General features: G+C 40.3%; 1 protein-coding gene across 2 annotated transcripts; it reads right to left on the bottom strand.

The window, feature by feature from the left end:
- Positions 1-33,168: 33,168 nt before the first annotated feature.
- On the bottom strand, positions 33,169-39,749 carry LOC111877388 (uncharacterized). 2 transcript variants are annotated; one of them, XM_023873918.3, is made up of 4 exons: positions 39,459-39,749; positions 37,789-38,147; positions 36,775-37,097; positions 33,169-33,695 (listed from the first exon to the last, which is right to left on the bottom strand). In XM_023873918.3, the coding sequence occupies exons 1-4, from the start codon at positions 39,565-39,567 to the stop codon at positions 33,671-33,673; spliced, it is 816 nt and encodes a 271-aa protein (XP_023729686.1). In that variant the 5' UTR covers positions 39,568-39,749; the 3' UTR covers positions 33,169-33,670. The 2 variants fall into 2 exon arrangements, with proteins under 2 accessions (XP_023729686.1, XP_023729685.1); XM_023873917.3 differs by lacking the exon at positions 33,169-33,695 and adding an exon at positions 34,426-34,830 and having other exon boundaries at positions 39,459-39,745.
- Between the last annotated feature and the right edge of the window lie 32,340 nt (positions 39,750-72,089).

The raw sequence follows: 72,089 nt of genomic DNA, 5'->3' as shown, positions 1-72,089 counted from the left end.
CGGGAACCTCCAATGGCTGCAACTTGCCATGCGGTCTCTGGTGCTCGGCCTTAACCCTACGGCAGGTCAAGCACCTCTCAACAAACCATGCGACGTCCCTCTTCATACAGGGCCACCAATACTCTCTCCTCAAATCCAAATACATCTTCGTAGCCCCCGGATGGATCGAAAATTTCGACCGATGTGCCTCCTCCATCAAGGAAGTGCGCGAACCACCCACAAACGGTACCCAAATCCGGCCCTGAAAAGTCATAAGCCCTCGCCCATCCGTAACGAATCTCGAAACCGAACCAACGACCCGTTCTCTCTTCTGCATCTCCGGCTGCACAGCCTCGGCCTGTGCCCCACGGATGGCATCCAATACCGGAGCTATCAGGGTCAACCTCAAACATACATCACGAAATGGAGTGCTCTCCGCCCTACGGCTCAACGCATCGGCCACCACGTTGGCCTTGCCCGGGTGGTACAGGATCTCACAATCATAATCCTTGACCACATCTAACCACCTCCTTTGACGCATGTTTAGATTGTGCTGATCCATCAAGTACTTCAGGCTCTTATGATCCGTGTATATCGTACACCGAACCCCATATAAGTAGTGGCGCCAATCTTGAGGGCGAACACTACTGCCCCCAACTCTAGATCATGCGTGGGATATCTCGTCTCATGAGGCTTCAGCTGCCTCGATGCATATGCTATCACATGACCCCTCTGCATCAACACCGCACCCAACCCTAAAATCGATGCATCACAATATACTACAAAATCCTCCATCCCTTCCGGGAGAGCTAATACTGGGGCTTCGCACAACCTCTGGCGAAGTGTCTCAAAGGAGGTCTGCTGCTCGGGACCCCAAGAGAATGCAACACCCTTCCGGGTCAACCTGGTGAGCGGCACTGCGATCTTGGAGAAATCCTTGATAAATCTCCGATAATACCCTGCTAATCCAAGGAAGCTCCTGATCTCAGAGGGTGATTTTGGCGCCTCCCAACCCATCACCGCCTCAACCTTGGCCGGATCGACCAGAATCCCTTCCTGGTTAACGAGATGTCCTAGGAACTGGACCTCCCGTAACCAGAAATCACACTTGGAGAACTTTGCATAAAGCTTCTCCGATCTCAATACCCCAAGGACCTCCCTCAAATGTTCCTCATGCTGCTCCCTAGATCTCGAATACACCAGAATATCATCGATAAATACAATCACCGACCGATCCAACATCGGCCTACATACCCTGTTCATGAGATCCATGAACACTGCCGGGGCATTGGTGAGCCCAAAAGGCATCACCACAAACTCATAATGCCCATAACGCGTCCTGAACGCTGTCTTCTGAACGTCCTCATCTCGCACTCTCACCTGATGATATCCCGACCTCAAATCGATCTTGGAAAACCAAGATGCCCCCTGCAACTGATCAAATAAATCGTCGATCCTCGGCAACGGGTAACGGTTCTTGACCGTCAGCTTGTTCAACTCCCGGTAATCAATACACATCCGGTGTGAACCATCCTTCTTCTTGACAAACAGAATAGGCGCTCCCCACGGCGAGCTGCTCGGCCGAATAAATCCCTTCCCCAGCAACTCCTGAAGCTGCGAGGATAACTCTTGCATCTCTGGAGGTGCAAGACGATAAGGCACCTTAGCTATAGGCGCAGCCCCCGGAACTAAATCAATACCAAACTCTACTTGCCTCACAGGAGGTAATCCCGGCAGCTCCTCGGGAAAGACATCTGGAAACTCACATACCACCGGTACTTCCCCAACTGAACTCGGTCTCTCGGAAGTCGCTCGCGTATCCATCACATACGCCACAAAACCCTTACAGCCCTGCTGAAGACACTGTCTCGCCCTGGCGGCCGAACAAAAGGCTGATCCCGAACGGGTACCCTCACCGTACACCGAAAGAACTCCCCCACTAGGGTCTCGTATAGTCACCAGCTGACGCTCACAGTCGATAATCGCGCCGAATCGGCTCAACCAGTCCATGCCCACAATGACACAAACATCGCCCATCGCAATAGGAATCAGATCAATCGGAAATTCAACCCCGAAGATCTCTAACACACATCCCCGGAAAACCTCTGTGGCACAAATCACTCTATCATCAGCTATGGAGACTCTCAGAGGCCGACTCAGTGCCTCACGACTAGCACTGATATACTGGCTAAAGGCCAAAGATACAAAAGACCGACTCGCACCCGAGTCAAATAACACTAAAGCAGGTACGGAATTCACAAGAAAAGTACCTACACATAACATAATATAAGCATAACATCATATATCAAAATAAATACACGAAAGGAAACATACCAGCCACAACATCGGGCGCGGCGCGGACCTCCTCCGCAGTCAACTGGAAAGCTCTCCCTCGAGCTCTCGGCGTCTCGGCCTTCACAGGCCGACTCTCTGTAACTCTGGTGGCGGCAGGAGCAGACCCCTGAGATGCTCCGCGCAACTGCGGACACTCGGCCTTCCGGTGTCCAGTCTGGTTGCAGTGAAAGCACACTGCAAACCCCTTGGGGCAGTCCTTGGCCATGTGCCCCTCCTTGCCACATTTGTAGCAAGACCCTGCTCGGCAGACTCCGTCATGACCCTTGCCGCACTTTCCGCAAGTGCGGCCCTTCAGGCTCCCTGGTCGGGGATCAGCAGGCTTGGCCCGCTTGGCGGCCGGCTGCGACAATGCCGGTCGCCGATCCCTCCCCTGAGACTCCGCCTCCTCCCTGGCCTGAGTCTCAAGCTCAATCTCCCTCTTCCGGGCATTTGCCTGAAGCTCGGCAAATGTCCGGTACGAGGAGTTCGCAGCAAACTCCCGAATATCCCTCCTCAAGATGCTCAAGTAGCGGCTCATACGTGCCTGCTCAGTGGACACGTGCTCAGGGCAGAACATCGCCCTCTCGTGGAACATCCTCGTGATCGCTGTAACAGACTCAGTACCCTGCTTGAGGGTCAGAAACTCCTGTGCTAAACGCTCCCTCTCCACCTGGGGAACGTACTCATCTCGAAACATAGTGGTGAACCTCTCCCAGGTCACCGCAGAAAGCTCAGCAGGCGAATAATGCGCTGTCACAAACTTCCACCAGTCCTTCGCTCCCAAGCGAAGCTGGTTCAGCGCGAACCGAACCTTCAAATGCTCAGGAGACGAGCAAGTGAAGAAACACCCCTCAATATCAGATATCCACCTCATAGCTGCCACCGGATCCTGAGTACCATCGAACTCCGGTGGTTTCGTGTTGCTGAACTCACGGAACAGCAACGCATCCCCACCCTGCGGCCTCGCAGCAGCAATCGCTGCGGTAGCCGCTGCAGCAGCAGCCTCAGAAAGAGCGGCATAGCGCTCATCAAACGTCTCAATCAAGGTGGTCTTTATAGACCCAAACATCTCTGGTATCTCTGCCCTGATGGCCGCAGCCACCTCCTCCTGAATGATCCGGCGGATCTCCTCCTCACTGGTACCACTGCTCTCGGGCATCAAACGTGTCCTCACCATGATCTACCTCTGAAATACAACATACGATAAATTAGAATCCACACGAGTATGCTCTTACTCGACAACTCTTTCTCCTTGATTCTTGGCATTCCAAAGATTCTGACTTGGGCTGCACACCGCTCCGGTGCTTCCAGTAGTACGGGCCCAATACTACTGTCCGCACCGCACCAGAATACACTCCAAGTCCTTCTCTTCGGATCCCAGGTCTCAAGTACTTTATCATGCATAGACTACTCTCTAATAGATCTCTCATAAGTCCCCTGCTGCTACCTACTCACTCTCAAGCATCTCATAGCAGCTCACCTCTCCCTAGGCTAAGGCATCACACATCAGGCCACTCTAGTCCTAATAGCAATACCTAGCCTACTCTAGCATGCGGATACATCATCTCAATATGAATATCACATAATACAAAAAGGTATTTTGGGAAATCACCGTTCGGGCGCTGACTGATCGTACACACATCTCTTGCTCTGCGTTTTTCGAAAATCTTTTACTCTTTTTGGAAAATACATCTCAAATCCTCAGTTTGAGTTCAAATACGCCCGAAAGTGTACTCGAATCCCTCAAACCAAGGCTCTGATACCAACTTGTAACACCGAAAATTTTAAAAATTTATTTTTCACAATTCATAAAAACATTTCTCTTTTAATTTAATAAAACATCAATTTCAAATTCCAATATGTATCATACAAATCCCAAGATCACATAATTATATCAAAATTCCTCCACGTGTGTACAGATCAAGCCGGCGCCTTCCCACGGTCATCGCTAGTACCTGAAACAACAACACTAACACTGTAAGCACAAAGCTTAGTGAGTTCCCCAAAATACCACACATAAAACACATATTAGCCACTCGAGGCCATAACTCTATGGGTCCGTGCACCCAACTCTGTGAACCCTCAGGTTCTAACTCTATGAACCTTCCGGTTCCAACTCTATAAACATGCACAGCATAGATCACATAGAAATAATGCAGTACCACATAACATGCACATAACATACATACACTAACACATAACTCTGATTACCGTCTCAAGGTAAAGTATAGTGAGAAGACTCACCTCGTGTGTCTCGGTATCTCACAATCCCTGGAAATCCCTCGTGCTCGATCCTCCGAGCTCTAATCCTCCTATAACATCACAAGGCTCTAATTAACACTTTTTATCTCTAAGGTTGACTACCCCTAAAAAGTCAACACAGGTCAACGGTCAACGGTCAACTTTGACCGGACTCGGCGAGTGCATACGGCAACTCGGCGAGTCTAGACGTTCTCACCAACTCTCTAGGATTCCCTTCTACACGTCGAGTACTCCCCCCTGACTCGACGAGTTACACCTGGAAGAATCGCGGGGCCACCCCGACTCAACTCGCCGAGTCTCAAGAACGACTCGGCGAGTCCCAGCTCGACTCAGACCTCATGACAATCCTTTCCAACTCGCCCTGACTCACTGGGTCAACTCCTGACTCGTCTGGACCACTCACTGGCCGGTCCAAGGCAATCTTCAAACTACTCGCCGAGTCTGCTCATCGGACTCGGCGAGTCCATTCCATGCAATCACTCAAACTTGCTTCTAAGGTCAGATCTACTCCAACAATTCATAGATCTGGCCCTCCTAGACTGATTCATCACGTAAAGTCCCAGTCTTGATGCATGAACAACCTTTATATGACTAATTATGAAGAATCTTCAACAAATCTCACTATACAAGGTTATGACCTCCATTGCTCTCTATAAAGCTTGAAGGATGAGGCTCTCTGGACCTCTATGGATCCAGATCCGAAGTCTCATCACTAGCATGGGACTATTTGGCCATCAAATCAACTCAACAAAGCCACAAGAAACCCTAAAATCGATTATACTTCACAAAACAGGAGATGGGTCGAAATTATACCTTTAGATTGAAGGGTCGAGCTTCCAATCCACCAAATAGCAGTCCCCTTTGCCTCCTCTTGGCTAGAGCCTCTTTCTTCTTTGCTAAACAACACACAAATGTCAAGAAATGCCTCCTTTCACTCTCAAATCGCTAAAGCACTTTTAGGGTATCTCTCTATGGAATGATGGATGCAAAAGACGGCCATAAGGCCATTTAAATAGGTCCCAAACCCGAAAAATTAGGGTTTCATTAAACAGCGTGGACTCGCCGAGTCCATAACCTGGACTCGCCGAGTCCGAACGAATCCCGTGTCCAGAATCGCGACCCTACTCGGCGAGTCTGAGCTCCAACTCGCCGAGTCCCTTCTCAAAACTCAAAATATTAAAACAATAAAATAGGGCGGACAAGCCTTCCTAAGTCCTTCAATCATTATTTATATGCATCTATACAAGCACAAGCATACGTCTAACTACATACGAGTGTTTAACAAGTGGAAACGTATCGTGAAGTATAACCGAATCGTGATGTATAAGCGAATCGTGAGGTATAACCGAACAGTGTGGAATAACCGAATCGTGAAGTGTAACCGAATAGTGTGAATAACCGAATCGTAAAGTATAAGCGTTACCAAATATAAGTGTATCACGAAGTGGAAACGTTATCAAGTGAAGTAAGAGCGTCTAATAGGCATAAGCGACTACAAGTATAAGCGAAATAGAGGCATTAACAAGTATAAATGCATCACGAAGTGAAAGCGTTATCAAGTAGGAGTTTAAACTAAGAGGGAGTATCAAAACATGGAAGAAAACCTTTATACTTGAGAAATCACAACTTGGTGTTCTTTGGTAAAATAAGTTTGAAAACCTTTAGAAATTCTTTGGAAACTTTTCATGAACCAGTTTAATATGAACTTTGATAAAACAGTATAAGCAAGAGTTTTGAACAAGTGAAAACCTTTTGGAAAACCATTTATAGTATCCTACTTGGTAAAACAGTTTACAGTGTGGTAAATCCTTGTGCATGCGGGTTATCAATCACATGTGATTGATATGATAACTGGCATGTTTAACTTGTATTCCCCCCTATAAAACATGTAAAAACATTTAAAAGGTTCATTCAGGGGTATGAACTCACCTGGTGTAAGTGGATCCGACAAAGGTGCCGGTTGGGTGCTCGGTGTCAAGTAAAGACTTGGACACACTTAGTGACCTATTTAACATATGATAACATATGTTCGCATACAATTAGTATATATAATACTAATTTAACAATTATACGCACCCTAAAGAGCGGAAAACACTTTGGTTAAGTGTTTGGTGTGTCCCGGGTAACATTTAAGGGCTAGAATGACTTAGGAATGGAGTTTACTCTCCAAGAGTAAACTCTATGTATAGTGTTTACGGCCCTGGGACAACTCCCCATGAGCTTACGGCCGTAAACTCATGGTGATGGTGTTCTAGGATGTTTAAAGGCTTTAACTCGATCGTGGAATTTTGCTAGGTCCAAATCTAAAATGTATGAGTGGATTTAAGGCTTTTAAGGGGACCAAATGGGAGTAAGTACTAATTACTAAGCTTATCGAAAGGGTGGCTATAATAACGACTAAAGTATCAGTGTTTCCTGGCAGCTGGCCAGCGTAACAACTAGATTTGATATTTTCTATAAGTGTGAATCAGTATAACAACTAGGCATAATATTATCTTTAAAAGTTGGGCTGAGTTACTGGAATAATATCATTTTAAAGTTATGAGCATAATTATCTAACTAATATTATAAAATTAGTAATAACTATGTATTAGTTGAATTTTAACATCTGTCCCCCCCCCCCCCCTTTAAAAGGTTTAGAAAATGGGGCCGTGAACTCACCTATGAGTTATGATACCGTTGTTGTAGGGTGGAAATCGAAAGTCCGAACTTCGTGAGGCGCTCGGGGGCAGTGATATGAGGACCAAGAGAGTGAGAGAGAGTTTATGAGGTGTGAGGAAAGGACTATCGAAGCTTGCTATTTATAGCAAGTTTTAGTGTGCATGCCATACAATTGTGTGTGAGCCATAGGGAGCTGCTACGTGTTGCCCTCTCCTTGTACCACCTCACCCCGTATCCAGACGAATCGAGTGTGAGATTGCACGCAGCGCACTAAATGCGGGCGCGTGCGATGGTAAAAATCAAACTTTGAAATTTCCTAAATCTCGCATACAAATTCCATTTTCAATCACTCTTATATATCCGTGTAGGTCTCGACGTTCTCTACAACTTTCCTTTTGGTCGTTTTGGTTAGTTTTGACTTTTGTTTTTTGGCTAGTTTTTTATTACTGTTATGATTTTATAAAAATCATAACTCTCTTATATGATTTTCCATTTTAGGTGTTCTTTGTCTCATAATTCCTACTTTAAGTAGTACTACGATTGTCCTTTTGGTGACTTTTTGTAACATCATGTTTTGAGAAGCTCTTATTTCAGGATTATGGAGAATAAATTGATCAAATGGAGGCCTTGGACTTTAATGGAATGGAATTTAGACTCTATTGGAGGTATATGATGTTGGAAAAGTGATTTAAACCTTGGATTGTTTGATGGAAGATGAGTGGTAAAATGGGAAAGGTTATGTTTTGGGCTTCTTGCATAAATTACGGATTTTAATTTGAGATGTTTTTAGTGATAAGTATCAAGATAGAATTGTAGAGTTCGTCGATAACTTTCCGTAGATATAAAGATCATCAAAAACGGAGTTGAAATGAAGAAGTTATGGTTGTTTGAAGTTAAGTTGGATAAAGGGTGCATGGCAGTATGTTAGGTGTACTAGGCTAAAGGAACGCGTTTTTAGGGCATAACTTTGGGTATGATCGGCATACCTCTGCAAAGTAAAAACCATATTTTCATGGTTTTGGGTCCTATTTAAGGTCTCTAACCCCTTGGGGTCCTTCCTATAATAAGCCTCCACCCTGTTAAGCCTCTAACTCGAAACCCTAGCCTCCTCTCATTTATTTTGATCCTTGGCATCAATTATGAGCTTATTTCTCAATTAAAAGGTGTGATCTTGAAGCACAAGGTTGTTGCAAAGTGTATGGAAGAAAGATTCAAGCATAGATCCAACAAGATTACATCGTTTCTGGACCTTTGTGAGTAAAAAGCTTCAAACTTGCTCATTAATTAGTTTCATAGATCTTGTTAATTTTCATATTTGTCACTTTTTGGTCACTTTAATGCATAAAGTTTAGATCTTGAAAGTTTGTGTAACACCGAAAATTTTAAAAATTTATTTTTCACAATTCATAAAAACATTTCTCTTTTAATTTAATAAAACATCAATTTCAAATTCCAATATGTATCATACAAATCCCAAGATCACATAATTATATCAAAATTCCTCCACGTGTGTACAGATCAAGCCGGCGCCTTCCCACGGTCATCGCTAGTACCTGAAACAACAACACTAACACTGTAAGCACAAAGCTTAGTGAGTTCCCCAAAATACCACACATAAAACACATATTAGCCACTCGAGGCCATAACTCTATGGGTCCGTGCACCCAACTCTGTGAACCCTCAGGTTCTAACTCTATGAACCTTCCGGTTCCAACTCTATAAACATGCACAGCATAGATCACATAGAAATAATGCAGTACCACATAACATGCACATAACATACATACACTAACACATAACTCTGATTACCGTCTCAAGGTAAAGTATAGTGAGAAGACTCACCTCGTGTGTCTCGGTATCTCACAATCCCTGGAAATCCCTCGTGCTCGATCCTCCGAGCTCTAATCCTCCTATAACATCACAAGGCTCTAATTAACACTTTTTATCTCTAAGGTTGACTACCCCTAAAAAGTCAACACAGGTCAACGGTCAACGGTCAACTTTGACCGGACTCGGCGAGTGCATACGGCAACTCGGCGAGTCTAGACGTTCTCACCAACTCTCTAGGATTCCCTTCTACACGTCGAGTACTCCCCCCTGACTCGACGAGTTACACCTGGAAGAATCGCGGGGCCACCCCGACTCAACTCGCCGAGTCTCAAGAACGACTCGGCGAGTCCCAGCTCGACTCAGACCTCATGACAATCCTTTCCAACTCGCCCTGACTCACTGGGTCAACTCCTGACTCGTCTGGACCACTCACTGGCCGGTCCAAGGCAATCTTCAAACTACTCGCCGAGTCTGCTCATCGGACTCGGCGAGTCCATTCCATGCAATCACTCAAACTTGCTTCTAAGGTCAGATCTACTCCAACAATTCATAGATCTGGCCCTCCTAGACTGATTCATCACGTAAAGTCCCAGTCTTGATGCATGAACAACCTTTATATGACTAATTATGAAGAATCTTCAACAAATCTCACTATACAAGGTTATGACCTCCATTGCTCTCTATAAAGCTTGAAGGATGAGGCTCTCTGGACCTCTATGGATCCAGATCCGAAGTCTCATCACTAGCATGGGACTATTTGGCCATCAAATCAACTCAACAAAGCCACAAGAAACCCTAAAATCGATTATACTTCACAAAACAGGAGATGGGTCGAAATTATACCTTTAGATTGAAGGGTCGAGCTTCCAATCCACCAAATAGCAGTCCCCTTTGCCTCCTCTTGGCTAGAGCCTCTTTCTTCTTTGCTAAACAACACACAAATGTCAAGAAATGCCTCCTTTCACTCTCAAATCGCTAAAGCACTTTTAGGGTATCTCTCTATGGAATGATGGATGCAAAAGACGGCCATAAGGCCATTTAAATAGGTCCCAAACCCGAAAAATTAGGGTTTCATTAAACAGCGTGGACTCGCCGATTCCATAACCTGGACTCGCCGAGTCCGAACGAATCCCGTGTCCAGAATCGCGACCCTACTCGGCGAGTCTGAGCTCCAACTCGCCGAGTCCCTTCTCAAAACTCAAAATATTAAAACAATAAAATACCTGGAGATCCGGGCTGTTACAGTTTGTGACCTTGTTATGGATAAAGTTGGAAACTTTATCCATCTCAACAACATATTAATTCAGATCTGAAGATTGGAGACTTGGACTTAATAGATTAAGTTGAAAAAGATGCATTTTTGGTCCCTTTGAGACTTAAATACTAGATCTTGGTTATGTGGACCATCCTAATGGATAAAGTTGGAAACTTCATCCATTATGAAGCTATTAGGAACCATAAAAATGTGATCTTGGTGTCTTTCTTCCCTCCATGCAATAGTTATGATGCCTTGGTTTGTGTAATAGGTTAGGGTTTTGGTGTGAGGACTCCTTCTAGCCATGGAAAGTTATAAGGTTGGAAACATTATGACTTAGAATATTATTTGGGACTAGATTTGAGCTTTGGATGTGAGATCTTAATGGAATAAGCACTTAATGAAGGAAAATGGAATTGGTCGAGTATGTTGGGCGTACCTGGTAGTACGCGGACCATACCAGGCTAGAGCCCTATAATCAAGAGTGGATGTACTACGCTGAGTGTAGTGACTGAGTACGTTGGGCGTACTTAGTCTGTGTTGATTACCATTGACTTTTCGACTTTTTGACCAGTTTGACTTTTGGTAAACTTGGGTAGAATTGAGTATTTGACTAAGGAATGGTCTTGGTTTAGTTTTAGGAAATTTAGGTTGAATGTTCTGATGCTGAGATTTCTATTGGGCTTTTTTTTAGTGGTTCAGGTAAGTTTTCTCATTGTATTTGTGGGTCGAAGGCACCAATGTCAGCCCATTGGATTATGTTATAGGATGGTAGTGATCTTCGTGACACTTACCGATATGCTTGTATGTGTTTGTTGTCTTTGTGACTCTTGTTAGTATGATTGTATGTTTTACAATTAATTAATATGTTTAAGGGTTGAAAGTGAAAATATAGACAACGGGTGTTACATACGGCTTGATCTGCTACCAGACACCCTTCCAGAATAATTGTTTTCGTGTGTCATGCTTGATCGCATGTAGAACACTCTTTTCTTATTGGACCCTCACCTTCGGATGGAATACATTCTGTGTTTCTTGGCCTGCTTGGCTAACGTTTATCCATTATAGGTGACCTAACAATCATCAAACCATCGGGGATCTCCTAATTGGATGGCTTTGGAAAAGGGTTCACTGATTCCTCATGTTTTCCTTAATGTTTTGGTAAGGTAAGATTTTAAAGCATACATCAAGCAGTCATCATACTTGTTGACTGTTAGCACTCTTATGACACGCCCACAAGGTATGTCGTCAAGTTGCCACTGCCTACATGTACATGTCATTAGTTGGAAATCAACAATACGTTTTGTCTCCCCTTTTTAACCTCATATTTCTTATTTGAGACCATGAGAACATCCCAAATAGTAAAAGTATTTTTATTTTGTTTTACAATATCATCGGGGGTGAGTGTTTGTTTCTTCCACTAAAAAATGAGAAAATTACACAGCTAAGATCAATAACATTTAACACAAACATTAATATTACATATTACTACCTGCAAAGTTACTTCTTTGAACCCACCACCGTTGTATTGTCTAGATAATGCATTTATAGACTTTACACTGTTGGACGACATAAGATTGTATCGGTTTCCTATAAAATATGCCCTAGACCATGTTTCAGGATTTATACTTTGTAAGTATTCCCACACTAGTTCTTTTGTCTTTCTCATTCTGTCCATGAAAGCATTAAAAGCATCAATTGTATAGGCTCTACAAGCTTCGCAAAAAACTTCTTTAATTATCTTACTCCGCCCGTATCTAGCTACTATGTTGAAATAAAAATGGACACCACATATTTCGTGATGAGCGTGAGGGGAAATGTTGGCAAAAAATGTCGTTATAGATGGAGACCTATCAAATATAATTGTAAGATCCTCCATATTACCTATGCAATCACGTAGTTTTTGAAAAAACCATGTCCAAGAATCTGTACACTCACTTTTGCATATACCATATGCAACCAATAATATTTGGTTTTGTCCGTCCTTAGTAACTACAAATAACATGGTACATTTGAACTCTCCCTTTAGGTGGGCTCCATCTACTATAAGGGTCAACTTACAACAATTAACAAAAGAGAGTACCTACAATACATTGTATATCTATTCAAATATATTGATTATAGTTAACTACATCACAAATATATATATATATATATATATATATATATATATATATATATATATATATATATATATACTAACCGAGCAACCAAGTGCGACATATAAGAACTAAAACGATCATTAGCATCTGTTTGAATACGTGTCACCGTGCTTGGATTATGTTTGACCAAATTGTGGAAATAAGTTGAAAGTTTGGTAAAAGAATCCTCTTTGGCACCCCTTAACAACAACAGTGCATACTGTTTTGCACGCCAAGCCTGATGGTATAAGATACTGATTTTCAATTGTTATTCATATCGTTAACAATATCTTGTCCCTGATATACTCTACTATAATCTTCAGCCAAAACATCAGCAAGATATTCACCCAAAACATGTTCGTTTTCTTGTCGATGATTAGGTTGCAACATTGTTGAAGAACATGTGTGTACGTCAATAAATTTATTCACTTGGAAAGGTCCACCATAATTTTTGATTCCTTTTGCTCTTAGTAACCAAGAACTATTTTTCCCAACACACACAGTCTCATACCTTGATTTGGTCGATCTACTTGTCTTTGTCTGAAAACCTTATTGAATATATTTTTTCCCAATCACCCGTTTTAGAAGGTCTTTGTTATTAAATATATGGAGGCATTCAATATTTTGATTAGAGTTTACCATTTGTGATTGGATGTTTTCATTACAATCAATTATACATGTTAGTAGAGGGGGTATCACATGCCTTGATGAGCAGGCTAGGGCGTCCACTAGCCAGATCTTCAACGTCAGTGCCACCGATGAGGTCACCATCGCTTGGGTCCGACAACTAGACGAGGATCACGACCAAACCCGTAGGATCATTGACTGCCTTCAGAAGGAGGTCACTACCGCTCGAGTTGAGATCAGGGAGTTCAAGGACCGACACGCCATCATGGAGCAGAGGGTGGTCGAGGTCGAGCGTCGGGCAGAGGAGGCCAGAGAGGAAGCGAGGGCGATGAGGGCATTCATGGATACACTCCGGGGACCGCGGGATACCACACGCCATGAGTAGTACTTATACTACTTGACTTTTTTTTTATAGATTATGCTTTATGAGTAAGCGTTGGTGCTACTCCCCCCATGTATGTAGGTCCGACCCTGTGAATAAGTGATTACACTATTCTAAGGGTCGTTATGCTATCAAATTTTATTTTGAGTATCAGGTGTTGTGGACCTCCATGGAGGTCAAATTTCCCAAACTATGTATTACTATAAACCATTATCAATGAAAAAGTTTACATTTTATTTCATTGGGTATCATTATTAAATTCATAAATTGTTATGCAATCGTTTACTTATTTTTAGTAGTTGTATTTATTTTATTGTGATGTTTATAAGTTGCAATAAAGGAAAGACGTAACCGAACATGTAGTCGAGATGTTCTATTTCGATAATTCCCGATTCATAACCATTATCGAGAACTTACCATCATTCCATATTTAAACTTTATGGCAGAAGCATGCCAGCACACAGAAGTAACAGACATGCCTGCGAGAGACCATCAACCACAACAACACCAACTCCACCAATGGACCCCGCTGTGATAGCCACAGTGGCAACCGCCATGGCACAAATCAGTGGGAATGGAAACAAAAATGGAGCGGGGAGCGGTAGCGGTGCCAACAGCTCCAATCTTAGTGAAAGTCAAGGGCACCAACAAATGTGCTCCTACAAAGAATTTATGAACTGCGAGCCCATGACGTTTCATGGCGACGGTAGTGTGTAAGTCCTTAATTTGCCTGTGTATCAATCAGATCCGTTTGATGGTGCGGAAACCCAATCAAACGGATGATGCCAGATCAAATAGAAGAGAAGGAGAAGAAGAATAATATGAATCTTTGTATGTATTGATATGAATGAAGATTCGGATACAAGAGATTCACACACACACTAACACACAATAGTTCTTCTGTCTCTCTGGCCGTAAACTCTCTAGGGTTCATCAATCTCTACTCCTCACCCTAACACCTATATTTATACTTGGATAATATGGGCTTGGTGAACATGGGCCGTAAATGGGTTTACAGTCGTAAGGTGTTTACGGCTGTAAACTCAACCGTAAACATGACCGTAAACTTCAAAAATATTACAGAAAAATACAATTTCCTAGAAAAGCAAAGAATAAACCATATTTTTGACCCAACAATCTCCCCCTTGGTTTATAGCTTTCTTTTCTTAAATGACCCAACAAGCTCCCCCTAAAAAGTAGCTGGCTCTTCTTGTCAATCTTCAATGGGAGCTTTGCTTCAGCTTTAACCTTCGATTTCTTCACAGCATCAGGATGAACATATGAATCTTCAATGAATGACTTCATCTTGAGCACTTGAGCACTTGAGCTTTTCTTCAAGATTTGACATTGAATGCACATTGGATGAGGAGGCTTCTTGTACTGATTCTTGAAAGATCATGCTTTCAGCTTGAGAATCTTCAGAGAGAACAAATCTTCTGGATCACTTTAGCAGGTACAAAGATAGCAGCAGACTGATTGAGGACACTTCAATGCAATCCGTCACATAATCTTCAATTGCAGCTTCACCTTGCTTCTGGGGTTGAAGGATTGAATGTTGAAAGAATAATCTTCATTTCTTGCTCCTTCGAATGCGAATTCTTCGATGCTCATGGACGACGCTTTGGCTCAAAAATCTTCAACACAAACTCCATGAGTCTTATCTATACCTGAAATCACTTTTCAAGACAAAACAAAACTAAAAGAAAACTTAGCACACAAATTAATACAGAAACAAAAATATTTTTTGGATTTTTGATTTTTCTGAACAAAAAATAAAACAGAAATAACATTATTTTTGGGTTTTTAATTTTTCTGATTTTTCTTTGATTTTTGATTTTTTCTGTTTTTTTTCATTGTTTTTAATTTTTAATTCTCCCCTAGTATTTAAATTAGAAGAAACTATGACAAATTTAACAAAAATAAAAATGATATCTAACTTTAAGAGTGATTTGGGATCAAAGTTTTTAGACAACCTTTATCCACTTGTCGGTACCTTCCATATTCACATCTTTGTCTGGTCGATCGTCGGTATTGTGGTCCACTTAAACACGAAAAATTTGTGACAGATTTAGAACATACTATTTGTTACAAGGCAGGATGAACTTAAAATCCTAAAATTTATATATGATCCTAATTTCTTAGATACTATATCTTAAGGTCCATTCATCTGACGACGACCAGGGATATTGTTGTCCACCTAAATTGAACAGCGAGATCTACAAACAATCTGTATGAGTTTAATTTTAAGTGTACTGGAACGTGTTTCCCGCTTCTTGATATGCCCCAGCCATCAAGAACTTCCAGAGTACTCCTTACACCGGGTGAGCAGACAGCCATTCAGAGAGAGGATAGATTCAGAATTCTATTACTAACTACTTCAGAGGGGTTGAGAAGAAGAAGGTTGCATATACTATGTACCAGGTCGGATTAGAAGTCGCGCAAAGGAGACAACATATGGCTAACAGATAAGAAGTATTTCACATATATATAGCCTGCAGAGAAATAGAGTTGCATATGTAGTGTACCAGGTCGGATTAGAAGTCGCGCAAAGGAGACAACATATGGCTAACAGACAGAAAGAAAGAAAATGATATTCTACAGACCTAATTTATCGAAATTTACCAGTCGCCCCATCCAACCAGAATTAAGGACAGAATCCACACATCGAGGAAAAGTTAAGCCACGGTTCCAAGTATGGGTTCATTTAATGTGACGAGTAGATTCCCATAAATATCTCCCTGCTCAACCTATCCGAGCGTCGTATTGTCAGGCTGAATGGATCTAACTAGGTCAAGATTTGTCAAGTCTATAAATTTCCTAAGTTCAAATCTCCCTAGTCAAGTCCATTTAAAAAATTTCGTGCCTACCGATCTATCAAACCAAAGCATAGACCCTTCAACTTTGGGTACATTACGCATACTCAGATTGCCTGTTATCACTTGATAATATCACTTCCCATAACACCCCCCTCAAGCACATTTCATAACCAACATATTTTTGATTTTCTGATTTTCTAATGTTTTTGTTTTTTTTTATTTCTCCCCCTAAATTTGTGCATAGAAGAGAAACGAAAGTAAATGCGCAAATTTAAACTATCCTAAAACAAAAATTAGTCTTTAAAGTGAATCAGGTTAAGACTCAGGAGTATAGAGAAGAAAACGCAAACCGTAAGTCACCGATTGAATTTGCATCCAGAAGGTCTAAGAATAGCACGCGTAATCTCAAAACAGATCCGAAAATTCTTCATGTCATTAAGCACTAACCCCATTTGTGATCTTTTCCTTTCTTCCTTTCCCGCAAAAGGATACATACTCTCAACAAAGATCTGAATGTTGTACAGTTGAGAGATGTTCCCAATTATATGCCAGGAGCAGCCACTACCAACAAACCGAAGTCTGATGGCCCCTATAGTTGCTCCAGCATAGAGCGGGATCAGTTGGTCTTCGGAACCCAGTCCATTTTGAAACTAGGCCAACCTTTGTCATCAACGCACGATACTCTCTCCCATGACATATCCTGCTTAGAATCATTAGGAGATTTAGGCGATTGAGCCTTTGGTACCCATTGTTAGTTGGGTTTAACCCATTTCTTTTTCGATCCAATGGGCGCCTCGGCACTTGCTTTGGAACTTGAAGCCGATCTTCGAGATGACTTTGACTTAGCCGGTCTTTGTTTCACTGGAGCATCTCTTGGATTTGGCTTCTTGGCAGGCATTTCCTTCTTGCCATTGGGATTCGGATTCTTTTCCTTGTGGGTTTGATTCTTGGCCTTCTTGGCATTCCAGTCGGCGTTATCTGAACATGACCTTGAGGGTTTTCTTTTGAAAAATCTCCCTCTTGGCACGTTCTGCCATCCTTGTGCGCAGTAGGGAACGTATGCGCGATTAGGACAATTTCTGGCAATGTGTCCAGGTGTTCCACAGTGAAAGCATGTCTTTTTCTTCACTGTAGAGTTATTTCTTCCTGCCCCTGGTGGTGTATCCTTGCCTTGTCTCTTGTTGTTCCCACATGCACACTTGAACCAGGCACTCTGTTTCACTGGAATTGGTGGCCTGTATTTCTCAACGGCAGGTTGATCAAAAGTAGTTGAGTTCGAAGCAATAGATTCAGAGTTCAAGGAGATGTTGGTTTGTTCAGAAGAACTCTCCTTGTTCTCATCCTCTGTTACTTTGCCTGCACAAGAAGTAGCATCATTAGTATCTTTAATATTAATAACTCCTCCTGACATAAATCCAGCTCGTTTGCCATATCGAAGATGTGCCTCCCTGTCAATTTCTTCATGTGTCATTGGCATGGATGTGTAGTTATGATTGAAAGGTGGAGGAACACTATCATACCCTAGACCCTTGTTTTGATTATCTTTGAATTTTAATTGGGTTTCATATAAGGACTCGACTGTCTGACTTAAGTCCTTAAGGCAGTATAATTTTTGAAACTGACATCTGTTTTTCCACACTTAACTTTTAAAGCGTCAAGTTCTTCAGTTACAGCAGCAAGTTGTCTCTTAATATAATCATAATTTTCACACTTGTTGCTATACTCTTCCTGAAGTTTCCTAAAGTCCTTGATTTTTGCTTCTAATTCAGCCTTCCGGGGTTTCTGTCCTTTCCTGAGTTGATATCCTTTATATCGCAGGTCCTCAACTTCCTTTTTTAATAAATCAATTTGTTCCCGAAGAAATTTAATCGTATCTTCACATGATTGAGAACATGAAACATCACATGAATGAGAACACGACACTTCATTGACCGGAAGGTTTGCTGAACTCATTGTTTGTCGACAATTCAAAGCGTTAAGTTCTTCAATTATATCATCCAGACTAAGACGATTGAGATCTTTTGTCTTCTTGATGTCATCCACGTCCATATCCCACGATTTCGGAAGTGAATTTAGCAGCTTTTTGTTTATCTTGGACTTAGTCAATAAGATCCCGGCTATATTCATCTCAGTAGGGAGTGTAGTAAATCGCTATAACTGAGTTTCAAGGGTTTCTCCAGGGATATAATCGAAAATGTTGAAATTTTGTCTTAACATATCCTGACGACTCTCTTTCATGTTTTCAACTCTCTCGTAGACCTTAAAATCAATTAAAAGCACAACTAGAAGCTAAAATAAAACTTAAAAGTCAAACCCTTTTATTATAAACCTCAAAAGTCAACCTTAAAAGTCAAATTTAAAAAGTAAAACTCAAAAGTCAAACTTGAAAAGTCAAACCGAAAAACTAAATTTGAAAATTTAAAAGTTAAACGAAAAAGTCAAAGTTTAAAATCAAAGATCAAACTTGGAAGTCAAATTCAAAATAAAAAATCAAAAATAAAAGTCAAATTTTTTTATTGTATTATTATTATTATTATTATTATTATTAATTTTAATTTTGGATGAAAAAGGAATTTAAAAATAAAAGAAATTAAGTTTTTGGGTTAAAAGTGTCAAAATTCGAAATTAACCTTGGCACCTGCACCTTCGCTTCCTTTTTATTTGATGCTGCTGAGTGCGAGGCTGCTGAAGTGCGAGGATGCTGAGCAGTAAACTCCGAGCCATAAATGTGCGAGGCCTCGGATCGTAACCTCTGACCGCGAACTCCTCGGACCGCAAACACCGCCCGCAAACACTTCGGAAACCCTAGCTGCTGGCCGCCACGCCCTCGCTGATTACGACCAAAAACACCGATTTTTCGACTTTGAAGCTCCAAAACTCGATCAAAAACCCTTTTTTTTAGGAAAAACACGAAGAACAAACCCCTCTTATTTTTGCGAGATCTATCCAAAAACGCAAAAATCTCTTAAAAATATGATCAAATAAGCTCCAGATCTGAAAAAAATTGATTGATACAACCAAGCTCTGATACCAATTGTAAGTCCCTAATTTGCATGTGTATCAATCAGATCCGTTTGATGGTGCGGAATCCCAATCAAACGGATGATTCCAGATCAAATAGAAGAGAAGGAGAAGAAGAATAATATGAATCTTTGTATGTATTGATATGAATGAAGATCCGGATACAAGAGATTCACACACATACTAACACACAATAGTTCTTCTGTCTCTCTGGCCGTAAACTCTCTAGGGTTCATCAATCTCTACTCCTCACCCTAACACCTATATTTATACTTGGATAATATGGGCTTGGTGAACATGGGCCGTAAATGGGTTTACGGCCGTAAGGTGTTTACCGTCGTAAACTCAATCGTAAACATGACCGTAAACTCCAAAAATATTACAGAAAAATACAACTTCCTAGAAAAGCAAAGTATAAACCATATTTTTGACCCAACACGGTGTCGTCACATTGACAAGGTGGCTTGAGAAAACGGAATCCGTATTTGAAATTTGTTCATGCTCGGACGAATATAAGATCAAGTACACGACTTGTACCTTCGCTGACTCAGCCTTATCCTGGTGGAATGGCCAAGTTAAGACTCTGAAACTCGTTGTGGCCAACTCCATCAGTTAGGAAGACCTAAAAGTCATGATGCTGCCCGAGAAGCGAAGTTTAGAAACTGGAACAAGAGTGTCACACCCCCAAACTGGAACGGCAGAAACGTTCGGGGGCGGAGGACGTCATGTTCAGTAGCATAATCATAGTGATGAAAGTAAACACAACCATCATAAATATAATTTAAAAGGTTACATAGTTGCAAAATACGTGTTTCCAAATAAATTACATATGATGTCAAAATAGTTCAAAAGAAATCTACGCCTTAGCGTCTTGCCTTCAAAAGTCTTGTGGTTACCTGTATTACTGATTACCTGAGAATACAAATTGTTTTTGAAAGAGTATCAGCATTAAAGCTGATGAGTTCATAAGTAATTTATGAATGAAAAATGCATGTTGTTCCTTCAAGCTTGTTGTAAGTTTGTTTCCAGAAAATCCAATATTTTCTAAAAGGTTTAGCGTAGTCTTAACTGAACCAAGACTTAGTATATGTAAGTAAATCATCATACTTATATGTGGTTTTATATGTAAATAGAACTCCTTTTTGTGAAATCCTTAAATTCCCGTGAACGGCGTGTTTGTTAATTTCCCATGTGAGTTGTTATAACCATACTATGACTCGAGGACCTCGTACTCGACGTTCTTCACGCGTCGGACTGTTATGACACTTGTCACCCCAGACCTGCCGGTCTAGCTGTTGCAAGCAGCTCAGGTGCGGGTTGTCAAACCCAATATAGATCTATATACAGATATCACGCTCTCCCTACAAGAGATTTTGGCTATAACTACAAGACTTTTTAAGTAGTACTAAAGAGTACCCCGAAGATGAATGTCTCACAAATTTATTCATTAACATGTTCACGTAGTTTTTAATAAAATACTCGCTTTATAAATCGATAGTATTACTGTTTGAGGTGTCCAAACTATACCTATTATAGTTTTATAAAAATGTTTCATGTTGTAAATGGAACCTTGCTATGCATGACTTTGTATTTCAATAAAATGACATTGAAAATGCTAAGTATAAAATCCTACACACCTTGCTCAACATGTTACAAGGTGTGAATAACTCTTAAACTTGCTTTAAGAATTGAACTCTTAACTGACAATGTTTTTAGATTATTTATAGAAAAATTATCATAACTCGAAAACTAAATCTGTAAACTCAGAGAGTTTGGAAAAAGAGTCTACTATGTTCACAAATTTTCTTATAATTTTTGGTGGTCTCGAACATTTTCACAACTTGGTCCGATTACGTTGCTGCAGTGATAGGCAGTTTTGTGAAAATCACCAAAAATTGTAGGAAAATCGCACGGAGATGTGCAAGTAGTCATTTTAAAGGTATAAACCTGAACTATTTTCATATTGAACAGTTTTGAAAAATATTAAGTTTAAGTTGGGTGAAACAGTTTGTGAACAGGTCACAACTTTTCTGTTGTAAGCTGTCAAGTTAAGTTTCAAATATGTTTTGGTGATTTAACTTGTATCCCCCCCCCCCCCTTTGAAAACTAAAGAAAACTAGAAAATTTAGGGGTATGAACTCACCTTGAGTGATGACTTGAAGAGTGGAAGGTTGAAGTTAAGGAATATCAAGCCAAGAGTACTTGATGAACACGTAAAAGCTTGGATGATCCTAAGAACGATTCTTTGGCGTTAGAATGTGTGTAGATGATTTAAGGATGTTATGAAAACATGGAATAACACTTGAGTTTAGAGGAAATACTTACCAAAAGGTGCAGTAGCAACTCAAGAACACATACACAAGGTGGTGGAAAGTAGAGAGAAAGAAGCTTTCTTAGGGTGATATGAGAAGTGTGTAAGTTTGAAATGAGCAAGTAACTCAAGAAATCCTCCAGGGATTTCCTTATATGGAAGGTTGTTGGACCAACTTGTGAGTTCGAAGTGATGTGTGCATTGGTTTGTGTGATGTGGATAAGGTGGCAAGTGAGAGAGTGACACATGGAAGGCAAGTGGGCACACTTGACCCACTTGTGGGGTAAATATCCTCTTAATATAAAATAATGATTTTTAATTAATAAATCATTGAGAAATACATAAAATAATAGTTCTGGGGGTTAAAAATGATAAAAATATGAATTTGGTGAAAAAATCCCGTCAAAAACGGGCTTAGGAGGCGAAAGTAGTCGAAAACCGGACAATAGGTGTGACAACCCGAAATTTCCATTCTATACAATCTATATCACTTCAATAGAAGTTATAGTGTCACTATTAATTTTCAGACTTTTTCACATAAGTTTGAGTAATTCAAGGTTTACACTTCAGGAAATATCAGGAGAGTGGGTGCACTAGAGTTTTGTGCAACACTGTTATTCCAACACTCTATTATATTAGAGATCATTTCAGGAATAAAAATATTTTCTGCCAAAAATATTTCAGGACTATAAATAGATTTCTGAACCAAATTCATTCATTATTCACATTTCCATCTAGAGAAAAGCCATTTTCTCTCTCACGGATCTTCGGGTTTTTATACCAAAACGTGAGTAAATCTTTCTAGTAGCGATTAGAATGCTTATAGATGCTTATAACATGATTTAGATGGCTAAATCATTAGATCTAGGAGTTTACTCCCCAAGGTGTTCTTGGGCGGTAAACTCCTGAAACGAAGCCAAAACCGACCTTTGTATTATACAACTGCTTAGGACTCTTATGTATGCATGTTAGGAACAAGAAAACATCCATAAAACACCCATGTTTGGGGAGTTCACGGCCAAAGAGATTCATAGGCCGTAAACTCCCTTTTCACACTCAAAATGGTGTTTTAAGGACTCTAACACTTTAAGGCTTTTATCTAGACTAGATCCCATTTAGTGTAAGGCATTAAACACATCAAAGAACACAAACAAATGAGAGTTTACGGCCCAAGTGTATCTTAGGCCGTAAACTCCATAAAAATGGACAAAAGGGGTGTTTTCATGACACCTAAAGCCCTAGACCTTTACAAGGAATTGTTTCCACTTAATTGAAGGACCAAAACTCATCCAAATCACTTAGCAAAGTGAGTTTACGGCCAAGAGAATGCTCTTGGGCCGTAAACATGAAAGAATGGCACCAAAGTGTGCCTAGGGTCCTCATTTGCCTTAAACAATTGTCTAGAACATGTCCTTCAAAAGCAAGAGACTTGAAAAAACCAAAAACACCCCATACTTAGAGTTTACGGCCGTAAACTCTAAGGGGATTGGCCTCAGGGCCGTAAACTCCTATTTGGAGTATTTCTAGACCTTAAACCCTTCCAAGGACTTAGCCACCAAGTTGGAATAATTCTAGAAAGCAATTGGGACTTCAAAACACACCAAACACACATGTTTAGGAGTTTACGGCCGTAAACTCAAGAGTTTACAACCGTAAACTCCATGTGTGATGGTTTATGGGGAGTAAACTCTCATATAGGGTCCTTTGGACCCCTAAACACAAATACCTTGTCCCACAATATCTTAGATGCAATCCTTAGGGCTTAAAACACTTATATAAAGTGTTTATTATGTCTAGGATGTCTTAACTTTATCAGTTAGTGATTTAAGACTAATTGAATGCATATATGTGTGATTATATGTTCATTAGGATCGTAGTGTGTGTACAAGTCCTCGCTTGACACCTAGCCATCCTATACCGTTCAGTTCATTCCAATCACCAACTATAGGTGAGTTCATACCCCTAATCAATATTTTAAATGATTTTAAATGCTTTAATGGGGGGGGGGGAATACAAGTAGAAACAAACATGCTATTAAATCATTGATATGTATTTTATAACTGTGTTTGTCATTTAACAGATTTCACATGCTACTAAATGTGATGCATGAAATGGTTTTACATCTTAAAAGCACATTGTTACCAAATGTTTTACCTTTGAAATGTTTATTAAAATGACATCAAGTCATTGTTAATTATTGTTCAAAACCCATAAGATGTCTTACAAAAACCATTTTTCATTCTTGAACTAAACTATGCATATACACTTATATTCTTATATATGTATTGATGTTATAGTTTACATCTTTCATTTGGTTTCCCACACCCTTGAGTAGTAAGAGTGTACAAACCTACATGATCAACCTGTTATATTACTGTAAATTATCATAGGGATAATTTGAAGATATCAAACATTACTTCTATTACAAGGAATCACACAAGAGTCAGTTCATTCATGAGTCTATACTAGTACATTACCTGATACATGAGTACTTACAGAGGTTTACCTGATACATGAATATGTTTACATATACTTACTTGTTACATGGACACACATACATGAATACCATACAGGAACACTTTTACATAGGTGCATTATCCTGTATTCACTTACCTGGATACTTGTACTTAGGACTACGAGGATGATTTATTAGTACTTACTGTGTAAATTGTCTTTCCTATCTCGGTTCATGGGATAGCTAGACGGGACTTACCATTCCGAACCCCACTGATTAGCACCAGTGGTCGATGACCATCTTCGGAGGTCTAAGGTTACTACTTATATTAGGAAGATCGATTTGGGACTAACCCTTCCACCCACCTGCTGCTGCTACAGAGGACAATTGGACAATCTTCGGATGTTCATTAGGTTATACATTTCGCTTAATGCGATGTTGTGTTGGTCCTAGTACCCAGTGACAACACTTACAGGAGTACATTTTCCTGTTTACTTTATTTTGTGATACATTCACATAAACGATGAGTTAGACTAAGCACTTTTAGTACTAGTCAATACAAAGGAAAAACTATCATTTTACAAATAGAACATTTGGGTCTTGGTAGAAGACTACACTTCATACTTACAAAACATTCGGGTCTTGGTAGAAGACTACACTGCATACGTACAGAACATTCGGGTCTTGTAGAAGACTACATTTCATACTTATAGAAAATAAGGGTTTTTCTAGGGATTTCATACTTACCTCAACATTTTCATTTAAAGATTTACATGGCTTTCATAACAGATTTTCACAAACAAGGCAATGACACTTATATACTTATGAATTCACCAACTTTAAAGATGATACTCGCTTTCAAAATAACTTGTATTCTCAGGTCATCAGTAGACAGGTACGGAGGCCAGGTTTTGAGAAGACGGAGCAAACAAGTCTCGTCTTTTATTTTGATTGTATATTTTTGGTGTCTTATTACAATGAAAGAACACACATGTATTAAACTTTACTTATAATGCAATGGATGATGTTGTTGCTTGTTTATTATATTACACTGTTGTGATACTGTACATGACGTCCTCCACCCCTGAACGTTTCCGCCATTCGTGGTTTTGGGGTGTGACAATAGTGACCGAACCTGCGAGGTTCGGCTCTTAGGAGTGTGAGAACCGAGAGGGAACCGAGAGTAGGAGGGAAGACCGAGGGTCCGAAGTGGGATGCGAGGGTGTCGCAGGGGAAGCCGAGGCTCGGTCCTCGTTGTTGATCTTTGGTCCGCTGAGGTTTCGGTCCGTGAGGCTTCTGACACTTTCGCTTCTGACAGGAGGGTTTTGGCTCCTAAGGGGAGTTTCGGCTCCTAAAAGGACTTTTTGTTCCTAAGAGGAGTTTCGGTTCCTAAGAGGAGTTTCGATTCTATAAGGCTGTTTTTCGAGAAATTTTACCGTTTTGTGTGATTTTTGACCAAGTTAAGGGTCGGGATGAACCGGATGACTAGAAAAAGTTTGAGAGAGATTTCACATACTTGGAGAGATTTGGGAGAGATTCACATACTTGGAGAGATTTAACATACTTGGAGAGATTTCACATTCTTGGAGTGATTTGGGAGAGATTTCACATACTTGGAGAGATTTCACATTATTGGAGAGATTTGGGAGAGATTTCACATACTTGGAGAGATTTGGGAGAGATTTAACCTTAGCCATTTTTATCGCATAATCTCACAAACACAAGGTTCGTGAACCCCGTTACGCCTCGTTAATGGTCGTTTTAAGTCCCCGAAAGGGTCCTTAGCCGTGTTTTGATGCGTTTAACCTCCTTTTTATGGTTTTTACATTCTTAACACTTAGATTCTTCAAGACTCTTGAATTTTTGACATACAATTGCACAATTTTTACAGAGAATAACTCCTAACATACAAGTATTAGTTAAGTTTGACCGGTTTGACTTGTTGACTTTGACTTGGATTTGACAGTTGTCACAAAGAGCTTTGGAACCACACCATGATAGGCTCTAATGTGACCACTTACACCACCAGGTTTAACGACTTGGCAGTTCTGTGCCCAAGTATGGTCACCCCGAAAGCCAAGAAGATGGAACGCTACATCTGGGGACTATCCCCCCTAGATTCAAGGAATGGTCATATCTGCCAACCCAACCACCTACGACAGTGCCAAATGTTTGGCACAAACTCTTGTCGACCAGGGAGTCCGCCATGACATTATGGCCCCTACACCTGAGCAACCAAAAAGGGGAGATAGCAAACGAAAGTTTGGGAATAAGAAGAAGGGTCAACCGACTTAGGAGTCTGCCAAAAGACAACAAAATGTGGTCGTCCATGTTGTCACCACCCCTGCTGCCCCAGCACCAGCCAAACAATATACTGGGAATCTGCCAAAATGCAACAAGTGCAACTTCCATCACAATGGAGCTTGTCGGGAGATGCATTGCAAAAAGTGCAACAAGAAAGGGCATATTGCATGTTTCTGTAGGGCTCTAGCACAACAGACCACCCAAGCCACTAATGTTGGGGTGAGTCAGGCATGTTATGGTTGTGGTGAGACAGGGCATTTCAAAAGGGAATGCCCAAAGGCAAAGAACAAAAATATAGGAGGTGTGGGAAGGGTTTGGAAATAGGGCATGAGGAAGCAATGAAGGACCCCACTGTGGTTACCAATACGTTTCTCCTCAATAACTCATATACATGCATACTTTTCGATAGTGGTGCGGAGACAAGTTTTGTGAGCCACAAGTTTAAACACATACTCAAACAAAAACCTCAATCACTCAATGAAATATTCACAGTTGAAATGGAAAATGGAAAAACCGAAAGCACTAAAGATATATACATAGGATGCACCTTAACCCTAAACAATCACTCCTTCGAAATCGACCTAATGTCGGTCACAATAGGAAGTTTTGATGTGATTATTGGCATGGATTGGTTAAGCTATCACCATGCCGATATCATGTGTTATGAAAAATCCATCTGACTTAACTTACCAAATAACAAAACCCCTATCATCTATGGTGACAAACCCGACACGCACCTACGAATCGTCTCTTGCATCAAGGCTCAAAAGTACATACGCAAGAAGTACCACGCATTCCTAGCTCACGTTGTTGACGAGAAAAGAGAAGTGAAGGACATCAAAGATATTCTAGAGGTCTATGACTTTCCCTGTGTATTCCTAGAAGACCTTCCGGGAGTACCACATGTGCAACAAGTCAAGTTCAGAATCGACTTGATTCCTGGAGCCATCCCCATAACCAAATCACCATATCAATAAGCTCCGACGGAAATGCAGGAATTATCCAGTCAACTGAATGAAATGCTAAGTAAAGGGTTCATCATACCAAGCTTCTCACCTTGGGGAGAACCGGTCTTGTTCGTAAAGAAGAAAGACGAATCATTTTGCATGTGCATTGACTATCGGGAGTTGAATAAACCCACTATCAAGAACCGGTATCCCCTACCCCAAATTGACGACCTGTTCGACCAACTTTCAGGATCGAGCTAATTCTCAAAAATCGATCTGAGGTCGGGATACCATCAGCTTAGAATCCAGGAGGAAGATATTCCTAAGACAATGTTTAGGACTCGTTACGTCCATTACGAGTTCGTTGTGATGCCCTTCGGGTTGATTAATGAACCCACGGTGTTCATGGATCTAATAAACCGCGTATGCCGACCCTACTTAGATAAATTCATGATAGTATTCATCGATGACATCCTAATCTATTCGTGAAGTAAGGAAGAGCACAGTCAACACCTACGACTAGTCTTGGAGACGCTAAGGGCGGAGAAGCTGTATGCAAAGCTTTCAAAATGTGAATTTTGGATTCTAAAGGTGGACTTTTTGGGGCACGTGGTTAGCGAAGAAGGGATACATGTGGATCCCTCCTAAATCAAGGCAATTGAAAACTGGGAAGCTCCGAGATCACTAACAGAAATCCGCCAGTTTTTGGGTCTTGCTGGCTACTACTGAAGGTTCATACATAATTTTTCCAAAATCGCAAAGCCACTTACTAGCCTAACCCAGAAATGAGTGACCTTCAGTTGGGAGGATAAACAAGAAACTGCCTTCCAAAACGCTAAAGTAAGCTTTATGCAGTGCTCTGATCTTATCTCTTCCAGAAGGGACGAACGACTTTGTGGTCTACTGTGATGCATCTAAACAGGGTTTAGGTTGTGTACAAATGCAACGGGGAAAGGTCATTGCCTATGCCTCGAGATAACTCAAGACTCACGAGGTCAACTACCCCACCCACGACCTAGAATCAGGAGCAGCAGTATTTGCCCTAAAGATCTAGAGACACTACCTTTTATGGTACAAAGTGCACAATCTTCACTGACCATAAGAGTCTCCAGCACATTCTCAATAGAAAAGAACTCAATATGAGACAATGACAATGGTTGGAACTGCTAAATGATTACGAATGCGAAACTCGTTGTCATCCAGGCAAGGCCAACGTAGTAGCAGATGCCCTAAGTCGAAAGGAGTACCCAGGCGGTCGAGTAAAGTCATTAGCAATGACTATCCATTCACATTTGTCCATCCAGATCAAGGAGGCACAACTCGATGCCTTGAAACCTGAGAATTTCACAGATGAAGCCTTGCGGAGAATGGATAAAAACCTTGAGGTCAAGGATGACGGAGCTCATTACCTCATGAACCGAATCCGGACACCAAGATTTGGCGGTTACAAAAATATTATCATGGACGAGGCTCACAAGACCAAGTACTCCGTTCATCTCGGGTCTGATAAAATGTATCTAGATCTCAAGAAACTCTATTGGTGGCCAAACATGAATGCGGAGATCGCTACTTATGTGGGTAATTGCTTGACTTGCGCCAAGGTCAACGTAGAATACCAAAAGCCCTCGAGTTTGTACAACAACCAGATATACCCGAGTGGAAGTGGGATCAGATAACCATGGACTTCATAACTAAAATGTCCAATACAACTAGTGTGCATGACACCATATGGGTAGTTGTTGATAGGTTAACCAAATCCGCGCACTTCCTGCCAATAAAAGAGACAGACAAAATGGAGAAACCAACTAGGACGTACATCAAGGAGATTTTATGATTGTATGGTATGCCAATATCCATTATCTCAGACAGAGATAGCAGGTTTACCTCACGATTTTGGCAATCACTGCAAAAGTCCTTGGGGACCAACCTATCACCCACAAACTGATGGGCAAAGCAAGAGAACCATTCGAACGCTGGAAGACATGTTGAGAGCTTGTGTGAGAGACTTCGATAAATCTTGGGATACCCACTTACCGCTTATCGAATTCTCATACAATAACAATTATCACTCTAGCATTAAAGTTGCTCCATTTGAAGCCCTCTATAGGTGCAAGTGCAGATCACCTCTATGTTGGGCTGAGGTGGGTGGCACACATCTAGCAAGAGACAAGTGCCTAACAACACTCTTACTTGCCTTGAGATCATACGGGAAACACCAAAGAAGATCGTTCAGATCCGTAAACGACTAAAGGCATCTCAGGACCGACAAAAGAGTTATGTGGATAAACGACGCAAACCCTAGGAATTCCATGTTGGTGATCGTGTGTTGTTGAAGGTCTCACCCTGGAAGGAAATGATATGTTTCAGAAAACGTGGTAAACTAAATCCAAGGTACATAGGGACATTCGAGATCCTTGCTAGGATCAACCCGGTAGCTTACAAACTTCGACTACCACAGGAACTCAGCAACGTGCAACCCACTTTTCACGTGTCCAACTTAAAGAAGTGCCTATCTGATGAGACCCTTGTTATTCCACTTGACGAGATCGAAGTAAACAAGAGTCTCCACTTCGTCGAGGAACCTGTGGAAATCATGGACAAGGAAGTCAAGAAAACAAAGAAAAGCCGCATACCAATAGTAAATGTCTGTTGGAACGCCAAGCGAGGACTTGAATTTACTTGGGAACGCGAGGACCAAATGAAACAGAAATACCCACATCTTTTCCCTAACCCTTGAGGACCCACTCGGAATCCCAATTTCGGGATTAAATTCCTTCTAACAGGGGGATGATGTGACAACAGTCAATTTTGGTCAAATAAAGTCAACAAACGTCAACCAGGTCAACTTAACTTGTATTAGAATTTTAGGAGAAATGTGATATCCCATGATATTTCTAATGTACTATTGACAAATTATAATACAAAGTACCTCTCTAGTTGCCAATTATCGAATATAAACCCTAATTAGGGTTAGTAACGTAACAACTCGATAATTCAATTATATATTATTTGGGTATAAATAATATTCGTAACACAATGTAGTGGAGTTCACAAACCTAACACTACATGGAAAATTCATATCAAAGGTTACATATACAAATTTTTGGTGAATTCGTCACCAAACGCAACCGATTCTATACCCGGCCTAAACGCCCGACTTTTAACGGAAAGAATTTAGGAATCAACCTAATTTTCGTGTAACATATTATTATTTTTGATAATAATGATTTTTATAATAATTTGAATTTTTATAATTCAAATTAAATATTTATGCATCATTTATACCATATTCCTTTATAAAAATACCACTTTTTTTTTTATAAAAATGCCTAGTATTATAAAGGTTTGACTTTTTTTTTTTTATAAAAATCACTAGAAACAATGTTGTCCTCCACCCTAATCTAACATCTTGTATATAAAAACACTAACCATAAGGTAATACACATTTAGTCAAATCCTTCCCCTGCATACCCCTTACCCACCCCCTCCCCCTTAAAGTTACCGCCACAACTCTCCCCTCCTCCCCCCCCCCCCCCCCAACTCTATTCTCTTCATTTTCTTCAACTTCTTCATTTCATCATCTCTCCTTCAAGAACACTTCAATTCTCTTAAGGATAATTATCCACAAAGTTGGTTCTTCAATTTTTGGAAAGTTTTTCTCCATAATTCTAGTGATTCTACACCTAAATATACTAGTTTTGTTATAATTACACACATTAATATGTGTTAATATCCATAGGGTAATTTGACATTCAAGTGTCTTCAAGTGTTCTAAGCTTGAAAATTTTCATCTTCATCTCTTTATCCACTAATAAATCCACTCAATGTGAGTTCATACCCTTAAGTTTTCAATTTTTCCAAGTTTAGGGGGGGATACAAGTAAACTTGTATAATAACACAAGTTGTTATGCATGCTTCTTCTTTATGTTGGGTAAAAGTATTATTTGCATGAAATAATGTTATTATCTAGAGTTATGAGTATTTATATGTGTTATGTTTGTTTAAAATGTAAAACTATGAAAAATGAGTATAAATAAGCCACATAAAAAGGGTCATAAAAACAAAACTACAAAAACTATGGTTTTTATGAACACTATATGAGATTTCTAGCAAAAATGGTCATGAGTAGGTTATGACATCATTTTTTTGAGATTTGACCTAGAATATGTTATTTTAAACATATAAGATTATCTTGTAATTTTAAGGATCCACATAGTGAATAAGTGAATACATCACATTTACATTTTCAACAACACTAAGAAACCAAGGTACACTAGGAGTCATGAAAGTACATATTGGGTTGTTGCTCCCTTCATCGATGGATAAGTTAGCAACCGACTCATTTCCTCTCTCGTCATCCTCCTTAACTGCATCACCTTCATCAGCCACCACAAACACTTTCACAGCCCTTCCTTCAACCGATTTGATTACGTTGATCAACATTCTAACACCAATGTCTTCAACTAAGACTATATAATGATTCAATTCAGGATGATGGAAGCGAAGACTAATTTTATATCAATCTAACAAACAAGTTTTCATATTCACCAAAGATATAAAATCACTATAACTAATATACTCGGAAAATATAAAAGGGAATTCATAAATTCCTCCCTGTGGAAATACATATTCCAGATTTATCTCTACAAGTTATCACCTCCCTCCGGTTACAACCCAAACTTCACTAATTTTATTACAGAGGTTTTAAACAAAATTTCCAAAGAAATAACTATTAAACTGAATTTTTTTTGCAAGACTTTATATATAATATGGTTGTTTTGTACTCAAACCTATCATTTTCGTAGTCAAAATTAAAATAATAATAATAATAAACCTTCACCGCAAAACTGCAGATGAACTAAATCTGCAAACGTGGGTGGTGTGAGGGGGTATTTATACCCAAAAAACTCAAAAAAAAAATCATCCGCGAACATACAACTTCCAATGCACGCCCATACTTTAAGCGTTTGTACATTCACAGATGAGAAGGCAAAATCACAGATGACCTTAATCCATCTACGATTTTAGTGGCTATTTTTGTAATCTTTGGTTTTTTTTACTATTTCCTGCAAAGGGGTTAGGAAAAATTGCTATATTTGTAATTTTCTCTAAGTTTTATCATTATCAACACGTCACGCGACTTGCCTTAGACATTTAATTTTGTAGAATTATCCATTTTTATAATATTTCTATGTGATAAAAACAAGTTGTTAAAACGTTTACATCATGAAAGAAACATCCATTCACGTTTATTTTCTCTTTATGTCTCAATAAATGGACATAATTACAAATTCTTCATCAATGATGATGTTTGAAATTAATAATTTTGAACAATTACAAAAACCAACTAAGAAAATTTTTATAGGAAGGAGAAAGGAACATGGTTTGCGCATTGGATGATCTAAATTTTTAAGTGGCTTTAAATTCATTTGCGAATAAAAAAACATATTTTGGTTAGATATGAACTATTATGTTAAATGATAAAAATAACCACTTTACCATTCAACAAAATAGCTTGAGTGAAAAAAAAAACTATGAATTCAAACAACTTCAAACCGATGCCTCCTAAAAATATGAATGTATATGAGTACAAAATTTGACACATATACACATTGTCAAATTAATGGGTTTCAAACCAAAAATGCATTGCATTTATGGTCGTTTTAGTGAATAACTAAAAAAACCATCTTTCAAATCTTCAATCATACACACTGTGTCGAGTAAAAACATGCTTCATGAACGTACTTGACTACAAAATTCCACAAAGTCATTTAATTTAAACCAATTTCAAAACAAAACCCCAAATACTAGCCTTGTGTAGGTTATCATTTAGAGTTGAAAGCACCAAAGTGCCAACAGAAAAAGTTGGTCTAGCCTGTAAAATTACTCAAATTAAGCTAGAATCCTAATAAAATTAAAAATCAAAACAAAAACAAGAACATCCAACAGAATCAAGAGGAAAACAAAAGAGACGTCTTTCTACCACCTCCACGAGTTGTAGAAGCAACCGAAGATTCAAGAGGGAAGATTACCTGAAATTAAGGAGATAAACGAGAGAAGATGACAGTCGACGACAAAGCAATGAGAGCATAACGGTAGAGCAGGAAAAATATGGAGGGGTGAGTTCACGAAGGAGCACATATGAGCGGGATAAGGCAAGAAAAAAAATTACATATCGTCGGCGAAGGGTTAAAGGGAGGTGTTGGCTGGAGGTGGTTTAGGGGTGACAGCGACGACTAGAGAGGAGGGTGGAGGTGATGGAGCCAATGGTGTACGAGTTGGAGAAGGTGGGAGGGATGGAGGATGGAAATACGCCTCTTTTTTTATTCTGATACTCTTATACGCTTATGTCCAAAAGGATAAGAGGTTGCTGAAAAAAATAAGAGTCTAAATTAAGAGGCTAGCTAATACTCTGAAAATAATAATAATAAATCAAAGTTTGTTTCTTAATTGAAAATTTTAAAAAACTACCTAACAACCATAAGAAAAACTGTAATAATAACAACATACTAAATAGCAGCAACAACAATAATAATAACAAAAAACAACAATAACTACAACTACATCTACATCTACAACAATCATAGCCACAACAACAACACAGTCACAACAGCAACATCAACAACCACCACAATAACATCCCATCAATATCAAGAACATCTAACACTAACCACTACGACAACACTAACAAAAACAATACCAACAACAATCTCATTGTTGCGAAATAAGGGGGTGTTGATGTCATTAGCCATTCCTCCACTTGAGGTAGAACATATGTGTCCATGGACTACCTTCATCATATGCAACAGAGATCATAATAATTATATTAATTAAACTAACTAATGTCGACCTCAATTCTAATACATCAATTTGTCATGCAAGACACAAGTTATAAGAAGGATTTGATCGATGTATAAGACTTTGATAACACAAAATATGACCAGATTTTCAACAAAGAACAAAATTAAGAAATCCTTAGTTCTTCTAAATCTCAATAACTAATTCCTATTACTAAACCTAAACATGCTACTTGTAAGAAAATAAAGACTAGTAATTTAGGACTCCTACATAAGGAATCATTTAAGCAAATAAAAAAAAAAGACTTGAAATTTTCCAAAAATTAAATGGCGGCTATATGAACGGGTAGTTACATATTCGTGTCCAGCAAAAATAGCCCTAAAAAACATGTCCAGCCTTGGCTCATTTAACAAACTGAAATCCCAATAAGTTGTTCCATCAAACCTTCTAAAAAAGTCTGCATATGTTCCCTGGACAAACTCAAATGTCTATAAAAAAACACAAGATTTGTAAAATTTAGTGAAAACCTAATACTGATATGATATTACAAGACTAAAAGGGTATTATAGTAAAATTTCATCTACAAGTTTCATTTTCTGTTAGCTTGATTCGCAGGGTACTTGGGGCTTGTTTTCCCTCCAAGCTTCCTTGCAGTGCGTTGTACAGCCGCCTGTCGTTGCCGCTGATAGTAGCTGCTCTTCCTTTTACTGCATCCATCACAAGGGTATATAAGTAATTCCACAACATCTTGAGTAAATTACAAAGTTGGTCCCTGTGTTGTACTGTTTGTTTTCATTAATATTATTATTATCCAAAAACAATTTTTTTTGTTGATCTTTTGACCACTGTGGTTTCATTTTGTTTTGGGTTTGATCCTTCCAAAATCACACGTTAAGCACACACGAGGGTATTTTCGTCCTTTTATCCTCTGCCATGTTCAAAAATTGGTTGTTTTGTGTAAGTTTTAGTAAACTGCAAAAATGGTCCTTGTGGTTTGTCATTTTCTTTGGTTTTCATACCTAAAAGAATCTTTTTTCTACGATTTAACACCATGAAACCAAGGTGGTGTTTGTTTTTTTTCTGAAGATCTGCGAAATCACTTTTGTCTGCGCCACGCAGACCACGCGCAGACATACATCCTCGCAGTGCGTTTGTTTTTTTGAAGTGCGCAGATCTAAAAATGTCTGCGCAAGGTCTTCACCACACAGACATGGACCAACCATTTCTAAGGTCTGCAAAATACTTTTAACCTAAAAAAAAACACGCTTCTATTCTATTATCGGCGCCTCCATCTTCTTTCGACTTCACACCCTCGAAGCTTCCCCCTCGACGCCGCCTAGCCTCGCTCCAGCAACAAAACACCGTTCTTTTTCACCGATCAGAACCGCCGCAGACTTCTCCGATCGCAGACCACGACCGTCGGCCGCCGCCACTGCTTTCTTCTCCGATCTCCACTGAAGACGAACAAGTTTGCACATTTTGTTTCGTTTTTTTTTACTTCTAACTTGAAATTATTGCTTAACCTTGCTGGAAAACTATCTAATTTAGTGAAATTCATTATTTATTTTTGCTGAAAATTGCTTCTTGTTGGTTAAATTTCTTGTTGGATGTTGGAAATCCCAAAGTTATGTTGAAATTGTTTCTTGTTGCTTAAAATTCTTGTTAAATCTTGCTGAAAATGGCGTTTCCTTGATGTATTTTGCTGGAACTTTCATAACATTGCTGTAAATCAAATTTTTTCTTGGTGAAAGTATTAAAATAGTGCTGGAAATATGAAAATAGTTATGGAAATTGCATAATGCTGAAAATAGTCATTATACGCCTGAAAATCAAACTTTTTCATGATAAAAGTATGAACATAATGCTGAAAATATGAAAATAGTTATGGAAATTGCATAATGTTGCTGAAAATAGTTATTATATATTGTTTTTTTTATGCTGAAATGTTTGTAATATGCATGATATTAAATTAATTTTTGCTACAATACCTTTTGAAATTAGATTTGTGTATAGATGAATTTTTTTTCCAATGTTGTACGACTATTATTGTTAAAATTTTGGTGTTGAGAAAACATTTTAAGTTTGTAAAATCAATTTATTTAAAATTCAGTTCATTTCAGCAGTCTGCAGACGTTAAAAAACAAACAGACTTCTTATTGCAGACTGCAGAGGTTTGGTCCACCTCTTCTGCTGCAGAGGCTTGCAGATGTGGTCCGCAGACGGCAGACATTTTGGCTTCAGAAAAACAAACAGCACCCAAATCTGTTAAGTTCGTGTAAAATGACTATTTTGCCCTTATTTTGAGTTTTTTATTATTCTCTTATTGTAATTATTATATACCCTTGTTAAAAAATAAGGTTTTATTTTGTTCAATTTCAAATATGATCTAAAAAAATATTCTTGTTCAAAACAGGTTATTTAAAGCAAGAGCGGGATTAACCTAATTTATCATGTCATCAAGATAAAACTAGAGAGAAGAAATGACGAAAATACCCTTGTGTGCGAAACAAGAGCAGAACTAGCCAACTTATCACGTGTCACGGAGATAAAACTAGAGAGAAGAAATGACAAAAATACCCTCATGTGGAAAACACAGGGTCCAGAACCAAAGAGAGGGACCAAAACTGTAAATTAGTGGCTGAAAATCTGACCTTACAAAGAGAAGCCCTGCAGTAAGAACTAATCCTCCAACAGCCCATGAAACTTGTTCATTAATGGGCATTTGGCGGACCCACTGCTGAAAATGATGGAGTACACCGGAACTTTGGGTGGTCCGAGTGACACTGGATTGTGAACTCCGCCATGAATCCACAACAGATTCTAGACTTGCTTTTCCACCATAACAAAATGTATCTTTAAAATCATTAGATGGCTTCACAGAAAACCCAGAAGCTTTGCAAAGCTCTGTTCCATTTATCACCCATTCAGATGCTCTTCCACAAACAGTGTCACTCATTCCACATGGAGCCAACACCTGTGTCATATTAAATCAATTTAATTACCACATTTATTTTCAGAAACTATTATTATACTATATATTATTTTCTTTTTTTAAAAAGAACATTTTATTTTAATTATGATTATTATGATAATAGTTTGGTGGCTAATTCTATATAAAAAAAAATCTAGTGATGAGCCAGGGGCAAATTGGTAATTTTAACAAGTTTAACAGCTGAATGGTTAAAGTCGACCTAGGGACCAAAATCGAAATGAAAACTGGATATAGGGACCAGAAATTAAATAATAAAAAAAACTTTCTAACCACCAGGACCAAATGTGTACTTTACTCGTTTTATGACTATTATATAGAGTTCAGTGGTTAAATTGATACAATGGTAAGTGGCTAAATTGATAAGAATTGTTTTTTTATGATAATTATAATCAACAGTTTGGTGATTAAATCGATAAAAAGAACATTTTAGAGGTTAAATCAATTAGATGGTGAAATTACATAGTGTTTTTCTGTATTTTTCCTTGATATCAAAATTTGATAACTGGAAAAGATGTTTTTCTTAAATGCAAGAAATATCACAATACTTTCATTGATCTGTTTATTTCCTCCTATTACAACATTATATTTTAAAATAGAAAAACAATTTTAACAAGACAAAATTCGAAAGTAGGATGTTATAAATATAATACACAAATAAAGAAAAGTAAATTACCTGATTCTTGGCATCCATAGCAAAGTAGGCATTAGAGCAAGCATCATAAATCCTATCACAAAGAGAGCCACATATAACAGGTGATCCAGGTTGTACACCAACATGTGGATCACAAATAGAACATTCTAGAAGCTCCCATAAATGCAAGCATTCATCACTCGCCTCTCCAGTTGAAGCCAATCTCCTAATTGCCAGCAAGGCAGGATGAGTTTGTGTGACATCACAACATGTTTTCTTCCGGAAGATTCTACAAAGAGTCAAATCATTTGGACCCTTGTTGACTTTTCTTGGAGGCTTCCCTTGAATTGAATATGCTGGAAACCTACCTCCAGGAGATACACAAACTCCATCCGATTTTGCTGCAACCAAGAAATAGCAATGTACTTTCATTCATTTTCCTATTACAGATTTTAAAAAATAATAATAATAATAATAATAATAATAATAATACCCAATTATAGCAGCATTATCTAAATTGAAGATTTTTTCTTTTATTGAAGTTCAATGCTATGATTAGATACATTTTTCAAAGTACAATGCCTTAATTTGAAAGAAATAAAAGAATAATGATGTGATAAAGAAATGAAAGGAGGATAATGTAATGCACAAATATATAAAAATGCATATTTAAGCCTTTAAAATACATTGATTTGTTTATTATAGCATCCTATTTTCATACTCCTACTACTGTATTGCATCCTTGAAAATATACACATTTATATAGTTCAGCTGAATACAATGCAATTTTCACTGCTATAAGAAAAATAAATAGGAATACAATGCTATAAATTAGATAGATTTTGCTAAGTATGATGCCTTAATAAAAAAAATGTTGAAAGTACAATTTTGTAATAGAAAGAAATGAAAGTAGGCAATGATACACGATATAAGAAAGTACATTGCAAGGGATAGTTGATGGTTAATTGACCTTGTTTGATATGTGTGTTGAACCCAAGTGACGAGGATAGTTTTGTCTTTTCACTTCTACGGTTAGCATTCTTTCTTTTCGGTTAGTAGTTAGATGCTACTATTCTATTCTTTATATAAACAGAAGGAATTAGAGAATAAAGTGTAGAAACTTGTAATGGATCAGTAACTCTCTCAGTTAACTTTTAGAAATCAATAGCAGTTTCCTGATTTTCTGTTGTTATGTTGTTTTGTAATCTGTGTGAATGAGGAGTTACTCTTCAACTTTTGGTTTATATATGACCTTGAAAGCACCCTCAAAGAATGCAAATTAGAGTGATGCAGAAGTAAAACTAAATTATTTAAGGTAACTAGAATTTGAGTGCCCCTAAACCATTACGTATTGAGATATCTGCATCCAACTTTGCATTTATATGTACTCATGCTCATGCCCAGGTCTGATATCACAAGGGAAAATTAATCCCGAGTGATTCAGTTGGATAGTTTATTCTTCTTTTAGTTTCCCTTTTTTTCCTGTTTGATGAACAGAAATAGAGGGATTTAGGCATGGTTCATCAACGTAGACTCACTTGGGAGCAACGGTTCACTGAACACATCTCAATACAATTGCACGATCTTATTTATCATAATTTCACAAATCACAGTATCACCAACCAATCATGTCAACGCGTTTGTGTGTGTGTGTGAATAATGACAACAAGGAAGGCAATCAGTAAGAGTCAATGGTGAAAAGAAGATGTTACCAGACGCTAATGGGAGTAAACGATTTAAACATGCCACGATCTGTAGCAGCAGAAACGAAACGCCATAGAAATCCAATTTTATCCTTCTCTGGACTAAAAGCGAATCCATCGTCAACGCACGTACGATTTCTAATTTTTCAAAGCCTTACTTTCAATCCTTCATTTATCGATAGAATTTAGGATTCCACAATCTAGGTCAGTCGTCTGAAAGACTGAAACTCTCACTGGTTTGAGGAATGTGAATTTGCCCCAAGAACAGAGATGTTCACTTCTCCCCACTAAACTATCACCGTCCATTCAAACGACCACCTTCTATTATAAAATCTTACACTTTGTTGCCCTTTTAGTGGTTTTCCATAAATAAAAAAAAAAAAAGTAAATTATATCAAAAGTCCCTCGTAGATGTTAAAACAAATGTTTAGTCTTTATTTTTAAAATTTAGTTCTGACCTATCTGATATGTTTAAGAGTTGCACATTTCGTCTATGAATTCATTAATCATATCTAATAAGACTATTTTATCCTTATCTAATTCTTTTCTCATTTATTTTTAATTTGTTTATATTAACAAATTTAAAAAGAAATAATGCCCACTATTTAAAACCATTAACCTCTAACTTAACCCCAACCCACCCTTTACCGGTAGAGAGAAGGGGAGAAGGAGAAGGAGAGGGAGAGAAGGGGAGAAGGGGAGGGAGAGGGGAGGGAGGGAGGGGGAGAGAGAGAGAAAAGATGATCATCCATGTTGCCCCTATGCATTGTCGCCAGCGCCTGTACACCGACGTCTTCGCATCATCGCCGCAAGCTCCCTTTTACCCTAAGTTCCCCACCCGTGCACCACCATCGACGTAGATCTACACTCCAACAACAAATGGATCATCTTATATCTACACTACCATCATCTGTAACCCATTAGATCATCTCAAAATTGTAGGTCCTCCTACCACCGTCTCGATATCACCTCTAAACGAACATCGTATATGATTTGCACCTCTTCTTCTCAGATCTGTAAAGCCTTCATCTTCTTCGACGTTTGCTATACCATCAAAATGAATTTGCAGGTTTTCACATAGCTCCGATTTAGAGAAAAGAGGAGTAGTCTTTGATGGTTGTGATTTAATCATTAGAGGTAGGAATGGTGTCAGAAAAGGTGGGTGGTTATGGTCCTAGAAAGGTGTATAGTGAAGAAAGGAATAAAGAAAGGGAGTGTGAGAGTTGTTGTTGAAACATGAAAAGTGAACCTCTAGCAATCACAAACAATCAAGTTCCTATGTCAGCTGATTCCGAGATATGGTGAAGTTCCCAGATTGAGATCAGGTCCAAGATCAAGATGTTTCGAGATTAGAAGTTTGTTCATGCATTTAATGCACTTTGTCTTTTTCTTTGATGTAACATTTCATAGGACTTATTCGTGTGTATCTTTTAGATGTCAGTTTGTTAAACACCGATCATTATCCGGTCCTTAGAATGTTTTATGGTTTGTACTATGTTCCTCCTTCACTATATAACGAGTGAATGCTTCATCCATTTATAACAAGTGAACGATTAAAAGTATTAATCCAAGAATAGCAATTGTTCTCTTCACATCACTTTTAACTTTCCTTCAAGTCTAAGTTATTTCATTACATTCTTCTTGTTCTTTAAATATCTTTGCATTGATTATACTCAAGTTTACTTCATTTATTACTTGAATACTTTGTTGATTATTTATCTTCAAGTCCTAATTGGTTTACTAGATTTGACTGGAACCTTATATTAAGAGTAGACTTTGATCTTAAAGATTAATTCAAGGTTTAAGTTTTCAAACCTTGTCCTTGCGCTTTGATTCTCGTACTCACAATTGGTATCAGAGCTTGAGTGGTTGTTGTGACAACCCGAAAAATTTTGCCTTGCCTTGTAAAGCCCATCCAGTCAACTCAACTGAGTGTCAGACTCGTTTCTGCTATCATTTAGCCTTGTTTAGAGTCCATTTAAAGGTTCAAAGCTCAGTACATTCAAGCATTGAGTATAGGATTGGGTCGCGTACACTTCTAGCACTGAAAACAAGCCTTACACTCCAACATGAGGAGTTTACGGTCGTACACTTGAGTGTGCGGCCGCACACCCCTCTCCTGGTAGCACACTCTCGAGTATATAGGTGGGACTTAGCTTTCCTTTACATCTTTTCACCCTCCAAAGCCAAAAACTCGACTTCTCTCTCAACTACCAACCGATTTTCATCCTGGATCTTTAAGATTGTAAGTGTTATTCCCTTGATGTTGTTGTTAATCCTTTTAACCTAGTAACACCCTCTGATTTCATCCATTGGAAATCATATTTTGGCTAAATCTTCAAATCTCACCAAGAACACACACTTGTTCTTGGTGATTTTAAGCCTTCTTGAGCCTCCAGATCGTAAGTACTCTTTCCCTATGCTTAGATCTTGTTAAGAACACTAGATTAACACCTTAAAAGTGCCCAAAACTCATGAACACAAGGTGTGTGCGGCCGCACACCCATGTGTGGCCGTACACCCCTCAAACACCCCTAAAGGGCCTTCAAAATGCATTTCTAGCTTCAACACTTGGTGAGCAATTGTCCCACAAGCCTCCCTACCTTTGGAATACACTTTTGTGCACTCATTACCATGAGTGTGCGGCCGCACACTCCCTGGCCGCACACTCCTCAAAGTGGTCGTACACTCCCCTTAGATGAATCACATGTGATTCCAACACTTGGTCAAAGTGTTTTCTATCCCCTTAAGGTGTTTCCTTGCATTCGGTTGCTTATAAACCCTATATTTATGCCATTATAAGTCATTTAGGACTCGTTGTGTCTCGGGACTTCATTCGTGGAACTTCTCATCCTTACGCACATATTCGTTTGAATCACCTACATAAAGTGAGTTCATACCCCTGTAATCAATCTTTTAAATTGTTTTAAATGCTTTTAGGGGGGGGGGAATACAAGTTGAACACAATGATAATTGTGTAAATGTTTGTTATAAACATCTTTCAAAAGATTGCTTATGTCTTTTATAAGTGATCAAAACATTTCAAAAACTCTTTTAAAGTTATGTTACTTTATAGTTTAACAAAACTCCGTTTTTAAAGTACAAGCATAACTTAGTAGAAAAATGAGTCTTTTCAATAACAGTTCAAGTAAAACACTAGTAAACTATAAGGGGTATAGTTTAGAGGTTTAGTTCATACTAGATATGCAACACCGTAAATTTTCGAACAAATTTTTCATTTTTAAATTACAAAAATTCTAATAATACATTTCACAAAAATTCCAATTATCGAATTAACAAAATACAACTCCATAATTGTTTGATTAATAATCCAAGATCCTCCAAAACACAACTCTTTATCTCGTGTGTACAATCGAACCGTCGCCTTCCCGTCATCCCGAAAAGTACCTGAAACATATAACACATAACATGGTAAGCACGAAGCTTAGTGAGTTCCCTAAATACCACAAATACACATTAGCCACTCGAGGGTATAACTTTGTAAGACCCTCCGGTCAATGTGTCTCAGTGGGACCCTCCAGTCCCACAACTCTAATGGACCCTCCGATCTTAACTCTATGGACCCTCTGGTCCTAACTCTGTGGACCCTCCGGTCCTAACTCTATAAGCTCATAATAAATACACAAAATAATTCACATAGACATAATGCAGGATATCGCAGTACTTAAATAAATTGTAGGGTCCATTATATGTTGCGTCTTGGGCTCGGTCCATATTCCAAATTTTGTATCCGGATTGGGCCTGTCCATCCGTGATTTATCTATTAGGGTTTAGTATTTATAGATGCTTACATGCATCTTTGTACGTAAGATTTTGGAGTCGATCATTCATAGCGAATACCTTTTATCGATTGTAACCCTAAAAAGCCTCTACAGCGAAAGTTCTGAATCGAGCTCTGCTGAGGCGTGAATCTGTTGAATCATTCAACTTATTTTGATTCATTCTCGTGTTTGATATTTTTGTTTGCATTAGTCTGATTAACCTGTATAAGATCTAAACGATCAAAGAGTTTTTCAACTCATCAATTGGTATCAGAGCAGGAAACTGTGTAATTCATACACATCTCTTCTGTGAAAGAAGTGATTAGGGTTCATTCCGCATTCATTGATATTTATTGAGCCGTCACTCCATAATTGACGTATCTCATTAATTATTCATCTTGCCCTAATATTACGTATTACAAAGTCTGATCTTATTACAGGTTAAACGATCAAGCATGGACGATTCTCAATCCAATCCCATTAACATCTCTAACAGCATCGGATCAACAACCAAGATTCCAATCCTCTACACTCAACACTATCAAGTGTGGACGCACCACTTTGAAGATTATGTTATTAGATCGGAAGATAATGGGTATCTGATATGGGAAGCTATCACAACTGGCCCTTTCACTCATTCAAGCACTTCAAGAATCATTAAAACTCAAAAGGAGTAGAATGATCTATTAAAAGATGTGAAAGGCGTCGCTCAGGACGAAAAGGAGAAGTTCCAATGCAACATTAAGGCATTGAGACTAATTCGATTCGCTCTTCAATCCGAAACATTTCGATTAGTAAGTTCTTGTGGTATAGCAAAGGAAATCTGGGATCGGCTGCGAGAGCTGTACTCCACAGATGAAGATCTGGAGCACTCAATTCAGACCCTACTTCTCTCTGAATTTGGAGAGTTCAAGCAGAAGCCAGAGGAGGTTGTTACACAAATATTTGATCGGTTCAATCATCTTCTCAACAAGATGATCAAACATGACATAGAAAGAAAGCTCATCGAACAGAAGGTCACTTTCTTAAATGGCCTAAGACCCGAATGGAGGGCGGTTGTGTCGACAGATAAAGCGCATGAGCAGTTCAAATCGTATTCTTTGGCAAAACTGGTGGGGATTCTAAAATCCCAGGAAAAGATTGTGCTACAAGAGAAGAGCGTGGTTTCAAACTTGGGGTCTTTGGCTCTTCTGTCTAAAGGTAAGAATGCAGCAGCAGAAGAAGAAGATTTGAATCTGGGAGACTACAATTTAACAACTGAAGACTATGTTATGATGGTGTCAAATCCCAGAAGGTTCATTAAGAAGAAGTTCCCTACCACCAAGAACTGAAACTGGCAGGGAAGCTACAGCTCTGAAAAAGTGAAAGAGGAGCCGAAGATTGAAGAATCAAAGAAAGAAGCAAAGGGTGAAGCTGATTCTGGTGTCAGCTGTTTTTACTGCGGTGGGAAAAATCACTACGCAAAAGATTGCGTGTTGAAGAAAATGGCAGAGAAAGATGAGGAGAAGGATGAAGAAGCAAGTCTCCTGAAAAGACTGGAGGAGATTAAAAGGAAGAAAGCTACTACTAATCCCTCTATGAATGCTCTTGTTATGCAGGATTCGGTAAATGATGATGAGTTCGGTGGTGTACAGGTGTGGTTAAACGACTCAGAAGATGATGAAGTAAGAAAACCTTCTCATGGAAAGGCTTATGTGGCGAAGAGTGGTGATGCTGGTGGAAGATGTCTGATGGTGACAGATATATCCCAGATGAGAGGATACAACACTGATGGTGGAAATGAAGTGACTAAGGAGCGAGAGGACGTGTGCTTTACAACGAAGCCTCTCAGTGTGCAGATCAGTGAACTAGATGAGTTCAAGAAGGTACAATCCATTTTTGTTTCGTTTAAAATTCCACAAACATCATATGAAAAAGAATTAAATAACTTGAATTCAAGAATTTCAAATCTAGATAGTTGTTTAACTCAAACACGTGTCACGAATTCTAATCTAACTGACCAAATAAGCAGGGTATCATCCAAAAGTGAGGAGCGAATAATGTGGATTGAGCAGAAGGAGTTGGAGCTGGTTAAGTCTAGGGATGAGAATATCTATTTGCAAAGAGACAATCTTAAGTTGTTGAAATAGAGAAATGTTTTTTGTTTGATTGCAAAAAGACTTTATACTAACATTACTCAACTGCATCTAGACTGTGAAATAGGCCAGAAGATACATCGCATGATTTTGCCCTTCCTTGAGCTAAAGGAGGATGAAATCGATGCTGAAGCATACAACTGTGAAAGTGTTGTATCTTCAGATGATGTAAATCCCACTTATATGTATGGTCTGGACAAAATTGAATCATTTATAAAGTCCAAAGACCATAAGGACATGCTTAAGAATCTTTTGGATGAAAATGATAAGTTGAAACTCAGAGCCAAAACTATACAAAAATTTGACTCATTGAGTACCAAATTAAGTTCATAAAATAAAATTGATGTTGAAAATGCATCTGAACTTAATGAGGACGATGACATGAGTGAAATCTCTATAGAGGATGAGGTTGACTGTTCAGAGTTTATTAGGAGCGAACCTGAAAACCACAAAAACTTGATTTCTGAAAATTCTGTGAAATTCGCTCGTCTGTCCAAAAATAAGTCCCCAATCCTTAAAGAGAAGGTGGTTGTTTACCAAAAGGTAAGAACCACTCCCAATCAGGTTTATAAGGTCACAGGAGTCACCGAACATCAAACAGCTGAACTCACTGCATTGGTGAATGAAGATAATGCAGATGGTTGTGATGAGTTTTTCTGGTCTGCACCGATAGACAATGCAGATGAAATAGTTGGTTTGTCGGAGCGAACATCATGGAAGGCCAAAGGTAGATATGTGGCAGAACCACTAAATAAACCTACCAACTTTGACGTGCCCAGTTCCAGTGGCACAAAAGAGGTTCTGGTAGAATGCGTCACTTCTACAAGCGAAACCTCTTCCATGGAAAATGAACCAGTTGTTCAGAAACCAAAACAAAAGGCAAATATTCAGAGACAACCGAAACAGGTAAAAAATCAAAAGCAGCAGAGAAATCGGAGATACAAGAAAAATCTCTCAGAGCGAAAGCAATTTTGGCGCTCCCAAAATCCTCACTATACTCACTTTGATAGAAACTCCAAGTCAAAAGGAGATGAAAATAAGAGTAAAAGAAGCTTCGGTCCATTAGATCAAAAGGACCAGAAGAAGACTTTCAGGCCACAGAAAGAACAACACCGGAAGGATAGGGTCGGTCCTGAAAGTAACAACAACCGAAAGCCTGGTTTCGGTCCACCAAACAACAACAGACAAAGACCAGAGTTCAGTCCATCAAGCTTTTACAGCAGAAGACCGAGTTTCGGCCTAGCAACCCACAACAACCGAAAATCCAGTTTCGGTCCATCAACCTACAGTAACCGAAGGTCCAGGTTCGGTCCCTCAAATGGTCACAACCGAAAGGGTCATTTCGAACCTCAAGTCAAGAAAGATTCTCGTTCTAACTTCTATTCCTCTAATTCTTCTTGTTCTCATTCTTCTTCTAAGCCTAATTCTCATCCTGCGCCAAGCTCACAATCGACGAAGGATTTGAAAGGAAAAAGGAAGATTTCCTCAACAGATGAAGACCGAAAGCAAGCTAAAGTCCAAACTCCCGAACCTGAATCCAAAATACCTACATCTAAATCCAACAAAATCAAAGTGTTTACTATTAAGAGGAAAGATGAAACAACCTTAATAAAATGAACATATCTTGTTGATGTTTCTCTTACTATTCCTGTTTCTGTAAAAGGCTCATGAGGACCCAAGAAACTTTGGGTTCCTAAATCTGCTTAAATTTTACAGGTTATAAGTGACGAGCAGTTCGACGAAGAATGGTACATAGACAGTGGTTGCTCACGTCACATGACAGGAAGGAAGGAAGAGCTAAGGGAGTTTCGGTTACTTCAAAACGGTGGCAATGTCAAGTTTGGTAACAACTCTTATGGAACGATAAAGGGTTATGAGATGATAACCAATGGAGACTTTACAATCAGGAAGGTGGCGTATGTAGAGGGATTACAGCATAACCTCATCAGTGTGTCTCAACTGGTGGGAGGTACAAGTCTCAAAGTCTCGTTCGATGACGAAGGTTCAGAGATTATAGAGAAGAAATCCAACAAAGTTATTCTCAAGTCTGAACGAAAAGGTGAAATGTTCCCTCTAAATCTCAAACCAATCAAAGGGAATCCAGCCATATGTCTTTTGTCCAAAGCCCATTCAGACGAAAGTTGGTTGTGGCACCGAAGGCTCTCACACCTCAACTTCAAAGACATCAACAAGCTAGTCACCGGTGGTCATGTTCGGGGACTTCCACTGCTTAAGTTCGATCGAGAACACTTATGTGTTGCATGTGAAATGGGGAAACAAAGTCGCCAAAGTCACCCAACAATCATAAACACCAAAGTTGTTGAACCACTTGAGTTGCTTCACATCGACTTATGTGGTCCATCATCAATCGAGAGCATTGGCGGTAACAAGTACATCCTTGTTATTGTTGATGACTTCTCACGATTTACTTGGGTATTCTTTCTAAAGCATAAATCTGAGGCGACTCCCAAACTGAAGATCTTTATCAAGCAAGTCGAAGTGCAACTGAGAAAAGTCGTTCGAAACATCAGGAGCGACAATGGACTGGAATTCAAGAACAAAGAATTCGAAGATTTCTTAGCAGAGAAAGGCACCGGTCACAATTTCTCAGCCCCCTATACACCGCAACAGAACAGAATTTTCGAAAGGCGAAACCGATCCCTGTGTGAGGCGGCCCGAACCATGCTGAGTTTTGCTTCCCTTCCTCTATATTTCTGGGCTGACGCCATTGCTGCAGCTTGTTTTACTCAAAACAGATCTTATCTCAACAAGTGTTTTTCTCTCACCCCTTATGAGATTATTAACAACAGGAAGCCGAATGTCAAGTTCTTTCACGTGTTCAGTTCAAGGTGCTTCATCTTCAACTCCAAAGAACATCGCAACAAGTTTGATGTCAAAGCTGATGAAGGTATCTTTCTGGGATATTCTATTACTTCAAAGGCATACCGGGTTTTGAATAAGCGCTCTAAAAGAATTGAAGAAACCTATTATGTGACGTTCGATGACAATTACGTCAAGAAGCTGAAGTCTACCGAAGAAGCAATTGGATAGATTTTCTCTCAAACTGGTCAAGTCACAACATCGATTGCCAATTTCTTTGACCAGTTCATGGATTTGTTTGATGAACCTGAGAAAGCTACTCATTCTGAGGCCATGGCAGCAGACAACAAGATTAATCACCTCAAGAAGATTATCGAAGATGCAGCCTGTCACACCCCAAAACCAAGAGCAGCGGAAACGTGCTGGGGCGGAGGACGTCATGTATAGTATCACAACAATGAAAAGTAGTAAACAAGAAACAACATCATCCATTGCATTAATAATATAATTATTATACAAGTGTGTTCTGTCGAATTTTGATAAACACTAAAGCATAAATTAAAATGAAAGATGAGTCTTGAACGAGCTCCATCTTCCCTAATCCTTGCATCGGTACCTGTCTATGATGACCTGAGGATACAAGTAATTTTGAAAGTGAGTATCAGCTTTGAAGCTGGTGAGATCATAAGTATTTTAGTGTCTTAATTTGTATGTATATGAATTGTAAGTATTGAAATTGTATATGAACTGTAAGTGTAAAAATGTTTGCTAGCAGCAAGGTGTAGGATAGTCAATCCAGTATAGATCTATATGCAAACTCATGCTCTCCCTCCAAGAGACTCTGGCTACAACTCGGGCCATGGCATTTAAGGCATGCTCCGATACAGTGGATCACAATTTTGTTAACGTATTCATGTATATGTACTTATGTAAGCGTAATCATGTAAAAGTATATGAACGTATGCCTTTGCAACCCAAAGGTACTGAACTGAGTGAAAGGAAACTATTATGTCCATATATGTATACATAATATATAACTAATGTTTAAACGACCTTCGGACGGTACCCGATATCCTATCAGACCACATCCAAATCGAGGAAAAGGAAACAAGGTGGATAGCCTTCCTAAGTCTTTTAAACATTACTTATATAACTATAAATATATAGGCATGCTTATAACAGAATCTCTATGTAAACGTAATCATGTAATTGTATAGTAATGTACTGTAATGTTCTAGCTATATTGTATGTTCTCTCTATCTAGCAAGTATTGAATCATGAATGAACTGACTCATTGTATGATATTGTGTTCTAGTAATAGTTCTAGTATCTTCCTAAACTACCCATATGGTAGCTTACTAGTAATATAACTGGTACGTATGAACATGGATGTATACCCTTGCTACCCAAGGGCATTGGATGAACTGGAAAGAGCTTTTATGACTATATATGTACACATGATATATAACTAATATTTAAACGACCTTCGGACGGGTACCCGATATCCTATCAGACCACATCCAAATCGAGGAAAAGGAAACAGGGTGGGTAGCCTTCCTAAGTCTTTTAAACATTACTTATATAACTATACATATAGAGGCATGCAATTTATAATATAAAAGCATAAAATAAGTTTTGTAAAACCTTTGAACATAAATATTTTCTAAGAAAAGATCGACTTGATGTCAATCTATAAAATGGTTTGAAAGCATGGGTTTGATAAAACAGTTTAAGTATAAATAAACATTTGTTTGAAACACAATTGTAAATGAGTTTGAAATGAAACATAAAGAGTAAAATGTATAGTTTAATAAGGTGTTTTAAACATATAAAGTGTTTATGAAAATCATTTGAAGGAAACTGTTTGGTAAAACGGCTTCTAGTTTGAGTTCCTAGGCTTTGAGGGACATTGGGACACTTTTGGCCCTTAAAATGGAGTTTACTCTCCAAGTGTTCTTGGGCGGTAAACTCCCAAATCTTGGGGTTTTGACATGATTTTGATGTTATAAAACATAATCTAAGCTATATAATACAACTAGATTGAAGTACTCACGATTTGGGATAAAAACCCGAAGATCCGTGAGAGAGAATTTGGCTTTTCTCTAGTTGTAACTGTAACTAATGAGCAAATATGGTTCAGATTTCTATATATAGTCCTGAGATTTTTGGCAGAAAATATTTTATTCCCGGAATGCACTCTAATATCATAGAGTATTGGAATAAAAGTGTTGCACAAAACCTTAGTGCATCCACTCTCCTGATATCTCCTTAAGTGCTAAACCTGAAATACTCAAACTTATAACAAAAGTCTGGAATTTCACTGTAACTATTCTAACTTCTATTGGCTTGATATGGTTTGTTCAGAATGGAAATTTCGAGTTGGCACATCATCCCCCAGTTAAAGGGAATTTCGTCCCGAAATTAGAATTTAGGCAAGGAAGTAGGTACGAATGTTCGAGTCGTGAGGAAGAAACTTCCTAATCGATTGGTTCTAGTGCTCCTAAGTGAAATCGGGTCCTCGGTTGGTATCCCAACGAACCTTCACTAATGGGCGACAGCGTTGCTTCGTCCGCTTGACCTCTCGGTCGAGGGTCACTATGGTTATAATACGAAGGCGAGGATCTCGACGAGTTGACTTACAAGAGTCCTAACGGAAAGATACGGTTTCACGATCGAGACGCGAAGAGTAGAATGTACTTTACTGAGTTCACGGAGTAGGTCTAGTTTGCGAGGTACAGGACCGATTCTGGTAAGAATCTCGGAGGTCCTATCTATCTTGGATTTAGCTTTCCATGCTTACAAAGCGTATTAAGCCGTTCCCAGAGTGAGAATTCCTAAAGGACTTGGTCTCTCACTTGGAATCTCCAAGGTTTCCTTTTCTTGTTTAACTTCCCAGTCAAGGGCCACTCCTTGCTGGGTCAAAGTCGAAAGGGTTTCTGTGATTCGTGAGGAGTTCTGGATGATCTATGACAGTAGGTTTGTAAGACCTAGAATTTGGCGAATTCCTGTCGGCGGCTCTGGTGTCGACAAATTCTCAACGGTTTTGACAAATTGTAAGAGTACTCAAAATTTCCCACATCACTAACAGTGTGTCAGAGAAATTTGACTTTTCAATTTCAAAACTCGTGCCTAGAGAACTTCGCGAAGAGTACCTCTGAAGGTAATGTTTCCATGGGTTTCTTCTTACTACGAGGGTAGATAAGTAAGTCATTACATGGAGAAACGACGAACTGATCCAAGTAAGAAAGACGTACCCTACCCATTTAGCTCATGAAAACTATGGGCATATTGGTTCTATCCGAAGGGTATCACTACGGGCTCGAAGTGTCCGCATCGAGTTCGGAAGATAGTCTTCCGGACATCCTTCCCTAACACTCGAACTAGTGATATTCGGATCTCAGATCCATTTCTGAAAGTAATTATTTCTTTGCGTTTTCTCAACCATTTCATCTATGCGAGGCAGAGATAACGATTTCTAATGAAAAATCTTGATGGAGTCCTCGATATCCGAGGCACATACGATGCAATCCATCGATCTTTGAAAGAATAAGACTGGGGTTCTCCAGGGTGAGAAGCCTAGCCTTCTAATTCTATTTCTGTGTAGTTTGCTAAGTTGTCTGCACTGTTCTTGTGTCTCCGTAGGTGTTTAGGCTGTAGGGCGATCCGTTTACGGGAGTCATACTGGGTTCTAAGTTTGTTCACATGATGATGTGATTACTCGTAGTCTTGAGCAGTTCTCCGTCCTGAAGTTCATATTAGAATTCATACATGGTTTCACAATCACAATATCGTGTATACGAGTCGTATATAATTAAGATTGAAAAGGTAGTCGAATAACTAATTCTTCTTTAAGCTCACATCCCATCGAGGAAAAAGAAGTTAAAGTGGAATCATCAATTCTAAACCTGTAGAACCTTGATTATATATCACTCTTATGTATACCCTTCTCAGTGATAGATCAACCGCATGAATCCCTGGATTAAACTTGACGTACTGCACGAGTGGTACTTCGGGGGTTTCTTCGGAAAAGAAAAGAACTATGAGGTACTCCATGCATGAGTACTTCGGTGTTCTGATATGACGGCTTCACTGGAACTACGATCTAGAAGAAAGAGATGTACGTATGAAGCTGATTGTTTCTTGATGACGACATGGTTCTGTTAGCACGAAAGATAAGGATTTTGTGAGCGATTCTGGTTGACCCTAGATGCACTTCGATTGCTCAAGAAAAGAGTAAGAGTATGCTCTCGAAAGGTTGACCTACATCCCTATGATGCAGTCCTAGTACGGAATGGAAGTGAGTTCGTAGAATGGTCTCAAGACGTTTGTCGTTCAAGCCGAGGTATCGATGGTTGGCGAATAACATGATCCAACTACTAAAAGAGACTTGGAAATGTCTCCGGATCTAACTTGCTATAGTCCAATGACTTGACTAAAGCATGTTTCAGATAGATTCTAATGAAAGTATGATGAGAGTACTTGAATAAAGGAAATGACACATAAGTTAGCCGACTGTCAATATCTTTGATATTCATGACGTAAGAGTTCGAGAAAATGACCTTGCAAAAAGGTCTTACATCATATCTAGAGAAGATAGTCCTTGACAGCATAAAGACCTAACCAAAATACCTACAGTACAAGATAATTCATAGAAAATGCCACATCGGGCATAGACTGTAACACCGTGAATTTCAAAACAATTTTTCGCATAATTTAAAAACATATTCATTTAATTTTCATAAAACATCAGTATTTGAAACTCCAATCAATGTCATACAATAAATCCCAAGATCACATATCATAAAAATCCCATGTGTGTGTACTGATAAAGTCGGCGCCTTCCCACGGTCATCACTACCTGAAACAATAAACACCAACACTGTAAGCACAAAGCTTAGTGAGTTCCCCAAAATACCACACGTAACACATATTAGCCACTCGAGGCTATAACTCTGTGGGTCCGTAGACCCTACTCTATGAACCCACTGGTTGTAACTCTGGGAACCTTTTGGTTCCAACTCTATAAACATGCACAACATAAATCACATAGAAATAATGCAGTACAACTCATAACATACATATAGCATACAAATACTCTATCACATAACTCTGATTACCTACTGAAGGTAAAGTATAGTGAGAAGACTCACCTCGTATATCTCGATAACTCGCGAATCCTGGAAATCACTCGTGCTCGATCCTCCGAGCTATAATCCTCCTATAACATCATATATCTCTAATTAACACTTTTACCACTAAGGTTGACTACCCCTATCAAGTCAACACTGGTCAACTCTGGTCAACGATCAACTTTGACCGGACTCGGCGAGTGTACTAGGGCGACTCGGCGAGTCTATACGTGTTCACTGACTCCCTAGGATCCTCTCCTGACACGTCGAGTATACCCCTAAATCGACGAGTTCCATGTGGCATGAATCGTGGGGCCACCACGACTCAACTCGCCGAGTCTCAAGAACAACTCGGCGAGTTCCAGCTCGACTCAGTCCATCTGTCACCCTCTCCAACTCTCCCTGACTCACTGAGTCAACCCTTAAGTCGGCAAGACCACTCGCTGAGTGGTTAAGGACAATCTTCATGCTATTCGTCGAGTCTGTTCTTCGGAATCGGCGAGTCCATGCCATGCATCAACTCAATCTCGTTCCTGAGGTCAGATCCGCTCCAACAACTCCTAGATCTAGCCCTGCCAAGCACATTCATCACGTAAAGTCACAATCTTGGCTACCATGCAACGCCTACAAGGCTTCTTTTGGTGAAATGACATCTAAAATGGTAACCTAAGTCCCCAACTCAAAAGGATATGCATAAAGCAGGGCATTGGGGACTCTCTGGACCTACTAAGGTCCAGATCTAGGTACTATTTCCCCATGGGACCTCTCACACTCCAAATACAAGGCAAACAAGGCATGAAGAAGCCCTAGATTTGACCATATCAAGAAAAACACGAGAATAAGCTTTGAATGTTACCTCAAATAATTTCCTCTGCCGAAATGGAAGTAGATCCAAGCTCCCCAACTCTCCTAGCTTGGCCTTCCTCTTCCTTTCTAGCAAATACACACAAAAATGGTGAATGATGGCCTCTTATCTCACTCACAAGGTTTCACAGGTGCTCTGGTGCTCTCAAGGTCGAAGGTAGCCGCAATGAAGGGGTATAAGGTCCTTTAAATAGGGCTCAAGGCCGGGAAATTAGGGTTTCATTAAATAGCGTGGACTCGCCGAGTCCGGACGCGAACCCGCGTCCAAATCCGCGATCATACTCGGCGAGTCTAGGCTCCAACTCGCTGAGTCTCCTCACAATTTACCAAAAATATAAAAATGAATAATACCTGGGAATCTGGGTTGTTACAATTCTCCCCCACTAGAACTAGACTTCGCCCTCGAAGTCTCACTCTGCAAATAACTCTGGATGCTGCTCACGCATCTCACGCTCCGGTTCCCAAGTCATCTCGGACCCCTTCCGATGCTGCCACTGAACCAAAACCAGGGGTACCTCCTTGTTCCTCAGAACCTTGATTTTTCAATCTCTGATGGCCACTGGTCTCTCAGCATAATTCAGGCTCGCATCCACCTGAATATCCTCTAATGGAACCACTGCCGACTCATCGGCAATACACTTCCTCAGCTGCGACACATGAAAAGTGTCGTGAATTTGCCCCAACTCTGCTGGCAAATCCAAACGATAGGCTACCCGACCTACCCTCGCGATCACTCAGAATGGACCAATATATCTGGGCCCCAACTTGCCCCTCTTCCTGAATCGAATCACTCCTTTCCAAGGAGAGACCTTCAGGAGTACAAGGTGGCCGACCTGAAACTCAAGCTCGGACCGGCGTCTGTCTGCATAACTCTTCTGACGACTCTAAGCGGTCAACAACCTCTGTCTGACCTGCTGGATCTGCTCTGTCGTCTGAAGCACGATCTCTGTACTGCCCATCACTCGCTGACCAACCTCTCCCCAGCAAATGGGGGTCCGACACCTCCTCCCATACAACAACTCAAAGGGTGGCATACCAATGCTCGAATGATGGCTGTTGTTGTAGGAAAACTCTGCCAAAGGCAAATATGCATCCCAGCTACCCCCGAAATCCAACACACATGCCCAGAGCATGTCCTCAAGCGTCTGAATCGTCCGCTCACTCTGACCGTCTGTCTGGGGATGATATGCGGTACTAAAATGCAATCTAGTACCCAACTCCTCATGAAACTTCTTCCAGAATCTGGAAGTGAAATGCACATCACGGTCTGAAACAATCGAGATCGGCACCCCATGCCGAGATACCACTCCCCTCACATACACCTCTGCCAATTTCTCTGTTGAAGAACTCTCGCTGATAGCAAGGAAGGGAGCGCTCTTCGTCGACCTGTCCACAATCACCCAAATTGCATCTACTCCTCTGGCAGTCCTTGGCAATTTGGTGATGAAATCTATAGTGATCTGTTCCCACTTCCATTCGGGAACCTCCAATGGCTGCAACTTACCATGTGGCCTCTGGTGCTCGGCCTTAACCCTATTGCAGGTCAAGCACCTCTCAACAAACCACGCAACATCCCTCTTCATACAGGGCCACCAATACTCCTTTCTCAGATCCAAATACATCTTAGTGGCCCCATGATGGATCGAAAATTTTGGCCGATGAGCCTCTTCCATCAAAACGATACGCGTTCCTCCCACAAACGGCACCCAGATACACCCCTGAAATGTCATAAGCCCCCGACCATCGGTAACGAACTCTGAAACCAAACTAACAACCCGCTCTTTCTTCTGCATCTCAGGTTGTACAGCCTCGGCCTGTGCCCCACGAATGGCGTCCAACACTGGAGCGATCACTGTCAATCTCAAACATACATCCCACAGCGGGGTGTTTTCCGCCCTGTGGCTCAGTGCATCGGCTACAACATTAGCCTTGCCTGGGTGGTACAGGATCTCACAATCATAATCCTTGACCACATCCAACCACCTTCTCTGTCGCATATTTATTTTGGGCTAATCCATCAAATATTTCAAACTCTTATGGTCCGTGTATATCGTACACCGAACCTCATACAGGTAGTGACGCCAAATCTTGAGGGCGAACACCACTACCCCCAACTCTAGATCATGGGTGGGATATCTCATCTCATGAGGCTTCAGCTGCCTCGATGCATATGCTATCACATGCCCTCTCTGCATCAGCACTGCCCCCAATCCCAAAATCGATGCATCACAGTATACCACAAAGTCCTCCATCCCTTCCGGGAGGGCTAACACCGGGGCTTCGCATAACCTTTGGCGAAGTGTCTCAAAGGAGGCCTGCTGCTCGGGGCCCCATGAAAAAGCAACCCCCTTTCGGGTCAATCTGGTGAGTGGCACTGCGATTTTAGAGAAATCCTTGATAAATGTCCGATAATACCCTTCCAACCCTAGGAAACTCCTGATCTCGAAGGGTGACCTCGGCACCTCCCAACTCATCACCGCCTCAACTTTGGCCGGGTCGACCAATATCCCTTCCTGGTTAACGAGATGTCCTAAGAACTGGACCTCCCGCAACCAGAAATCACACTTGGAGAATTTGGCATAAAGCCTCTCCAATCTCAGAATTCCGAGAACCTCTCTCAAATGCTCCTCATGCTGCTCTCTAGATCTCGAATATACCAAAATGTCGTCGATAAATACAATCACCGATCGATCCAACATCGGCCTACACACTCGGTTCATGAGATCCATGAACACTGCCGGGGCATTGGTCAGCCCGAAAGGCATCACCACAAACTCATAATGCCCATAACGCGTCCTGAACGCTATATTCTGGACATCCTCATCCCGTACTCTCACCTGATGATATCCAGACCTCAAATCGATCTTGGAGAACCAAGATGCTCCCTGCAACTGATCGAATAAATCGTCGATCCTCGGCAACGGGTAACGGTTCTTGACCGTCAACTTGTTCAACTCCCGGTAATCAATGCACATCCGGTGTGAACCATCCTTCTTCTTGATGAACAGGATAGGCGCTCCCCATGGCGAGCTGCTCGGCCGAATAAACCCCATCCCCAGCAGCTCCTGAAGTTGCGAGGATAACTCTTGCATCTCTGGAGGTGCAAGGCGATAAGGCACCTTAGCGATAAGCGGGGCCCCCGGAACCAAATCGATACTGAACTCCACTTGCCTCACAGGAGGCACACCCGGCAACTCCTCGGGATATACATCCGGGAACTCACGCACTACCGGAACCTCCTCAGCTGACATCGATCTCTCGGAATCCACCCGCGTATCCATCACATACGCCACAAAACCCTTACAGCCCTGTTGTAGAAGCTGCCTCGCCCTAGCGGCCGAACAAAATGCCGATCCTGAACGTGTACCCTCGCCGTACACTGAAAGAACTCCCCCACTAGGGTCTCGTATGGTCACCAGCTGTCGCTCGCAGTCGATAACCGCACCGAATCTGCTCAACCAGTCCATGCCCACAATGACACAGACATCACCCATCGCAATAGGAACCAGATCAATCGGGAACTCAACACCGAAAATCTCGACTACGCACCCTCGGTGAACCTCCGTGGCATATATCACCCTTTCGTCAGCTATGGAAACTCTCAGAGGCCGACTCAACGCTTCACGACTAACACTAATATGCTGACTAAAAGTCAAAGATACAAAAGACCGACTCGCACCCGAGTCAAATAACACTAAGGCAGGTACAGAATTCACAAGAAAAGTACCTACGCATAACATAATATAAGCATAATATCACAACATCAAAATAAATACATGAAAGAATACATACCAGCCACGACATCGGGTGCTGCGCGGACCTCCTCCGCGGTCAGCTGAAAAGCTCTCCCTCGCGCTCTCGGCGCCTCGGCCTTCACTGGCCGACTCTCGGTAGCTCTGATGGCGGCAGGGGCAGATCCCTGAGGTGCTCCCTGAGATGACCCTCGCAATTGCGGACACTCTGCCTTCCGGTGTCCGGTCTGGTTGCAGTGAAAGCACACCGCAAACCCCTTGGGGAAGTCCTTGGCCATGTGCCCCTCCTTGCCACACTTGTAGCAAGATCCCACTCTACAGACTCCATCGTGACCCTTGCCACACTTCCCACAAGTGCGGCCCTTCTGGCTCCCTGGTTTGGGATCAACGGGCTTGGCCCGCTTGGTTGCCGGCTGGGACTGTGCCGGTCGCCGATCCCTCCCCTGAGACTCCGCCTCCTCCCTGGCCCGAGTCTCTAGCTCAATCTCCCTCTTCCGGGCATTTGCCTGAAGCTCGGAAAATGTCCGGTAGGAGGAGTTCGCTGCGAACTCCCGAATGTCTCGCCTCAAGATACTCAAATATCGGTTCATACGTGCCTGCTCCGTGGACACGTGCTCAGGGCAGAACATCGCCCTCTCATGGAACATCCTGGTAATCACCGTAACAGACTCAGTACCCTGCTTGAGGGTCAAAAACTCCTGGGCCAAACGCTCCCTCTCCACCTGGGGAACGTACTCATCTCGGAACATGGCAGTGAACCTCTCCCAGGTCACTGCCGCAAGCTCAGCAGGCGTAAAGTGCGCCGTCACAAACTTCCACCAGTCCTTCGCTCCCAAGCGAAGCTGGTTCAGCGCGAACGGAACCTTCAAATGCTTAGGAGTTGAGAAAGTGAAGAAACATCCTTCTATATCAGAAATCCATCTCATAGCCGCCACCGGGTCCTGGGTCCCATCAAACTCTGGTGGTTTTGTGTTGCTGAACTCTCGGAACAGCAACACATCACCACCTTGTGGCCTCGCGGTAGCAATAGCTGCGGTAGCCGCTGCAACAGCAGCCTCAGAAAGAGCGGCATAACGCTCGTCGAAGGTCTCAATCAACATGGTCTTAATAGACCCGAACATCTCCGGTATCTCTGCCCTGATGGCCGCAGCCACCTCCTCATGGATGATCCGACGGATCTCCTCATCACTGGTCTCACTGCTCTCAGGCATCAGACGTGTCCTCACCATGATCTACCTCTGAAATACAACATACAATAAATTAGAATCCATTCGAGCATACTCACACTCGACAACTCTTCCCTCCTTGATCCTTGGTATTCCAAAGACTCCTACTTGGGCTATACACTGCTCCGGTGCTTTCAGTAGTACGGGCCCAATACTACCATCCGCACCGTATCAGAATACACCCCAAGTCCTCCTCTTCGGATCCCAAATTCCAAGTACTCTATCATGCACAATCCACTCTCTAACAAATCTCTCATAAGCCCCTCGCTGCTACCTACTCACTCTCAAGCATCTCATAGCAGCTCACCTCTCCCTAGGATAAGGCATCACAAATTAGGCCACTCTAGTCCTAATAAGAGTACCTAGCCTACTCTAGCATGAGAATACATCATATCAATATCAATATCACATAACATGAGGGTATTTTGGGAAATCACCGTTCGGGCGCGGACTGATCGTACACACAACTCTGCTCTGCGTTTTTTCCAAAAATCTTTTACTCTTTTTGAAAATACTTCTCAAATCCTCAGTTTGAGTTCAAATACGCCCGAAGGTGTACTTATATCCCTCAAACCAAGGCTCTGATACCAACTTGTAACACCGTGAATTTCAAAACAATTTTTCGCATAATTTAAAAACATATTCATTTAATTTTCATAAAACATCAGTATTTGAAACTCCAATCAATGTCATACAATAAATCCCAAGATCACATATCATAAAAATCCCATGTGTGTGTACTGATCAAGCCGGTGCCTTCCCACGGTCATCACTAGTACCTGAAACAATAAACACTAACACTGTAAGCACAAAGCTTAGTGAGTTCCCCAAAATACCACACGTAACACATATTAGCCACTCGAGGCTATAACTCTATGGGTCCGTAGACCCTACTCTATGAACCCACTGGTTCTAACTCTGGGAACCTTTCGGTTCCAACTCTATAAACATGCACAACATAAATCACATAGAAATAATGCAGTACAACTCATAACATACATATAGCATACAAATACTCTATCACATAACTCTGATTACCTACTCAAGGTAAAGTATAGTAAGAAGACTCACCTCGTATATCTCGATAACTCGCGTATCCTGGAAATCACTCATGCTCGATCCTCCGAGCTATAATCCTCCTATAACATCATATATCTCTAATTAACACTTTTACCACTAAGGTTGACTACCCCTATCAAGTCAACCCTGGTCAACTCTGGTCAACGGTCAACAGTCAACTTTGACCAGACTCGGCGAGTGCACTAGGGCGACTCGGCGAGTCTATACGTGTTCACTGACTCCCTAGGATCCTCTCCTGACACGTCGAGTACACCCCTAACTCGACGAGTTCCACGTGGCATGAATCGTGGGGCCACCACGACTCAACTCGCCGAGTCTCAAGAACAACTCGGCGAGTTCCAGCTCGACCCAGTCCATCTGTCACCCTCTCCAACTCTCCCTGACTCACTGAGTTAACCCTTAACTCGGCAAGACCACTCGTTGAGTGGTTAAGGACAATCTTCATGCTACTCGCCGAGTCTGTTCTTCGGACTCGGCGAGTCCATGCCATGCATCAACTCAATCTCGTTCCTAAGGTCAGATCCGCTCCAACAACTCCTAGATCTAGCCCTCCCAAGCACATTCATCACGTAAAGTCACAATCTTGGCTACCATGCAACCCCTACAAGGCTTCTTTTGGTGAAATGACATCTAAAATGGTAACCTAAGTCCCCAACTCAAAAGGATATGCATAAAGCAGGGCATTGGGGACTCTCTGGACCTACTAAGGTCCAGATCTAGGTACCATTTCCCCATGGGACCTCTCATACTCCAAATACAAGGCAAACAAGGCATGAAGAAGCCCTAGATTTGACCATATAAGGAAAAACACGAGAATAAGATCTGAATGTTACCTCAAATAGTTTCCTCTGCCGAAATGGAAGTAGATCCAAGCTTCCCAACTCTCCTAGCTTGGCCTTCCTCTTCCTTTTTTGCAAATACACACAAAAATGGTGAATGATGGCCTCTTATCTCACTCACAAGGTTTCACAGGTGCTCTGGTGCTCTCAAGGTCGAAGGTAGCCGCAATGAAGGGGTATAAGGTCCTTTAAATAGGGCTCAAGGCCGGGAAATTAAGGTTTCATTAAACAGCGTGGACTCGCCGAGTCCACTCGTGGACTCGCGGAGTCCGGACGCGAACCTGCGTCCAAATTCTCGATCATACTCGGCGAGTCTAGGCTCCAACTCGCCGAGTCTCCTCACAATTTAGCAAAAATATAAAAATGAATAATACCTAGGAATTCGGGCTGTTACATAGACATAAATCGATTACTTCTAACAAGGACAATGAAGTAAAGCATCTACTATTGGCGACGATCATCCCTCTGGTGAACTCTCAGTTCAGCCAGTCGACGTTCCACATCAAGTAGGTGTCTTTCATACACTCTCTGGCGTACTCGGAACTCTATGAATTTGGCTCGTGATTCCGCTAGTGCTTGAAGCAGGGTTTCATGGATTCTCTCAGATCTCTCACGAGCATCTTCTAGACGAATGGTGCGGAGGGTATGCATTCTCGCATCGGTGACAACTTCGGTAATCTGGTGTAGGGCTGTCCTGCCATGAATCTCATTTCGGGCCACTCTACGGACCAAGATTGGCAAGACTCTATCTGCTAAGCCCCCATTGTTCAGGTCGTAAAAGCTTCGGTCACCATTAAATGGCATGGGCTGATCTTGTCCTTGGCTCCATGTTTCCAAGCATTCCACCCACTCATGCGTCGGGCCATGAAAAGCCGGACGAGGGTTAGGAATTGGAACGGGAGCTGTCTGGGGTAGGTTCTCAACCTCGGGTTCAGAGTTAGCATCGTTAGAAAGGTCTTCATCATGGTGATCATTCAAAGGGATAGGATGATCATTCTCTGGTTCTTCTCCAAACCAACCAGCTATGACTTCGTTCGGAAGATACTGGTTGCCATGAGGATGGAGTCTAGCCATGTTATCTACGCGAGAATTGGGGTAAGAAAATAATTATTAGACGAACTATCTAGATAATTATTTAGAAAATATTCATTAGTTACATCACTATTTGTGAAGTGCATACCAGTTATATGTAATCGTAACACGATAGGCCTTCGAATAAGTGACCTTAACTCCAAATTCACACAGAATAGGGGAAAGGTAAAAATTTTCACAGATTCTAAGTCTATAACATCCTAATTACATATAGCCTTAGTGTATCCACTTAGCAACTATCAACTTGGTAATGAAGATCCCGTTTTAGTTCTCAAGTATAACGTACTTATAGTAACACCAAATACTCCTATAGTATTTTAAGTTTAATGTTATGTTCTACTGTTCTCATTGTGGTAGGGTTGGTAAGATTTTAGACTTGTTGCAACCACACAACTACACTTAGGCACATGCTAGTCAACCCTCAGATAATATAGGTGATCAGGCTATATCTTCCCAGTTTTGACAATATATCTCTAAGCCTACCTGTGTTGCCCAACAATCGTAATTCTTTTGTACTGTTCTAGTGACACTGATTTTAATATGAATGCAGGCACGTATACTTTATTAAATATTTTATTATTTAAAGTATAAACTCTTGGTCAGAGTGTTTTAATCCCAATTGGGTTTATAGTTAGTATATCTTTTATGGGTTGATATACTTAATTCACTATAAACAATGCTCTGGTACCAATCTGTCACACCCCAAAACCAAGAACGGCGGAAACGTTCTGGGGCGGAGGACGTCATGTACAGTATCACAACAATGAAAAGTAGTAAACAAGCAACAACATCATCCATTGCATTAATAATATAATTATTATACAAGCGTGTTCTGTCAAATTTTGATAAACACTAAAGCATAAATCAAAATGAAAGATGAGTCTTGAACGAGCTACATCTTCCCTAATCCTTGCATCGGTACCTGTCTATGATGACCTGAGGATACTAGTAATTTTGAAAGTGAGTATCAGCTTTGAGGCTGGTGAGATCATAAGTATTTTAGTGTCTTAATTTGTATGTATATGAATTGTAAGTATTGAAAATGTATATGAACTATAAGTGTAAAAATGTTTGTAAAAAACTGTAAACGTTTGAAAAACCCTAGAAATCCCTATGATTCCTACTACTATATCAAGGGTGTCTTCTACCAAGACCTAACTGTTCTAAATGTTCGTTTCTTGTAAAAGTATGTAATTTTCCCAAGTGTAACTATCATTAACAAAATATAGTTTTTACATTTAATGTTTAAGTGAAATGATCACTAATTATATGAAAAGGGGAAATTAATGTAGTACTGTAGTGTTGTATTATAGGAACTACTGCTGTACTAACTACCCTAAACCGGATTTATATTAAGGTATCATGTGATTAATTGCACCATACTATTGACTGGTAACAACGACATAAGTATGGTTGTAAAAAGAAATGACGTTTGGCACCCGCAGACCTGCAGGTCCGGCTGTAGCTAGCAGCAAGGTGTAGGATAGTCAATCCAGTATAGATCTATATGTAAACTCACGCTCTCCCTCCAAGAGACTCTGGCTACAAATCGGGCCATGACATTTAAGGCATGCTCCGATACAGTGGATCACAATTTTGTTAACGTATTCATGTATATGTACTTATGTAAGCGTAATCATGTAAAAGTATATGAACGTATGCCTTTGCTACCCAAAGGTACTGAACTGACTGAAAGGAAACTATTATGTCCATATATGTATACATGATATATAACTCATGTTTAAACGACCTTCGGACGGTACCCAATATCCTATCAGACCACATCCAAATCTAGGAAAAGGAAACAAGGTGGATAGCCTTCCTAAGTCTTTTAAACATTACTTATATAACTATACATATATAGGCGTGCTTATAACAGAATCTCTATGTAAACGTAATCATGTAATTGTATAGTAATGTACTGTAATGTTCTAGCTATAATGTATGTTCTCTCTATCTAGCAAGTATTGAATCATGAATGAACTGACTCATTGTATGATACTGTGTTCTAGTAATAGTTCTAGTATCTTCCTAAACTACCCATATCGTAGCTTACTAGTAATATAACTGATACGTATAACATGGATGTATACCCTTGCTACCCAAGGGAATTGGATGAACTGGAAAGACCTTTTATGACTATATATGTACACATGATATATAACTAATATTTAAACGACCTTCGGACGGGTACCCGATATCCTATCAGACCACATCCAAATCGAGGAACAGGAAACAAGGTGGATAGCCTTCCTAAGTCTTTTAAACATTACTTATATAACTATACATATAGAAGCATGCAATTTATAATATAAAAGCATAAAATAAGTTTTGTAAAACCTTTGAACATAAATATTTTCTAAGAAAAGATCGACTTGATGTCAATCTATAAAACGGTTTGAAAGCATGGGTTTGATAAAACATTTTAAGTATAAATAAACACTTGTTTGAAACACAGTTGTAAATGAGTTTGAAATGAAACATAAAGAGTAAAATGTACAGTTTAATAAGGAGTTTTAAACATATAAAGTGTTTATGAAAATCATTTGAAGGAAACTGTTTGGTAAAACGGCTAATGAGTAGTAAATCATTTGAATGCTGCTTACTAATCACATGTGATTGATATAATAAGTAGCATGATTCTACTTGTATCCCCCCATAAAACATTTAAAAATAGTTAAAACATTGATTAAGGGGTATGAACTCACCTGTTGTGGGTGATTCGGATGAACTGAAGAGGTAGGACCGCTAGGTGTCAAGTGATGTCTTGAACACACTCTATGATCCTAGTTAACATATAATTTCACATATATGTAACAAATTAGTCTATAAACAACTAATAAACAAGTCAAGACACCCTAGGACATGCTAAACACCTTTATCAAGTGTTATTAGCCTCTAGGATTGCATCTAAGTGTTTGTCAGGGAAGCGATTATGTGTAAGGCCAAGGAAAACTCCATAAGGGAGTTCACGACCTTAAAGACACCACTAAATGAGTTTACGGTCGTAAACTCATGAGTTTACGGCCGTGAACTCATACTTATGTGCCCATTTGATGATTGATGTTCTATGAGGCCCTAATAAGCATTTATACTTAATGGCTTGGTCTATGGAAGAGTTTAGGGCATAATATAACTCCTTTTAGGAGTTTACGGCCTTGGGACCATATTCCCTTGGAGATTACGGCCGTAATCTCCCTTGGGAGGATGTTTATGGTGTTTTCAAGTCCCTAAATTAACTAGGAACTAAACTAGGCTTTTGTACTTGGCTTTGGAAGAGTTTATGGCACCATTTTATGGAGTTCACAGCCCTAGAACCTTTTGGGCCGTGAACACCTTACTCTTGGTGTTCTAAGTGTGTTAGCTAGTCCTAAACTCATTTAGGTACATGCCCAAATTAGTCTCTTGGCTTAAGGAGGGTTTTTAGGGCATTTTGGCACTTAAACATGGAGTTTACGGACCAAGAACTTCCTTGGCCGTGAACTCACTTCTTGCCTTTGTTTCTAATTGATTTATGGTCTAAAACATGTAATGGAGGCTTCTAGTTTGAGTTCCAAGGCTTTGAGGGACATTGGGACACTTTTGGCCCTTAAAATGGAGTTTACTCTCCAAGTGTTCTTGGGCGGTAAACTCCCAAATCTTGGGGTTTTGACATGATTTTGATGTTATAAAACATAATCTAAGCTATATAATACAACTAGATTGAAGTACTCATGATTTGGGATAAAAACCCGAAGATCCGTGAGAGAGAATTTGGCTTTTCTCTAGTTGTAACTGTAACTAATGAACGAATATGGTTCAGATTTCTATATATAGTCTTGAGATTTTTGGCAGAAAAAATTTTATTCCCAGAATGAACTCTAATATCATAGAGTATTGGAATAACAGTGTTGCACAAAACCTTAGTGCATCCACTCTCCTGATATCTCCTTAAGTGCTATACCTGAAATACTCAAACTTATACAAAAAGTCTGGAATTTCACTGTAACTGTTTTAACTTCTATTGGATTGATATGGTTTGTTCAGAATGGAAATTTCGGGTTGTCACACAGCCAAACGATTGGGAGAAGAAGAACCAGTTCGAAACGAACCTCCCCAAAGCGGTACTTCGGTCGAGGGGGAGAATCAATTTTCTTCAAATCAATAGGACTCACATATCCAGGGGGAGAATCCAATCTTTGATGGACCCGAAAGTCCTGTAGCACCCGAAAGCCCAGTAGCACCCGAAAGTCCTGTAGTACCCGAAAGTCCTGTAGCACCCGAAAGTCCAGTGACAACCGAAAGTCCAGATCAGCCTGAAAGCCCAGTCGAAGAAAGACTTCTTGGTTCGCATCCATATGGTTCATCATCTGTCGAGGGGGAGAATTCTGATATGATCTATGACGATGATGTTCAATCAGAGTTGGAAGAAATGGTAAATGCTGAATTGGATCCATCCTATGATCCAAATTATCCTCCTCTCACCAAATGGACCAGAGATCATCCTGTATCTCAAATAGTGGGTGATGCATCAGAAAAGGTTCTAACTCGATCACAACTGAAGGCGAAGCAAACTGCTTTATTCTCCAAAGTAGAATTCTGCATGTTTAACTCTTTCATCTCCAAAATAGAGCCGAAGACCATCAATATTGCTCTTGATCATTCTGATTGGGTTCAGGAAATGCAAGACGAACTCAATGAGTTCGAAAGAAATAAGGTCTAGAGACTCATTCCTACACCAAAAGATGCCTCGGTTGTCGGTCTCAAATGGGTGTTCAGAAACAAAATGGACAAGGAGGGAAATGTGATTCGAAATAAGGCTCGGCTAGTGGTGAAAGGATAATGCCAGGAAGAAGGAATTGATTACGAAGAGACATTTGCTCCGGTTGCAAGGTTGGAATCTGTTCGTATATTTCTTGCCTATGCTGCACACAAGAACTTTGAGGTCTACCAGATGGATGTGAAGTGCGCCTTTCTAAATGGGGAACTTGAAGAAACCATGTACGTGGAGAAACCTCCTGATTTTGTAAATGAAAAGCATCCAGATCACTGCTACATCTTGGATAAGGCTGTTTATGGTCTGAAACAAGCACCTAGGGCATGGTATGAAATATTAACTAAGTTTTTAAAGATGTATAAATTCAAACAAGGTTCAGTTGACCCAACCTTCTTTCGTAAAAGGAAGGTAAACACCTTATGATCGTTCAAATCTATGTCGATGATATCATCTTTGGCTCAACGAATCCTAGCCTAACAGCTGAATTCAGAAAGTTGATGGAGACTAAATTTGAAATGAGCTCAATGGGTCCGATTAACTTTTTCCTTGGTTTAAATATTAGACAGGGACCCGATGGCATCTTTATCAACCAGGAAGCATATACAAAGACTCTCCTTGCTAAATTCGGCATGATGGGAGACTCCAAGGTCAAAGTCCCTATGGCGTTCGGTACCAAGCTCACACCATCTTTGGAAAAACCGTCAGTCGACATAACGCTATATCGCTAAATGATTGGTTCCCTGATGTACCTTACAGCTAGCAGGCCCGGTATAATGTTTTCAGTGTGCTATTGTGCCAGGTTCCAAGCAAATCCTCGTGAACCACACATGCTGGCAGTGAAGAATATATTCCGGTATTTGAAGTGAACCACCTCTCTCGGTCTCTGGTATCCCTCAAACTCAGGTTTCTTCGTTCAAGCCTACTCAGATGCAGACCTAGGAGGATGTGGTCTTGACCAAAAAAGCACTACAGGAGGTTGTCAATTCCTCGACGGGAAGTTGGTGAGCTGGCAATCTAAGAAACAAACATGTGTTTCTCTGTCTACAGCCGAAGCAGAGTACATTGCCGCTGCTTCCTGCACATCTCATGTGATTTGGATCCAAAGCCAACTCCGGGATTATGGACTCAATATGAAAAAGATCCCACTATATTGCGACTCAGAAAGTGCAATTAGGATCTGTCATAGCCCAGTGTAACATTCCAAGACAAAGCATATAGAACTGATGTATCATTTTATTAAGGATCATGTGGAAGATGGAAACGTAGAAATTCACTTTGTTCGAACCAATGATCAAATGGCCGACATCTTCACCAAAGCCCTTCCTGAAGCAAGTTTCAATAAAATCCTACAAGGCCTAGGTATGATGGAATCGGAGTCTGTTCCAAAAATGCCTTCTCAAAACTAAAAGTTGGAAGCGAAATGAACCGAACGCTCGGTCTATTTCGGTCTCGGTTCACACGGGAACCGAAATGAACCGAACTCTCAGTCTATTTCGGGTTCGGTCCCACTGCACTAGTTTTCGCTTATCTCAAAAAGGTGATATCTTTGGTTGTATACTTTTGTACAATTGTTTTCCAAAAATTCAAAAATATTTTTTTAAGGAACCGAAATGAACCGAGCGTTCGGTCCATTTCTGGTTCAGTTTGAAATTTGTTTGTTTGGTTTGCTTTATTTTTCTCTTTACAAAAATATCAAAAATTCCAAAAATATTTTCTTTCTTTTTGTCTCTACTTCTGTTTATGTTAACAGTTTATGGAATATCAATGGGGCATGTATCATTCTCACACTTTTTACTAGCTAAGTGTCCCTAGAAGCATGCTGCCGTATGTTGTCCAAAGCCTCAACTGATTTTGAATAAAGCCTTATTGACTGGGTATATACAAACCTTGTCTTACCAATTAGGCTGCTACATTTATTCTAATCATGAGCTACCTTACTCTTTTCTGATATGAGTTAAGAGTTTTCTGCTTGGTCACTATTTTTTATAGCAGAGGTACTTTGGTTTCTTTACACCACCTCAAACGTTTTTCTCCATCATATTTCGGTTCATACATGTAACCCTTGAGACTCTCAGAAATTACCACTGAGGTTTATGGTTACACAATCTCTGTGTTTGTGATCTTAGCTTCGTGTCACTACGTGCTAAGTGAAACCCACAATTCAATACCCACTATGCATTGACGGTGAACAATTAAATTTGCTCTAGCATTCACTCATGAATTAACGAATCCACCCAAGTGGTTGTACCATGAAATCTCTATTTTTCTTTTTGTGTGATTCTTATGAAATTGTTACATACCATAACATTTCTTCCCATAGAGTCCAATTTCATATTTTCTTGAGATTTCACACCAAGCATTTTCAACAAGTCACTAAACTACTGTCCAAACCTACATGTTCAATAGACCACATTGGTCTCACAAGTACTTCATTCGGTTTCTATTTTATGTCAAGATCTGGAATTCTGAACTGAAGCGAAAGCCACCCCTCTAAGCCTCATTAAAAGATGCCTTTCAACACTTCTTAACAAGTGCTTGATCGTAATTCAACGGGAAACCACACAGACACTTTAAAGTCTCTCTTGACTTTGAAGGAAGAGATTCGTGCCCGGGATCCATTGTTTCGTGTCTATATTGACATCACACTTTCCCACATATATGTTGCTTTATTTCTTCATCTTTGACACTCTATGCACGAAAATCTTTTTGATTTTCCAAAAGTCTGGTTTGGTTCACTACAAGCTATTTTTATAGCTCCGGTTTTTAATGCTATATTCTCAAAGGGATGCTGTGGTTTATCTACGTGTTTGTTTTTATTTAGTGAAGACAGCTCATTTTAAAGATAAGATGATGACTCAGCCGGGGGACTAAAGGTTTCAGGAATTCAAAAAGGTATTTGATGGGAAGACGTGCAAAATGGAAACGTTTTTCTCTCTCATGCGTAATTATAGGGGTTGCTAACTGTCACGCGTCAATCATCTTAGAAACTGCTTCGCGTTTCAAGAAGATTTAGTGGCGATCTTTCTCTCACCTCTAGAGACGGTAGAAAGGGTTAAACCCTAGGTGTTTTACCTCTTTACTGCACCCAAATTTCTGAGAGCAAGCAAAGACGCTTTTCTTCCACTGTTCATCTTCTTCTTCAAAGCACTCATCGATGGCGGATTCCTCCTCTGTTCATGAAACCTCCCACGTTCTCCTAATTAGACCCCAGCAGAGCTTAATCATTGATCTCAATCCAGTCACCTATGATGCCTTCATGTATCCCATAGTGGAGTGTCTCAAGTACTCTCCACAGGTTCTCGCACTGAACAAGGTTGAAACAGTGCCTATGGAGTGTCTTTCCCAGATATTCTCCACTGCTCATTACGATAAGTCTGTTGATCGCATCTTCTTCGACATTCTTGATACCAAAACCTCCATCTCAAAACATCGATTTTGCTCGCTTCTAGGGTTTGAACCTGATAAGTCAAGGGTTAACCCTGATTCGATTTTTGTGGGACAATTGTTCTCCATGTTTTACAACATGGGTTACACTGAAATCCTTACCACTGTCATGAAGTTCAAGAAGTCGTGTCTTCCTCCTCAGTGGAATGGCTTTTTCACGATACTGTTCAAGGGTCTATCATAGAGGAGTGCAGGTTCTGATGGGGCTAGTCGTCTGTTCATGACGATTCTCTATGGGTTGTACAATGGTGTCAACCTCGACTATGGCTCAGTTCTATGGCAGCAGTTAATCCAAAGCCTTGCCTCTACTTCTCGCCATTCTGAAACTTCCTATGCCAGGTTCTGGATGCTCGTCACCAAATGGGCAATGGACAAGTATGATGTCCCGATTGTGGCTACTTCTCCACTCTCCTCTATTAGCGTCTTCCACATTACGAAGATCATTGTCACGGATCCTTCCAAGTTCCTATTTGTTGGCTCTATTCCAGAGTCAATGTATGCTTGTGTATCAGGGGAGAGCCGCATCATCAAGACTTAAAAGGAGTTTCTTCCTTCGGGTCCTAGAGAGCTGACCCCAGAGATGCTTTAGTCCATCAACGATGCTGACAAGCCTGCTCCCAAGGGCAAGAAACCAGAAAAGGGGAAAGACAAGAAAGTGGTCAAAGGGGCGAAAGGCCCTTCTCCTAAAAAGAGAAAATCAATGAAGGCTGCCCAATCACTTCAGCACCCAAACACACACCTGCAACTGAACATACTTCCACACCCGAACCTACTCCCACAACCGAACCTCCACCTTCGCCTTCATCTCCCAATCACTCAGCCGATACCGAGACATTTTTTGGAGGGGAAGACATGACCTTTGATTCTGTTTACTACAGTCCCTACCAAGTTCAAAGCGATGATGACGATGATGCTCCTGTCACTAAAAAACACATCAAGGAACTTCATGCGAAAATTGATAGTCTCGTCGCTTCCTCCTCCTCCTCTCGGTCCAATATCTCAGAGGCTGCCATTCAGGGGATGGTTGATACTTTCACCAAGGCACATGAAGCCTCTATCAACTCTGCCACTGCTGCTATAGATGCATCCACAAAGGCCTGTGCTGTAGCGACCGAAAAAGTCGAAAAACTATTTCACGATGCTAACATTCTATTACAGTCTTTACAGGGGGAACTGAATCTAATGCAGTGAAGATTGATTCAGTTGTTGAGAATCTGGCTACATCATTTGCATCAGAAAAGCAACTCTTTGCTGGTCTTCGTCAGACTCTTGAAGCTGACAATAAATCTTTCCAAACAGTTGTTGAGGAGCGATTGACCAAGCTCCAAGAAGACCTTGCTTCAGAGAACTCTGTGATGGATGCGCTTGCACGCAAAACAACTGCTCTAAAGATCAAGAGTCTTCAGCTTTCCCAATCAGAAAAGGAGGTTGCTTCTCTTCGATCTGAGCACGCGGTCATTTCGAGTTGTGTTTTGGATGTCCACGGAGCTCTCTCCAACATTATTGAAGCACACGACCCAATTCTCAACTACTCAGTGAGGCGAACTCTTGCTAAGAAGCTTGCTCCTGCTCTTGCCCTGCTCAACAAAATTGAGGGGATTCCTGAGTTCGTGGCCCATCCAAAACAAGGGGGCGAAGGAGCTTCAAAGGGTGAAAATCAATCTCAACCGCCTCCTACTTCTACATCAGCTTCAACTAAAGCAACCGAACCTCCAACAATT

Source organism: Lactuca sativa, chromosome 7 (assembly GCF_002870075.4).
Source record: "Lactuca sativa cultivar Salinas chromosome 7, Lsat_Salinas_v11, whole genome shotgun sequence".
Classification (NCBI taxonomy): domain Eukaryota; kingdom Viridiplantae; phylum Streptophyta; class Magnoliopsida; order Asterales; family Asteraceae; genus Lactuca; species Lactuca sativa.
The sequence above is the reverse complement of the archived record's forward strand: the minus strand, read 5'-3'. Positions and strand labels throughout refer to the sequence as shown.

Coding starts and splice junctions, on each gene's coding strand:
- LOC111877388 (XM_023873917.3), bottom strand. CDS start 39,567: ATGGATTCGCTTTTAGTCCAGAGAAGGATAAAATTGGATTTCTATGGC. Junction 38,148..39,458: donor TTTACTCCCATTAGCGTCTG/GTAACATCTTCT, acceptor TCTTGGTTGCAG/CAAAATCGGATGGAGTTTGT. Junction 34,831..36,774: donor GCAGGGCTTCTCTTTGTAAG/GTCAGATTTTCA, acceptor TGATGGATGCAG/TAAAAGGAAGAGCAGCTACT.